Consider the following 72089-nt stretch of genomic DNA (forward strand, 5'->3'; position numbering starts at 1 on the left):
TCAGGGTCACGTGAAATGATGAAAATGTTTCAGCAGAGAAGCCACATGACAAAATATTTCTTTGTTGTATTGCACATAGATTATAAGAGGGCTGATGCTATTGCAATAATACAGGCAATGATAATACAGGGATCAGACCATCCCAGACAAAGTTGGCAATGATAAAAATGGAGAAAAATTGGAATTATTTTTACACAGCATTTGAGAATAGAAACAACAAGGCTTGTTCATAGATTGGATGTGGATGTGAGAGAGGATAAGGGCAACTTCAGTGTTTTTGTCATAAGTATCTGAGGGAATAGAAATGATTTTAAATGATGTAGAGAATCAAGATGGATAGAGTTTCAGGAATCAAGGAGAATCAGAAAACTCTGGTTGTGATTTGTTTAGATTTCAAATGAATAGGTATATAATGTTATCCAGGATGTGTGTGGGGTAGAGGGGGGTGGAAAGTCAGAATAGCAAGCTATAGTTGTTCTGGGATGGACTCATCATTATCATAATGCTTGGATATGCCCAATACTTTCATTCATTAACCCCATATCATCATAATTTCTCTCATTACTTTCATGCGAATTAGTATGAGAATAAATAATTAAAAGGAGCGTTCCTTTCCAGCCCACCCAACAAGGTATAGAAAGCAACAAGTATGTCAGATGGATGACCACACATTGTGAGTCAGGGGACAATCTTGCCAATTTTTGTTCCTTTTTTTTTTCTCCTACACTCCACAATTTGCCATTATTTGCCTTACATTACATCTCTGTATCCACAGCTCGTTGAACTTCAATCTCATACACAGCAAGATGTATGGGGTGATTATTGACTCTGAGCAGAAGGAGAAAAAAATGAAACAAAATAATTGACTAGTTTTGACTATCCAATTTAGACAGAATAGTGATCCCTGCAGATGAAGGTAAGCATTTTAAATCATGTTCATTCCATCAGTCTGAATGTCGGTGTTCTTCCTATTACTAGTTCTCACTTTTTCCCTCTGATCTACCCTTCCTTTAATGTCTTCTTAGTCTGTTCTAAGTATATTTAACAACCTGGAAATGGAATTTTATTTACTCCTGGGAATACCGATGACTCATTAGTCAGACTGATTTCGTACACTATATTAATGTGCTTGTTATTAGAGACCATAAGATAAAAGCATGATCTCTTTTTACTTTAAAAGTTCTTTCCAAATACACACAGTCATAAGTAGTGTCTGCAAACATTAGAATTGCTACACTTGTATTTTATATTATTTCTTTTCTTATTGTACCTGTTATTCTCATCGCATTCTGTTATTTATTTTTAGCTAAACATAATAACTTCTCATCATAGTTCCTCTTTTTACTCTAGAGTGCTGCCCCTGAATTCCTCAAGTGCTTAAAATCCACTCAGCATTTACTGGTACAATGAGATCCATTCTTTGGAATGTCTCTAAAACAATGCGTGTTCTATGCACCAAATCAAAATATGCATTCCACTATCCCTGTACTTCCAAAGCTGTTTCTGATTACTGATTGAAAATTCCCCTGTTCTTCATTAAAGGCTGAGATTCCTTTAAAATGCTTATTTACGGCTGCATGTTCCTCAGGGGCAGGCTGTGGATTTAATCGCCTACAGCACCAAATCTCTTTTAACATTTGGGCAACTGAGCATTAGGTACCTTGTTGGTTAAAGGGCACCAGTTCCTACTCAATGTATAGATGAGGTAGCCACAATATGATATGCTTCATTTGCTCCAAGTATTATTAACGCTAATGAGCACTCTACCCACATATCAAGAAAAGATTCAGAATAGAGTCACTGCTTCTCAGACTTCATTAGGCCCCATAGTATTTTATTCAGGGGCAATCTCTAATTTTAGAATCTTCCTTAAAGAGAGATGAAAACAAATATACTGTAATTAATAAGAAGCATTGTTTCCCTCCTTAGTAGGTAGCATGTATTAAGATACAACATTGAATTTAAAAAATAGTGCCTGAGGGTAAAGGAGGAAATAATTACTGTACTTTAACAGAAAATAATTCATTCAACTAAAATGAGTTTTCATTTTCTCTTTATATAAGTAAAATAGGCAGGTGCTTATGTTGTTTCTATCTACTTTTGTAGGATGTGTTTCTAATTTAAATTTTTTTGCTATATGATTAACATTATGTTATTCACTGTATATATTTATGTGTCTTTAGCTCTGCATCTGCAATATAAAATTTTGAAAAGGCTTTCCTCTTGGAAATGTCAGTTTATTTTTTTAAACACTAAATCCAGAGTATGTTTTCAAGGTCTCTTCTAAAATGATAACCTTCCTATGAGTCATGGGAGTTTAAGAACATCTCTGGATTAGTCCGGCTTCAGTGAGGCGAAACGCAGCAACAGTATACCTACAAAGAGATACGATAAGCACTTATAATGGGTATCACTCAACACAGCACCAAATATAAATCAAAACTAACAAACACCCTCCCCCACAAATCCTCTCAAGTTAAGTTCCTTGAATTTAATTATTATAGCAAATGGTAATATAACAAGGGTGTCTACTGTCAGGAAAAAATGTTTAAAACAGATGTGAACCATACAAAGCATATGTAAAACACATGTGAGCCACAGCAAGGTCACAGGACCCAGAGAAAGAGCACATGTGGAGTTCGTGAACCACATGTGGACACATGTCCCAAAATCACGTGTTTCTGTTCATTGCCAAGACTCAGATCATATTCTTAAGAAATCGGGGGCTCTTAAATAAACTTTGTACTTCTTAAGGTAAATGGATACTTTTTTTTATTTAAGATCCGTTAGTGCAAGCAGACAAGAGTCCTCAAATCTAACTCCAGGCTTGAAAGTACTCAAATCCTTGTTTCACTCCTGCTTTCCTATCCCAGGGTAATTCAGTTGATTATTCCAAGGGAATAAAGATTTCTTCATTGCCCATAGCTAATTCTTTGAGGATGCCAAAGCTTATAATGAAATCTAAGTAAACAGGGTTTACGTGTGAGAATTAGAAGCAAGTGTGGCTTGAGGAGCTTTTTTTTTTCCTTCCTAAAATAATGTAACCTGCAAGTCACTGATGCCTCACCTTACATTTTGGGATAAAACTAAATAAACTCTTCAATACAAAATAGTCAAGATTTAAAAATCCAAGGAGGACATTTATTTTATTTGATAATTTGAGAAAAAAAGTTTTATATAATTTAAAACAAATATTAAAAAGATAATATGAAATGAATATTTAAAAACATATACATTGAAGTAGGTACAAATATGTTATATGTCTTTCACCTTTATTTTCTAGATAATTATGACAGCATTTTATGCATAGACATTCATTCCTTTAGATTATGAATGTATTATTTCACTTGATCCTCTCTCTAACTCTGTTAAGAAATAGAATACAACTAGAAAAAATGGGTTATAACTATATTTTATTGTACAAAGAAGTTAGCACCATGCACCAAGAGGAGAAATGATTGCCTTATTTAAAATAGACTTAAAACTCCAAGCAAACATGTACTTTTTTTAAAATCAGAGATTACATAAAGCAACATGTGCATTGTATAATTGACTCAGTGTGCTTATTGTAAATTTCATAAGCTACTATATGCAAAACTACATTGTAAACAGGAAGGTATAATATGAATATGTGTGTATTCATTTCATCCATATTTGAACATCAGAAACACCAAGATTCAAAAAGGTAAGTCAATTGTCCTGTGAGAAATAATAAATAGCATTAAACTAGAAAATACTTTTTTGTTTCCCCCATTCTCTTTTAACAGGCAAAACTAAGCAGCATATGTTTCTTATTAATAGGACATTCATTCTAACTCACCTTAAATTTACAGACATGTTTTGGTATCATATATAAAAACCGTTGTACTAACACCATTGTCACATGTATTGTATTTTACATTTTCCACTGTAAAGCAAGATCCAGGGAACATTTGCCTTTTCCACTTTGTCTAAAAGGTAAACACGGAATTATGGCCCACTTTTATGGATTAGTATACTAAGATAATAGATAATAATAGGCAACATAATAATAAATAGGTAAATTAAAGTCACACATTTATTAAGAAAGAGTACCAGAATTCAAGAAATGAAATTCCAAGTCCAGTAATTACTTTCTATTAAACTAAAATATTTAAATACAGCCATGGTAAGTTTTCAATATTACGTACCCATATCCACATGTCAAATTCCTTCTTTTTTCTTCCTTTGTTATTTACAAAAAGGAGCAAATTTCATGTGTATATAGTTTTTTTAAGATTTTATTTACTTATTTGAGAAGTAGAATTAGAGGCAGAGAGAGGAAGAGAGAGAGAGAGAGGTCTTTCATCCACTGGTTCACTCCCCAGATAGCTGCAACAGCCACAGATCTACCGATCCGAAGCCGAGCCAGGAGCTTATTCTGGGTCTCACACTTGGGTGCAGGGGCCCAAGGACTTGGGCCCTCTTGTACTGCTTTCCCAGGCCATAGCAGAGAGCTGGAGTTGGGACTAGAACTGGCTCCCATATGGTATACTGGCGCTTCAGGCCAGGGCTTTAACCCTCTGCACCACAGCATAGGCTCCATGTATATATAGTTTTAATAGTGTAATGATACTTCCTGCCCTACCCTCCTTCCTTTCTTCACTCTTACCCTCCCTCCCTCTCTCCTCCTTTCCTTAATTTCCCTTGATTCTTACAATGACATAATTTCAATTGACTTTATAACCAGTAGTTTAACCCTCCACTACTAAAAGGATTTAACAAGTAGTAAGTAGAAAAACCACTGTTCCTTAAGAGTACACACAGGGCTATAAATAGTCATCAAATATTAAAATGTCATTGTTTCTAATGATGGCGCTATTAAGAATGAGGCTGTGATTAAAGAGATAAAAGGAATTAAGAGGAAATAGTTTAATACTAAATGGTACAAATAGATTTTCCTTTGTTACTGTTTCTGGCAAAATACAGTAGTAAACTTTCCACAGCTTCCTAGAGAAAATAATTGATACTTCAAACTGCTTTCTACACTTCCAATAAATCAGTTATTACCTGTTGTTTTGTGTTGCCTTTGGAAGTATCATTCTATTATATCCAAAGATGTTAAAACTATTCTCAGAGATATATTTTTTACAGATAAAGTCCTTCTACCATGACTTTTCCTTTAAACTTGGTTCACTGCTACTAATATTTCAGGAAACATTTCCAATATAACTTCTGTGAATTCTTCCTGGACTACACTAGACAGTTGTTTCCATCTTTTCATGGTTCTTGTCACATTTAGTTGCACTTTATCTACTTGCAGATCTACCTTTAATCTCTACTCCTTTGAAAATTCCTCAAGGGCAGAGTCTTTCATTTTATTAACTTCACATCCACAGTATTTGACAAAGTTATTTAAAATGGCAAATTGTAAGTATAAAACGAATAAATGAATTACCGATGGTTTTCTTTCCTTCCAAATATCAGTTGATTTAGAAGCTCTCATATTCAGTTCACGTACAATTTAGTGACCAGTCGTATTCAATACTAAATTAACTGTCACTCTAAAAGAAATAATTCAAACACCTGGAAACTGGATTTATATCCCTTCCTCTTAATTATTCAGTTTATGAAACATCCTTTTTTAATAAGTGTCTAAAGAAACTTCCTGTCTCTTATTTAATGTAATATTCTGTTACATGTGTTGTGTCACTTCACATGAGGACCCTCCCCTCTCTTCATGAAGCAAGGAAGAATATTTATTGAAGCTAATGCATAGAACCAGAGACAATAGCAATGCATTGGGTCTGGAATTATTTTTCTGGATTTTGACACTAGATTATGTACACACTTTTTACTATCCCCTGTATCTCCATTGGAAGTACACGAAAGAGTAATATTTTGTCATTCCAATTTTCCACAGCCCATTGACATTTCTATATTAGAGATGTGGAGCTGAAAATACGAGTCTCACCCCTTTCATCTCATCTTAATGAGCCATGAGGAATCAGAACCACTCAATATTTTGGCTATCTACTCTTTTACCATGTGCAAGGCAGACACAGCATCAGCCAGCCTTCCAAAGGGTGTGCAGATCTTTCATGCTTTCACATTTGATCAATGCAAAATTGACAGTCTGCTGCTTAGTTTCTTCCAAGGTTGTTTCCTACACATTAAAATAGGAATAAAGTTTTCAGCTCAATCAGAACTGATCGTTTTAATCCTTCTCTTCCAGCTAAATCTCTCCCCATAATAGTCTGTGTAGTTCCATATGACCATAGTCATAACACAGAATAATGTATAGTCTCCACACTGTGTGTCACAGCTCACGGAACCTCTTTATCTACGACAAATAACATACACACATGAAGACATGCCCTTTATTTTTGAAACCCATGCTGAGGAACTATTACAAACTAAATGAGTGAAGTGCCTTTTTAAAAATCCCAAAAACTCAACCGACGCCGCAGCCCACTAGGCTAATCCTCCGCCTTGCGGCGCCGGCACACCAGGTTCTAGTCCCGGATGGGGCGCCGGATTCTGTCCCGGTTGCCCCTCTTCCAGGCCAGCTCTCTGCTGTGGCCAGGGAGTGCAGTGGAGGATGGTCCAAGTCCTTGGGCCCTGCACCCCATGGGAGACCAGGATAAGTACCTGGCTCCTGCCATCGGATCAGCGCGGTGCGCCGTCCGTGGCAACCATTGGAGGGTGAACCAACGGCAAAAGAAGACCTTTCTCTCTGTCTCTCTCTCTCTCTCACTGTCCACTCTGCCTGTCAAAAAAAAAAAAAATCCCAAAAACTCAAGGGAGAAGTGACCATTAATCCCTGGATTTTCAATTAATTTATGTTCCAAAGGCAGTGTACTAAGGAGAAGGACTGAGAGAGTCTATGACAGAAATGGGAAGTAAGGAGTAACTCTGCCAGTTAAAACCACTACACCTTTGTCACAATTGTGTCACTGGCAGAAGGAGTAATCTCTTCTATTTAGAATGACTATCAACGAGAATTACTCGCCATCAGAAGGCTCCAAATCTTCTCAGCAAGATGCTGGGAATAATAATGTGAATACATCCTATTTTCAAGGTATGGCCCTTTCTCCTGCATGACTAACTGCTCCCTCCCTGGACCAACAAGTGTTTTTATTGCTATTCTATTACTGACATCTTGAAATATTTTTAATGATAAACATACCCCCTGCTAATATTTGTCTGCAAAAACCCATACTACATCCCAAAACAATAGATTTTCCATTTGAAATTAAGCAGGTCTTGTTGACATGTGAAAAAAAATATGCATTTCTCATGATGACATACAAAATAATTTATTATTGCAAGGCAAAGATCACAGAAGAGGAATAATTAAAAAGAGTAATAGTTTTTATATTAATTTCATTGTTTCCTTATTAGGTCTTTTAATATAGCACTTCACTGAAGGATTTTTTAAAAATGTATGTTAAAGTTTCATTTTATATCTTTACTGAAAACAGTAGAATTTTTATTTGCTTACTCAAATTTTCACAAAGGTAAGCAAACATGAGAAAGTATTGTTTTGAAGCCATTTGTGATGGAAACGTTTGTGCTTACACTATTCAGTGAGCATAATCCATTCTGTCTACCTCTCTCAAAAGAAAACACATGTTTTTCCCTATTTGGAAATCATGTCCAGAAATTCCATTGTGTTGAAGTTCGTGTAATTTTCTTTTAAAATCATCTATAAAAGTCATCATATGTTTTAATTTCATTGGAATTGATTATTAAAGAAATACAAAAGACTCCTGAAAATAAACTTGAACTTTCCTTTCCTCATCACAAACATAGATGCACAAAAATTGATAATACACACATATTAGTTTCAAAATTTGGTCCATTATAAAGAAAATAAAGTACACTGGATTCTACACAGAAAACTGCACGTGCACTTGTGTCTGGTACTTACTTGTTCCTAAAGCCTGTATTATACTGTAAGGTATATTTTTAAAAAAGAAAGAAAGGAAAAAAAATTTTAAGTCACTTATATTGTGTCTGGCCTTATATCTGTATTATTTAAAATATTCTTTCAACACACATCTAACTAGGAAGAACTATATTGTATAGAACCTACTTGCTATGGTGTCATCACTTATTTAGTGAACTCTTCAGATTTATTTATTTATTTATTTATTTATTTATTCGAAAGTCAGAGTTACACAGAGAGAGGAGAGGAAGAGAGAGAGAGAGAGGTCTTCCATCCGATGGTTCACTCCCCAATTGGCCACAATGGCCGGAACTGTGCCGATCCGAAGCCAGGAGCCAGGAGCTGAGCTTCTTCTGGGTGCAGGGGCCCAAGGACTTGGGCCATCTTCCACTGTTTTCCCAGGCCACAGCCAAGAACTGGATAGGAAGTGGAGCAGCCAGGACTAGAACCGGCACCCATATGGTATGCCAGAGCTTCAGGCCAGGGCGTTAACCCACTGTGCCACAGCACCGGCCCTGAACTCTTCAGATTTCAAAAGGATTTTCTTTGGGTCAGTAATTAAAATTAAGTCTCTTGACCAAGGTGTCATGTTTAGGAATATATTGAGGTGTTACTGATGGCACAGCACATATCAATACCCTTATAATGTCAGAAGGATGTGCACGTAAGCAACAGGAAAAAGGATTATCTTAATATGGCTTGATGCAACCATGACTGTTTGAAAGGATTCTCATAAAAATAAATTGAAATATTATTTCCAGGACAATGTATGGCAATCAGGCACATAATTCTGACTACAATAGTGGGAGTAGTGAGTTTAATTCCACCCGCACATCCTTAGGAACGGAAAGCATTATTTCTAAGTTGAAAAACTTCAAATTTCTGGTTCCAGCAGCAATGCTGTCTGCCAGTATCCTATAAAGCTTTATTTCCCCAAGGTTTCCATGAAACGACACATTTGGATAATGTTCATTTCCTACCTTCCCCTGTGTACATTCACTGTAGATATTTTTATTGTTCTCTTAATTATCTGCACATATATATTAATTCCAGAATGTACAAATAGGCTCCATTGTGATTTCTCTACCACTCCTTATATATATGATAACATCACTTATGAATGCTGGTTACAAGTTTCCATGAAGACGTGTAGTTGTTCTAAATTTGTGGGACAACAGCATTCAGATATCTGCTTTCAATTTGTGTGCATGTTTCCCCCTGTTATTTTCCCCTTTTTATGACTATATTAATTGTTACCAGAAGTCTGCATGAAATGACTGAACAACTCAACAATGGAATGTAGCAGATTAGAAATTATTGTTTTTCTCCATCTGAGAAACGTGTCAAAGCAGCCTAATCTTTATGTCTTGGGGAAACTCATAGAATGTTATAACATTTGATTCCCAGCATGTGGGCACTAGCTGACCACCGAGACATGAACCATCCTAACATTTATGCTTTTATCGACCCATTTGACACTGATGATACTTGCAGAAATGATGACGGGAAAACTAACCCATCACTAAGGGAAACAGCACGTGTGGGAATTGCTCTGCTGCAGCTCACTAAGTTTTAAGTCACCAAGGTTAAGGATTAATCCAAAGTCTGAAGCTAGCATCAAAGCCACACACTAGCAGCATGCCTCAGTGAGTTAGTCACAGAATGGCAACAAGCAGCCCTGTGGTCTAATCCCCGAGCACCCACTTTCAACTGGCCAGGTTTCGTTCAGCATTTTTTTCTATAACATGGTGAAATATGTTCTTTCAATCGAAATAACTACTAAAAATAAAAGTACAAGTAATATCATTATTCACTTACAATTATGATTCAAAAGGAAATAAACACAAACCACAATTTGTAATACATGGAATTCTCATGGAGCTGGACTGCAAGACCTTGGCAAAGAAACAGTGGGATAAACACTCAGGTTGTTGGATGCGAATGATTAAAGACTGTAGGCTGACTCTTTAGATTGAGGGGAAATTGTGATTTGATTTAGTCAGTGAAGAAATAATATGAGGTAAGTGTGGCAAGATGGACAAACACAGGGTCCCAGCATTCACTTCATTCTACATAAAGAACCAGAACAACAAACGAGCAGCTGCATTTCAAGGGAAGTGTCACTGGAAGCCAGCAATGCAAAGACTAGGAATAGCAGCGAAAACAGTGGAATAAAGTGCATCATTGAACACAGCCCCAGTTCTCAGCCTGGGGAACTTCCTATTACAGAAGAACCAGTAAACAGGAGAGTCCCAGGAGAATCCAGCATGATGGACATCAGCATCCCTTTAAGACAGTTTCAAAGAACTCAGATGTTAAAAACCAGTAGGGGAGCTACCTGGAGTACACACTGTAACTTTGCTTCTGAGAAGGTTTTTGCATTATCTTCCCTCAAACTCCACAACCCTGGCTGCTGCAGGGTAGTCAAATATTGGATGTGGAATGAAGCTGCCATCTGACTATTGACACATATGTGTCTATGAGTATAAGTTCCAAGATCCTGCACCCTACCACATTTGCTGAGACCAACCAGTAGTCAGTCAAGCCATCACTAGTCACAAGGGCTCTGTTCCCAATTACATACTCCGGAAGATGCATTTGTGGACAGACTATAGTCAAGTGAGCAGCTTCTAGGCTGGAGAGAAATGTGTGTCTATGCTGAACCCCACCACTATCACTGTACTACCCAAGATTCATCATGCCTCCACTGGGTCAGAGCAGGCAAGGATCCACCATGCCTGTCTGTTGTCACAACTTCAATTTCTAAAATGAGCACGTAAAGAGAGCATTAGAACTATTGCTATGTGTAGCACATCTGCCTGGCCCAGTACACAGCCCGTGCACTGCTCCCATATTCAAAAGCATTCTCTGACCCCATCACCACAAAAACCACACCCAAAGTCGCCAAATAAAGCCATGGAAACTGTAGGAATGTTACACTAATCACCCAAATAGAACCAAAACTAATTTTGCCTACCAAATCTGTACTGAAAGACATTTTTCAGGATAAAACCATATACCACTATAAGAGCAGAGAAATAAAAAAGAATCAAATATTGTCAATATAGGAAACCATCAAACCACAGAGATAAAGAAGAGAGGAAGACTAGAGCAAAGGATATTAAAAACAAACAAGAGAAACACTAAAATGATAGTATAAGTCTTTGGTTATCAGTAATAACTTTGTATGTAAGTGGACTAAATTTTTAAATTAAAAGATGTAGAATGGCTTAATGGATTTAAAAAGTAAGATCCAATAATATAAGAAATTCTACCAGTCAAGAAACAGACAGATTGAAATTGATGAAAATGAAGGAATGAAAAAAGATTCTGCACAAACAGAAAGCAAACTGAGCAGGAGTAGATATTCTTATGTCAGACAAAACAGAGTTTAAAAGAAAATTTGTAAACTCAGACAAAGAGCTTTGCTATATAATAATCAAATGATCAACTTAAAGATAGGAAACATAAGCATATATGCACCTAAACTTGAAATACTCAATTTTATAAATCAAACATTATTAGTTATAAAGGGAGAAGTTCAAATAAAATAATAATGGGAAACTTCAACAAAACACTTTCTTTAGCATACAGATCATATGGACAAAAAACAATAAGAAACATTGGAGTTAAACTATATACTATACGGACCTAGTAGGAATCTACAGAACACATCTAACAGCTGTAGGATACATATTCTTGTCAACAGCACATGGAACATTCTCTAGAGTATACTAGATATTAGGCCACCAAATAAGTTTCACAAATTTCAAAAAACTTAAAATGCCGTGTATATTTCTGACCATAATAGAAGGAAAGAAAGAACTTAAAATGTTGTATAGATTTCTCAGCATAAAAGAATGAAAGAAAGGGAACTTGAGGAATTATACAACTATATACAGACTGAACAACATACTATTCACTGAATAATGGATCACTGAGGATATTAAAAATGAAATTTGAAAATTCTTAAACAATTGAAAATGGAATCACAATATGTTGACATTTATGAAATTTGGCAAAAGCAGTACCATGAACAAAGTTATCACCATAAGCATACACATCAAAAAACAGAAAGAGTTTAAATAAACAACTTAAACTTAATGATTCATCTCAAAGATCTAGAACCAAGAGAAAAACTAAACCCCAAATTAGTAAGAATAAAATAATAAAAGTAGAAATTAGCAAAAGATAAACAATATGAATAGTTATCTTTTTTGAAAATAGAAAATTTACAAGGTTTTAGCCAGACTAATATAGAAAAGAGAGACATCTCAAACAAATAAAATCAGAAGGAAAAAGCAGACCTTATAAATTATAACAGATACACAAATTATCCTTAAGGACTACTATGAAAAATTTATTTGCTAAAAAATTGTAAACCTAAAAGAAGTGCATAAATCTCTGGATATATATAACTTACCAAAATTGAAACATGAAAATAGAATGCCTGAACAGGCCTATATTTAGTAATGAGACTGAATCAGTTATAAAATGTCTCCACGCACTGGCGCCACGGCTCAATAGGCTAATCCTCCACCTTGCAGCGCCGGCACACAGGGTTCTAGTCCTGGTCGGGGTGCCGGATTCTGTCCTGGTTGCTCCTCTTCCAGTCCAGATCTCTGCTGTGGCCCAGGAGTGCAGTGGAGGATGGCCCAAGTCTTTGGGCCCTGCACCCGCGTGGGAGACCAGGAGGAAGCACTTGGCTCCTGGCTTCAGATTTGCGCAGCACACGGCTATTTGGGTGGTGAACCAACGGAAAGAAGACCTTTCGCTTTGTCTCTCTCTCTCACTGTCTAACTCTGCCTGTCAAAAAAAAAAAAAAAAAAAAAAAAAAAAAAAAAAAAAAAACAATGGAATTCTTTAAATTAACAATCCTAAAATTCAGATAAAATATTGAATATTTAAATTAAAAAAATGAAAAATGGAAACTTTACTATACCTTATTTCAAGATATATGATTGACTCATAGTAACTAAAACAGGAAGATACTAGCAAAAAAAAAAAAAGACGCACTAAAATGGAGCATAATGAAGTTTTCATAAATAAAAACATTGACAATCATCTGTTTCTTGAAAATGGCACCAAAAACGCTGGAGGAAAGACAGCCTCTTTAAGAAACAGTTGCCTGGAAACTGAAGAAGCTATGCAGAAGATTGAACTTTGAATCCCTCTTACTCTGTTCCTATACAAAAATCAAATAGAAGTGCTCAAAGACTATAAATATAAGTCTGAAACTATGAAATTACTTGATGGAAATATAACAGAACCATTTCAAGACGTTAGTATAGCCAATGTTTTCACATATCACAGGCAACAGAAGCAAAAGTAAGATTCTACCACACTAACAAACTTCTTCACAATAAGAGAATCAATTATCATAGTTTAACAATAAACAGAATTGAATATTTTCAAATTATTTACCTGAGAAAAGACTGATATCCAGAAAATTTAAGGAACTCACAGAACTTAACAACAAACAGCAAATACTCCCATTAAAATAACCAAATGATATGAATAGATAGTTCTCAAAAGAAGAAAAACAAATGGCCAAAAAATGTGTGATAAAGTTCTCAATATCATTAGCATCAAGGTAACACACAATAGAACACCAAAAACAGTGAAATTTTGACACTTGCAGGAAAATAAATGGAACTGGATATCATAATGGTAAATGAAATAAATCAAACATGGAAAAACAAATGCTTCATACTCTTGTCATATGTGGAGGCTAAAATAAAGCCAGTTTGAATTTACAATAATGATTACTACAGGCTAAGTAAAGGTTGGAGGAGGAGAGATAGAGACAGATTGGATAATGGGTACAAAAACACAGCTGAATAGAAAGACTAAGTTCTGATGTTCCACAATATAGTAGAGTGACTATAGTTCACAACAGCTTATTACATATTTTGTGAAGAACTAGAGAGTGGAGCTCAAAGTCTCCAAACATATAAATGATACAAAGATGAAATTGCTAATTACTGTGAATTTATCAATATACACTGTATACATGTCTTGAGACATCATACTGTATCCCATAAATATGTACAATTACTTCGTCAATAAAAAAAGTAAGAAAAGAAAAATATGGCAGATGCCTCAGAATATAATTGTCACTGTCATCTCAGTAAACAGTTTAAGTGGGCACATAATTTTTTATACATTTATAAAAAGTAAATAATATTTGCTTCTTTATCCCCTCCTCTGTTTTAACTTTCTCCATTTATCCTCACCCTGTCTGAAACATGCAAGGAACTTTTAAAAATATCAATGCCTTGATCCCATCCAGACCAATTAATGCAGAATCGTGAGAATACCCAAGGGAGTAGCTCAGGCTTAGCTATTTTAAAGCTTCCCCACGTGACTCAACTATACACCCAACATTGAGAACGTCTTGGAAGTACTAATCAACAGTTTGCACAGTGTAAATAGCAGGATGGGATCTTATAATATGTTCATCTCTATGAACAATTCCCAGAATACATGACAAGCTTCCAAATAATAATATGTTCCACAATAATAAACAATCACTGCCAACTGATTAGTAATGAATCTATGCTTGACTGATTTTTCCTTGGCCTGCTTTCTGTCCTTACCCTTCCCCTCTTTTTTTCTTCTTTTTAAATTTTTTGTGCATCATGTTATTTGAAAAGCAGAGAGAGAGAGAAAGAGAACAAGACAGAGAGGGAGAGAGAGGGAGAGAAAGAATGAATTGACAAAGATCTCCCTTCCTTCTGCTGCTTCACGCCCTCAAAGACCTGCAACAGCCAGAGCTGGGCTAGCTTGAAGCCAGGAACTCAATCCAAGCTTCTCACCTGTGTTGCAGAGATCCAACTACTTGAGTCATTACCTGTGACTCAAACCCGGCACTCCAATATGGGATATGGGTTTCCCAAGAGGCAGTTAAACACTGCACTTAGCACTCAGCCTCTTTTCCTTTCTTGAATTGGATGAATAACCCCAACTTTGTTTTAAAGTCTCCTAGATGGACAATATCAATCTTTGTATTCTTTTACAGGGAAATGCTTCCTTATCATGTTACTAGGTGTCAGTACAAGACAACTTCCTTTTGGCCTTTTTTATGATACCATAATCAACATCCTGCTACAGAGTAAACTACTATTTTCATTCTTAAAATTAAGAGTCTTTTCTTATCTTCCATGTTGTTACAAATAACAAAATTTCATTCATTTCCATGGCTGAAAAATATTTTGTTGTGTATATTTACCATATATTCTTTATTCATTTATTTCCTGATGGATATGTTAGTTGATTACCTTGGCTATTTTAAACAATGAACAGGAGATATCAGGTATCTCTTTGGTATTCTTGATTTCATTTCCTCCAGATATTTATCCAGTAATGTAAATGCTGGATTATAACTAATATATATTATTTATATCTTACTTTTGAGGAATCTGCATGTTGTTTTCCATAATGGCTATACTAACTTACATTGCCATATCTGTCCATATAAGCTATTAGTTTGCTACACTCACTCACTGTTAAAGATGGAAATATGGTAACATGGTGCAATGGTTCTTTACATTTATATGTCCCTGAAATTCATCTGTTGAAACTCCCAAGCTGATAGTATTAAAAGGTGGGGCATTTGGGAAGATATTTCAGATATGAGGGTTATCCTCTCATGAATAGGATCAATGCCAACATAAAATAAGCCCAAGGGAAATAATTTGTCACTTCCCCACATGAAGGCATGGTGGAAAGATGCCCTGGGTGAACCAGAAACAAGGGCGTCAGTAGACACTGAATCTCCCAGGGCTTTGATTTAGATTTTCCAGCTTCCATAAATGTGAGAAATAATTTTTCTTGTTTATAAGCTACCCAGTTTATGGTATTTTCTTACGAGAATCCAGATGGACTAAGACACATAACAAGCAATAAAGATGTTGGCCACAAGTTTTTGTCTTTGTGTGCAATCCAGCAAATATTCACTCAATAAATATTTAAGCAATGTTTCTTGAGTTCCTATAATATGCACAAGAGAAAATCACCCAGGGTTCTGTCAGGGAGCTCCATGAATATATACTCTAAGTTATTTTGGACCATAGAGAAGCAAATCCCCAGAAAGGATTCTACTTATAAGAGACTTATTACAAAAGAAGCATATGAATTTAAGGAAAACTAATGTGCTACAGATGTAACTAAAACCCATGAGTGGCCAGGGCAGATAATGAGGACAGGAAGAGACTCATATGATTTTCTGTAAAGACTTGACAAGAACAATAGGATATTCTTGAGCCTGTTGATGTAATTGTGCATTTCACAAAAATGACCTGTTTTTCTGTCCCTACCAGCCTGAAGAAAGTATAGTCATAACTGTAATCATCACTCAATCCTACCTCCATAGTAGGAGATTTGTGTGTCACATTTTCATGCTACCCTAGTCGATTCCTTATGCCACACATCTCGATTCACTATGATTATGAGGGAACAGCCCTTTCATGGTTCCTATGGGCTTTTCCTTCTAAGGCTAACTTTTAAAGTGAAAGAAAAGGTTAATGAGATGATCAATGGTAGCTCTCTGCAGATGGACTCAGAACACAGTTGGTACCACTCGTGTTTGCTCTTCACTGGTATCAACACTAAATCTCCCTTGTTTGTTATGTGTACCCAATGTCACATGAATGTTGCACTAGAAGAGATAACCTTTGAAATTATGGGGCTTGCAGTTTGTACAAAATAGGTGGCACATGTTTTTATTTCTTTTCTCTAGAGTGAAGAGATAGAGAGGGAGAGAGGGAGAGAAAGGGAGAAAGAGAGCTTCTTCCAGGTCTCCCATGTTGATGCAGGGGCCCAAGGACTTGAGCCATCTTATACTGCTTTCCCAGGCCACAGCAAAGAGCTGGATAGGAAGAGGAGCAGCCGGGACTAGAACCGGCGCCCATATGGGATGCGGGTGCTTCAGGACAAGGCGTTAACCCACTGCGTCACAGTGCTGACCCCAACAATTTTTAAAAGATGTATTTATTTGAAGGCAGTGTTTACAGAGACAGAGAAAGAGAGAGATCCAACATTTGCTGGGTCACTCCACAAATGACTGCAATGGCCGTAGCTTAGCCAGGCTGAAGCCAGGAGCCAGGAGCTTCTTTCTGGTCTCCCATATAAGTGCAGGGGCCCCTGCACTTGGGCCATTCTCTGCTGCTTTCCCAGGCACATTAGCAGGAAGCTGGATCAAAAGTGGAGCACCTGACTGAAACCGGCTCCAATATGGGATTCCGGTGACACAGGCAGCAGCTGTATATGCAATGCCACATTGGCCTCATAGATAGAATTTTAAGAATATAATGACATTCCTTTCTTCTCTCCCCTCTCCCTGTCTTCTTTTTTCTTTTTTAGTTTTGAGATAACAAACCTTTAATTTACATTATAGTCAAAGGATAACTGCTCCATCAAATAAAAATTTACCAATTTAAAAGCAAAAAACCTAGTTTAACTGGAATACAGGCAAAGACTGTAAACAATAATTGAATAGAAATATGACAATTTTACTCATATACAATACATTTTACAGTAACCACAGACCATTAGAACTATAATAAATTGCCTTTATTTTTAAGGATTTTACTCATTTATTTGAGAGATAGAGTTACAGAGAAAGACAGGGAAAGGAGAGAGAAAGGTCTTCAATCACTGGTTCACGCCTCAGATGGCCATAACAGCCTAGCTGAGCCAATCTGAAGCCAGGAACCAGGGGCTTCCTTTGGTTCTCCCATGTGGGTGCAGGGGCCCATACACTTGAGCCATCTTCTGTTGCATTTTCAGGCCATAGAATAGAGCTGGATTTGAAGAGGAGCAGCCAGAACTCAAACCAGCACCAATATGGGATGCCGGTGCTGCAGGCGGAAGCTTAGCCCAATATACCACAGTGCTGGCCCCAGCACTGCATTTTTACTCATTGCTTTGACAAAAGTATATTTGCAGTAATACTGATACACACTGGCATTCCTTTCCTTCTTTCTTTTTCTTCTATTTTAATTTTAGCTCCCACAGACAAGGGCAAACATGCAATATTTGTCTTTTTGTGTCCACTTGCTTCAGAAGGTCTTGATAGTGCAACTCAAAGATTCTGGCTTCTGGGTTTCTAAACATATCTGATCACTATGACAATGATGCCAGAGAAAACAAGTGTGTGTTCAAGTTTACCATTCCTCTGGTCTTCACATGAGTGGAAGCGCAAAAAGAGGCTTAATCCCAATGTTCATCAAGATTGAATGCTTCTTCCATCATTGTTACTCCTTTTGATTTCCGCTGGTCATCCAGATATTCTGGCCCTACTGCAGAATATGGTGCTATGTACAGCACACTCTATGACAGAGTGCATATGCTGCATTCAAAAGACTGCATCCTCATTTTCAGTGTTGCTTTCAATCTTGTGGCTTATTGAAGCCTTTAGAAAGTCATTGAATAACCCTTTGAATTCAGATAATTCTGCCTTGTGTAGGATACGATGCCAGTGGATCCCACAATCAAAGTCCACTCTTGTACCTGTTAGCTAAAACTGTGATGTCCTTTTTGTAATGCACAATTGCCCCATTTAGAGAATGACAGGAGCCCTCTGTATCAATAAGTGGCCAGTTGGCTTCTTATTGCAATAGACACATATCAAAATTTCAGCATTGATCATCATTTTTTCTATGCTTACTAGAGCTTCTCCAGCAGTGAATGTGATCCAGTCCCCAAGGTTCATGTTACAGCAATGCATACCAGGCCTAGAGAATGTTTCTAAGTTAATGGCTTTTTGCTTAAACCCCAACCCTTTTGATTAACATCCTTCAAAATTCAATTGCAGATTTATTTCCATGGCTCCTATGATTTTTTTCTATTACATAATTTTTGTCCTTTATCAGGCCATAGATGTCCCTAGCCAAGTTATGATGAATTAATATTAGTTATCCATTTGAAATCAACAAACATGGTAGGGGAAGGAAACTACCAAGCAGTCACCTGTCACATTGTGGAGAAGCTTCTTCCAAGACAGGAGAAATCCTCCCTCTGATTAAAAAAAAATTGGGCCACCCCTACCAATGCTGAGGATTTATAAGTCTGCAGAGTCATTCTCAGCACATATTTCCAGAAGTTTCATTCTCAGGTTCAGGTTCATGGGTTCATGGGTTCAAATCTGCCTATGGGCGCCTTCAGAGCTTCCCTGGAGCTGTGCAACTCCCATAGAGCTTCTCTGGGTTGCTCAGTCTCTACAGTAGAGATAAATGCTGTTGGTTTCTGATGACCCTTCAATAAGTCATCAAAACAGGTCAGCAGCAACCAGTAAGTGTACTGTCTTCATAGGCAGAGTTCCCAGCATCTGTTAAAACATGACCAAATCCGCTACAGCTTCAGGTATCTCCCTTCACTAGGATGTTTCCACTAATCTTATCCAGGGAATATATACCAAGTGGGAGATCCTCTTGTTTCAGAAACTACATCCCAATCAACTCCGGATGGTGTGCTTTTCAACATTATGATCAGAGAGTGAAACAATCTCAAATCCTCAACTTATCTTCTGCTTTCTTGGTCCACTCCAGTGACCAGTTGCATTACGTCAGGGTGTCTAGGAAGCAAAAGACAAGATTGGATTCAATATGCAAGTGAGATGGAGGAGCTAGCCATTAATATAAGTGTGATTCTTGTTTAAGGAGAGAGTGATGCCATGATATTGAGGTAGGAAGAATCTTAGATTATTGCACAATTCAGTTGTATGACTGCTCTTAAAACAAGTTTATGCAGCTACTGGAGGCCCTCTCTTCACTGAAACACATTTGCCTTAATACTCTCATTCTGTTCAGTGATTGACAAGAAATAGACCATGCAAAACAGCCTCAGTGCTATTGCAACATTGAATCCATTGTGGCTGCAACTGGGACCACACCACTAGACAATTTTACTCCTTAGAGCCTAATATTTGAGCACCATTATCACATAGTCACCTTCTAAGTCATTTTTTATATGTAGGTCTGTAGTAGTTATTCAGATAAGTGGCTGTGGTCAAAATCAACAAAGAAAGTTCAGTAAGTGCCAAGTAGACTAGAATATTAAGTTGACTGTAAGTAGGAGAGTTTCATGGAGAGCCAACTTACTATTTCAGTAACATCAATGCCATGGCCATACTCTTCAGGCTCACACTTAGACATACACACATACACACTACACACACACTCTGTGTGTGTGTGTGTGAGAGAGAGAGAGAGAGAGAGAGAGATTAGCACTACACTTCAAACATATTGGGTTCACGACTCTGGCAGAGATCTGACAAATACAGAAAATGTACAAAAGACAAAAAAGCAGAACCCAAATTGGAGAGACAATCTAGGAGGAGTCTATTCTGTATGCTATCATGTAGGTAGGTGCTTTGACGGACCATCAAGTATATATAATGATCCAGCAAATGGATGTTAATACATTATATGTGTATGTGTGCATGCTTGTATGTCTTCTGACATCTCTTATTTAACCTGATGAATTTCAACAAATCAAAATTTAATTCAGAAGATAGGTTGACATACAAAAATAACACCATAGTCTGAATATTTTTTAATTTGTTCCAAGAATTGTTTATGTACAGATATACTTAGCTGCTAGCTATTTGGATGCATTCCTGAAAGCAACATATTAAAAAATGGAAAAGTAATTTTTTTTGTTTTTTGGTCTTGACATGAACATTACAGTTAGCCATAGGTAGAACATAGCTAACATTTCTATTTAGGATAGAAGTTATTTACCATTCCAGAAACCTTTTATCATTCTAAACACTACAAATGTAAATCACCATATTGTAGTAAAGACTTAATACCTATGACCCAGAAATGAGTCTGGGAAAGCCATTGTAACTCTAGCAATGTTAGTATGTTCATTTCATAGCACACAGACACATAAAGTTTGGGTGTATATATATATATGCGTAAGATTTTTTCATTTAAAACATAGATATTAATTCATGAAAACACTGAAAAATACATGCAGTGCAAAACTTTTATGATAGAAAAATCACAAAACCATTTCAGTTCTAGAAATAGAGCAAATGCAAAAATTGAAAGTTTCAGGTATGTAAATGAAAATAGCCAGTTAAAAGGGAAAAAATAAAAAAGGAAACCATTTAAAAGTATCTTAAACTTTCTAGGGTGCCCTTGGATGAACCATTTAGAAAGCTAAGATCAGAGCAGATCTCTGAATGTAGATCAAATTTTATCAAAGCTGACTGCTTGGTCTGCAAGTGGAACAAAAGACACAGTTTAACAAATGCAGAAATAATGAGAGTTTCAATTTTCTTACCTAGACACCTAAAGATATACTCCAAGTCTAAAATTTCAAAGCTTGGAGAGTTCACAACTGAAGCTGCATGATGGCCACATAGAATTTCTGCATTTCATTGGCAGTATTTGTGAAAGTGGAAATTCCAGTCTGTGCCTTTCTACACTTCAATGACAAGAAGAAAAATATGTAAGATCTAACCTACAAGAAATTTTCAAATTCCAGTGTTCATGTTGCTTGATCAAATATTAGTGTTTATTTTACAGAAAATTAAACTCATTACTATAGTATGCTACAGATCTTCAGTATCTTCTGAACTAAAATTCAGAATACTGGCACAAATCAGTCAATGACATATTTCAAAGTTTCAGATGTGAAGCTGTGATTTGGTCAATGCTAACATGGTACAATTACAATAGAATTTTTTAAATAAATATTTTAAAAAATAAGGTAAACTTTGCTTTTCTTTCTGAGATCCCCAATGTCATTGTATTCTCTTCCTTGCTTATTCTAGGTAAGAACATAGGCAATGGAATGAAATCTAGAACATCAAGCTTGATCTTCCCCTTGTCAGTTTAATACCTTAATCCATAGAAATGTCAGCCCCTATACAATAGCATTCCAAACTTTAACAGTGGATTATTGAAATATAGACACCATGATCATTGTTAATACTCTTAGGCTAAGTGTGTAACAACGTAAAAGTTCAAATAATTATATAATGTCTTCTGCATGAAATCACTATGCATTTTCAAGAGTATATCCATTATGAAAGTGTCTCTTCGTTGTTGTGGTTTTAACTTATAAAGCTATCATTGTCAAATATTAATTGAATAAGAGCTTGAAACTCATGGATTTGTGGTCTACGAATCTAAAATTTAAGCATTGTAGATATTTGATCCAAGTTTGACAATTCTGATATAAGGATTTATTGGAACAAATTATATAAAATATAATAATTTTGCTCAGTTTTAAACAAAAACAATTTGGATTTTTCCATAAAATGATTGCAAATGAGGTTTTTGACCTCCTAAGACATATAGATATCTATGCAGAGTAATTTAAAATACATATTCTAACATCTGAACATATAAATTTGATTTATCTATCTCCTTTTTCAGATCTTCCCAGTGTTTCTTTTAACCAATAGCTCAAAAAAACCCTCAAATCTGCTAGTTTATTCCCCAAATGTCTGTGATGGTTGGGGATACTTGAAGCCAGGAGTCAAGACTGCATTTCAGATCTCTCATGTGGATGGTAAGAATCAAAGCACTTGAGCCCTCACAGCTGTCTCTGTGAGTCCACATTAGTGAGAAGCTAGATTCAGGCATTGGAAATTGGCCAGGCACTCTGATGTGGGATTGGCAGTTTAACTGGTAGGCCAAACACCTGCCCAACCAACATCTTTAAAACAATGCTTTGAAGAATTGCACTCCCTTTTTCTTGAGCCTCCAGTCTTCACATACACAGCGCAAAGCACTTGACTAGATGTTATATTATAATTTACTACTATTACTTAGTTTTGTTTTAGCTAGTGCATATTATAAACTATGAACAAACACCCTCATAGATTTTTAAGATGAATTTTTAAAGTTCTGGTAAAAAATGTGTTCAAATGACAAAATCATTTTCACAAATTAACAGTAAAGTTGATGGAGCAAGGAGATAAGCCTTGGAGCCATTTTAGTTCCTTGCGTATGTGATTGATTGAAAGCAGATCAAATCCATAGAGGGACTTTCAAGCCTTCTGCATTCTTTCTCAAACCAGCTCCACCCTGCCTCAGCTGTTTAGCCCTGGGAAAGCCTAAGCAAACCAGCTCAGCCCTACTTGATCCCCTCCCCCTGAGGACCCCCAGCTACCTCATATTTTATATAACTAACCTGTAAAAGAAATCAGGCTCTCTGCCACACCACAAATTTGTCCTGTGTGCATGTTGGTAGTGTGCCCCTCTCATGTGTATTCTTTATAGCAAACTTGCTCAGGCTGTGAGTTTGTGTCTTGCATCTTTGTCCAGCTCTTGTTTCCCAACATTTAGAAGCTTAGCTTCAAACCCCCTGGCTTCTGTCCAGGAAGGCTCAACCTCTGTTCTCTTTATCCTCCCATTCTCTGTCCTGAAAAATAATGTCTTCTCTAGCTGCCTCCTTGCTTTTTCAAACTCTAAAATCTTTCTTTTTATTTATTTATTTTTTGACAGGCAGAGTTAGTGAGAGAGAGAGACAGAGAGACAGAAAGGTCTTCATTTTTCCATTGGTTCACCCCCCCAAGTGGCCGCTACAGCCAGCGCGTTGCAGCTGGCATGCTGCGCTGATCCGAAGGCAGGAGCCAGGTGCTTCCTCCTGGTCTCCCATGTGGGTGCAGGGCCCAAGGACCTGAGCCATCCTCCACTGCCTTCCTGGGTCACAGCAGAGAGCTGGATTGGAAGAGGAGCAACCGGGACAGAATCCAGCGCCCCAACCGGGACTAGAACCCGGGGTGCCGGCACCACAGATGGAGGATTAGCCTAGTGAGCCACGGTGCCAGCATTCTAAAATCTTAAAACCTAACAAAAGTATTATTGAATACCTCTTATTTTAGTTTATGCTATATTTATAAAGCAATATTAAGTTGGAATATTTTATGCTTTATATTTTTGTAAGTTTTGTGTATTTGTTAACATTTGAGAAGTTGGCTATTGTGTGCATGTTTGCAAATTGGTAATGAATGATAATACTAAGGGAAGTTAAGACTCTCCCACTCCCATTCCTCATTATTGAAACAATATATTTTGACTTTGATAGCAAATGCACCATCTATTTGTGGAAAGTTATAAGATTTAAGACAGAGTGAAACCCTTAAAGAATTAGTGTTTCCATGAGACTTCATTAAGTCATCTGAAGGTCATGGAAAAAGCTTTCTTCAGTAAGTGTTCAAAATAGTGAATCCTTATACATATGTATATTTCTTGTTTCTTTTGCTGTAAATAAATTCCTTACTCAGAAATAATATAGCCTAGCGTATCATGACAGTGAATATGACATTCAGTAAGTCCATTAATGATGATACTGGCAGAGGCACTAAAGGTAAGGAAAACAAATACCTTTCACATACATGTCTATTCTTGTAAGAAAAAAAAAATCACTTGTTACCAATGATGGAAACTAATCAGACAAATCCACAAGCTATCATGTGGCCAAGAAGTGCCAATGAGAATAGATCTGCTATGATTTGACTATTGCCTCCAAAATTCAGGTGTTAGAACTTAATGGCCAATATGATGCTAAAAGAAGAGAGACAGATTTTGAGGTACAGTGGGTTAAGCTACCTTTGGATTCCCTCATCCCGTTATCAGAGTGCATGTTCAAGCACTGGCTGCTCCACTTCCAATGCAGCTTCTGCCCATGCATCCTGGGAGGTAGCAGATAATGATGGTATTCTTTGGTCCCTGTCACCCAAGTCTGAGACCTAGATGGTGTTATCGTCTCCTGTCATCAGTCTGTCCCAGTTCTGGCTGTTGCAGCCATTTTGGGAGGGAACCAGCAAATGAACATCTCTTATTTAAACCATAAAATTTTATTATTGCTGCTTCTTGATCTACCAAATTTTACATTAAATAGGAGCTTTACTACAACAAGAATAGATGATTTGGGGCCGGTGCTGCGGCTCAACTTGTTAACTCTCTGGCCTGAAGCACTGGCATCCCATGTGGGCGCCGGTTTGATTCCTGGTTGCTTCACTTCCAGTCCAGCTCTCTGCTGTGGCATGGGAAGGCAGTGGAGGATGGCCCAAGTGCTTGGTCCCCTGCACCTGCGTGGGAGATCCAGAAGAAGCCCCTGGTCCCTGACTTGGGTTTGGCACAGCTCCAGCCATTGCGGCCATCTGGGGAGTCAACCATTGGGTGGAATACTTCTCTCTCTCGCTCTATCTCCCTATCTCTCTTTCTCTCTCTCTCTCTGCCTCTCCTCTCTCTGTTTAACTTTGACTTTCAAATAAATAAATCTTAAAAAAAAAGAATAGATGATTTAAGTAACTATACTGCCACTGCATCACATAGTATATCAGTATTCTACTTTTCAATGGCAATTGTATCACCTCTGTTTTTACATAGATGGATACTTCAAAATGGAAGAACTTGAATTAGTATGTATATTTTGCTCTAAAAATTGTGAAATCTATGCATAGTATCCATTAATATACAATTCCATGAAATTTTTGTATATGTGCTGCCAAAGCAAGCACATTCCATGAAATTTTTTTGAAGACTTCCTCATATTCATGGATACAAAAATCAATTCACACCAAAATAAACTTATCTTTTAATTTCAATTTCCATGAACTTTTTGAAGTATCCTCACATAACTACTTTAGATAATAAATTCCAGAATCCTATCTCCATATTTGATTGAGAAAAATCATTTCTGATTATAAAATTCTCAGTGTTTGGTGAGGATCATAGTAACCACTCTAGATATTTCAAGTAAAAATTCAGTACGTACTTTCACAGTGATAAAAGGTTAAAAATTTTAAGATTTAGGAAAGTTGTTAAAAGGTCTCAGATTTGCTACTTGCATTTGGGAATTGTAAAAGTGCACAAATCTTTGAAAATGGCTCTAGAAATGAGGTGAAAAATTTCTGGAGATGATATCATATTTTCATGTCTGATAGAGCTCATATTTTTGTTCACTGCTACTGGAGGACTTGTAAAATGTCCTCTCATCTTTCTTGTTCTAAGTATTAGATTACTGGTTCCCATTTTCAAAGTAAGCCTGACCTTTTTGTAGTGATTATAAGAGAAAATTTCCTTGGCTTCCAGCTGGGAGAACATGCAAAGGTGTGAAGTGAGTAGTACCTCAGGCTTTCTAATATAAAGAATGTTGTAGCTAATTTCTCATTGTAGCTTCTCATTCACTATACGGCATTGTGCTAGACCTCATATACCATCTTGAAAATCTAGAATCTTCTACCTGGCTTAGTTTTCAGAACAGTACTTAATATTTTTAAAATAGAGGAAAGAAGGTTATATTATAGGAATATATATCAATTATAGAATAAAATATACTGGAAAGATAAGATTCTGGACCCAACGATATTACTGAACAAACAGCTACAATATTCTTACCAAGAAATATCGATGGGTAAATTAAAAGAAGCAGCTAAAAATTTAAAAAAAGAAGAAACAATCACTGGAAGAGGCATCTCAGCATATAAGTGCTGTTTAGGACATTTACTCTTCTATGAGTCTGCTGTGTATCCCGCTTCCCATGTTGTATCGTTCTCTCCCTTTTTTATTCTATCAGTTAGTATTAGCAGACATTAGTCTTGTTTATGTGATCCCTTTCACTCTTAGACCTATCAGTATGATCAACTGTGAACTGAAGTTGATCACTTGGACTAGTGAGATGGCATTGGTACATGCCACCTTGATGGGATTGAATTGGAATCCCCTGGTATGTTTCTAACTCTCCCATTTGGGGCAAGTCAGCTTGAGCATGTCCCAAATTGTACGTCTCCTCCCTCTCTTATTCCCACTCTTATATTTAACAGGGATCACTTTTCAGTTAAATTTAAACACCTAAGAATAATTATGTGTTAATTACAGAGTTCAACCAATAGTATTAAGTAGAACAAAAAAAAATACTAAAAGGGATAAAGTATTAAGTAGTACATCAACAGTCAGGACAAGGGCTGCTCAAGTCATTGTTTCTCATAGTGTCCATTTCACTTCAACAGGTTTCCTTTTTGGTGCTAGGTTAGTTGTCTCCAATCAGGGAGAACATATGATATTTATTCCTCTGGGACTGGTTTATTTCACTCAGCATGATCTTTTCCAGATTACTCCATTTTGTTGCAAATGACCAGATTTCATTGTTTTTCACAGCCGTATAGTATTCTATAGAGTACATGTCCCATAATTTCTTTACCCACTCTACTGTTGATGGGCGTTTGGGTTGATTCCATGTCTTAGCTATTGTGAATTGAGCTGCAATAAACATTAAGGTACAGACAGATTTTGTTTGCCAGTTTAATTTCCTTTGGGTAAATTCCAAGGTGTGGTATGGCTGGGTTGTATGGTAGGTTTATGTTCAGGTTTCTGAGGAATCTCCAGAATGACTTCCATAGTGGCTTTACCAGTTTGCATTCCCACCAACATTGGGTTAGTGTCCCTTTTTCCCCACATCCTCTCCAGCATCTGTTGTTGGTAGATTTCTGAATGTGAGCCATTCTAACTGGGGTGAGGTGAAACCTCATTGTGGTTTTGATTTGCTTTTCCCTGATGGCTAGTGATCCTGAACATTTTCATGTGTCTGTTGGCCATTTGGCTTTCCTCTTTTGAAAAATGTCTATTGAGGTCCTTGGCCCATCTCTTGAGTGGGTTGTTTGTTCTAGAGCAAATGCAAACACATGGAGATTCAACACTGTGCTCCTGAATGAACACTGGGTCATAGAAGAAATCAAGAGAAATCAAAAACTTTCTAGAACTAGATGAGGATAACATAACAACATATCAAAACTTATGTGATACAGGAAAAGCAATGTTAAGAGGAAACTTTATAGTGATAGGGGCCTACATCAAGAAATTGGCACAGCACCAAATAAATGAGCTTTCAATGAGTGTCAAGAATCTAGAAAAATTGCAGCAAACCAGACCCAAATCTAGTAGGAGAAGAGAAATAATGAAAATCAGAGAAGAAATCAACAGGATTGAATCCAAAAAACTTACATAAAATCATCCAAACGAGGAGCTGGTTTTTTTAAAAAATAAACAAAATTGGCACTGCATTAGACCAACTAACTAAAAAAAAACAAGAGAAAAGACTCAAATCAATAAAGTCAGAGATGAAAAAGTAAACGTAACAACAGACACCAAAGATATAAAAAGAATCATCAGAAATTACTACAAGGACTTGTATGCCAGCAAACAGGGAAATCTATCAGAAATGGATAGATTCCTGGACACATGCAACCTACCTAAATTGAACCAGGAAGACATGGAAAACATAAACAGACCCATAACTGAGACAGAAATAGAAACAGTAATAAAGGCCCTCCCAACAAAGAAAAGCCCAGGACCAAATGGATTCACTGCTGAATTCTACCAGACATTTAACGAAGAACTAACTCCAATTCTTCTCAAACTATTCAGAACAATTGAAAAACAGGGAATCCTCCCAAATTCTTTCTATGAAGCCAGCATCACCTTAATTCCTAAGCCAGAAAAAGATACAGCATTGAAAGAGAATTACAGACCAATATCCCTGATGAACATAGATGCAAAAATCCTCAATAAAATTCTGGCCAATACAATGCAACAACACATCAGAAAGATCATCCAGTAGGACAAAGTGGGATTTATCCCTGGTATGCAGGGATGGTTCAGTGTTCGAATAACAATCAATGTGATACACCATATTAACAGACTGCAGAAGAAAAACCATATGATAATCTCAATAGATGCCGAGAAAGCATTCGATAAAATACAACACCCTTTCTTGATGAAAACTCTAAGCAAACTGGGTATGGAAGGAACATTCCTCAATACAATCAAAGCAATTTATGAAAAACCCACGGCCAGCATCCTATTGAATGAGGAAAAGTTGGAAGCATTTCCACTGAGATCTGGGACCAGACAGTGATAGCCACTCTCACCATTCCTATTCAATATAGTTCTGGAAGTCCTAGCCAGAGCTATTAGGCAAGAAAAGGAAATGAAAGGGATACAAATTGGGAAGGAAGAAGTCAAACTATCCCTCTTTGCAGACGATATGATTCTGTACTTAGGGGATCCAAAGAACTCTACTAAGAGCCTATTGGAACTCATAGAGGAGTTTGGCAAAGTAGCAGGATATAAAATCAATGCACAAAAATCAACAGCCTTTGTATGCACAGCCAATGCCACGGCTGAGGAAGAACTTCTAAGATCAATCCCATTCACAATAGCTACAAAAACAATCAAAGACCTTGGAATAAACTTAACCAAGGACGTTAAAGATCTCTACGATGAGAATTACAAAATCCTAAAGAAAGAAATAGAAGAAGATACCAAAAAATGGAAAAATCTTCCATGCTCATGGATTGGAAGAATCAATATCATCAAAATGTCCATTCTCCCAAAAGCAATTTATAGATTCAATGCAATACCCATCAAAATACCGAAGACATTCTTCTCAGATCTGGAAAAAATGATGCTGAAATTCATATGGAGACACAGGAGACCTCGAATAGCTAAAGCAATCTTGTACAACAAAAACAAAGCTGGAGGCATCACAATACCAGATTTCAGGGCATCCTACAGGGCAGTTGTAATCAAAACAGCATGGTACTGGTACAGAAACAGATGGATAGACCAATGGAACAGAATAGAAACACCAGAAATCAATCTAAACATCTACAGCCAACTTATATTTGATCAAGGATCTAAAACCAATTCCTGGAGCAAGGACAGTCTATTCAATAAATGGTGCTGGCAAAACTGGATTTCTATGTGCAGAAGCATGAAGCAAGACCCCTACCTTACACCTTACACAAAAATCCACTCAACATGGATTAAAGACCTAAATCTATGACTCAACACCATCAAATTATTAGAGAATATTGGAGAAATCCTGCAAGATATAGGTACCAGCAAGACTTCTTGGAAAAGACCCCGGAAGCACAGGCAGTCACAGCCAAAATTAGCAATTGGGATTGCATCAAATTGAGAAGTTTCTGTACTGCAAAAGAAACAGTCAGGAAAGTGAAGAGGCGACCAACATAATGAGAAAAAAATATTTGCAAACTATGCAACAGATAAAGGGTTAATAACAAGAATCTACAAAGAGATCATCATTTTCTTTTTAAAATGTATTTCCCACTTAATTAATTAGTATTTTTTCAGATAGCCTTCCTATTTCTCAATTTATTCCCTATAGGTTTGCTTATATCTATGAATAAAATGAGTGTGGAATCTCTTATCCTTGGCCACCAGAATGATTAAGACAGTTCCTCAACCCTGATCTTCATTTTATTTTTCTTCTCAAATCAACACTCCATAGACCATCTACTGATAAACCAAGAAATTTGAAAAGCAAACACAAACATACAAACATGCACACACACACACACACACACACACCCTACAATATTTTTACATGATTTCTCAAAAAAATTGCAAACTCCTTAGAATCAAATGTTTATTTGACATATTTTGCAGATCAGCATTTTGTTTTCCTCTACATAGTGGTACCAGCTTTAGCAATTTGTAGGGAAATCTTCACTTAACTCCATAGGATTCTACTAAATATCATCAATTACTTACCTTCAGAGAGTTTTGCTCTGTAGGAAAGATGGAGACAATGATCTATTCTGCTAGTCTCCAGGGATATTCCCAGATGTAGGTACATGACTCATGTATAGCAAATCAATGCTGTCCTTTGAAACATTATAACTGGAATTTCTGGGGAGTGATTTCCCATTTCCTGAGCTATGGAGATATAAAGTAGAGAATATCTGTGGCTTTGATCTTGAATATGTGATAAAATAATTCTTCATTTTGAGAAAATAAAGCAAAACTCCAAGAAACAATAAAGAAAATTCTTTCCTTGATTATAGCCACACCTGTATCATTGTCTTACGCAAAGTTTGAGAGCAGAGTATCTTTTCTTTAAATTTACACATAAGAATACTACGAAATGTTCAAGAAAAACAATGAAATTAAAAGATAAATTTCCAGTGCTGAAACTTAACTGAAAAGTGATCGCTGTTAAATATAAGAGTGGGAATAAGAGAGGGAAGAGAGGTGCAATTCGGGACATGCTCAAGCTGACTTACCTCAAACGGTAGAGTTAGAAATATACCAGGGGATTCCAATTCAATCCCATCAAGGTGTCATGTACCAATGCCATCTCACTAGTCCCAGTGATCAATTTCTGTTCACAATTGATCATAATGATAGGACTAAGAACCAAAGGGATCACATAAACAAGAATATTGTCTGCAAATACTAGCTGATAGAATAAAAAGGAGAGAATGATACAACATGGGAAGTGAGATACACAGCAGACCCATAGAATGGCAGATGTCCTAAACAGCACTCTGGCCTCAGAATCAGCCCTTAAGGCATGTGGATCCGGCTGAAATGCCCATGAGCGTATTTCAGGCATGGAAAGCCAAGACACTCTGGGGAAAAAAAAAAAACTAAATGAATGAGATCCCAGTGGAAAGAACAGGTCATCAAAGAAGGAGGTACCTTTCTCTGAAGGGAGGAGAGAACTTCCACTTTGACCATGGCCTTGTCTAAATATGATCAGAGTCAGTGAACTCAGGGAGCTTCCATAGCCTTGGCAGCTCATGACAAGAGCCTAGGGTGATTACTGAGGCCATAAACAAGAGTGTCAATTTGTTAAGTCAACAATAGGAGTCACTGTGCACTTACTCCTCATGTAGGATCTTTGTCCTTAGTGTGCTGTACATTGAGATTTAATGCTATAACTAGTACTCAAACAGTATATTTCACTTTATGTTTCTGTGTGGGAGCAAACTGTTGAAATCTTTACTTAATGTATGCTAAACTGATCTTCTGTATATAAAGAGAATCGAAAATGAATCTTGATGTGAATGAAAGGGAAGAGGGAGTGGGAAAGGGGAGGGTTGTGGGTGGGAGGGACGTTATGGGGGGAAGCCATTGTAATCCATATTCTGTACTTTGGAAATTTATATTCATTAAATAAAAGTTAAAAAAAATAAATAAATATAAAAAAATAAAAATAAACCTCTAAAAAAAAGAAAAAAAAGATAAATTTCCCTTTTTACTAAATTTTTTGAAATCCATATAGCTTTTCCATAAAACACATTTTACAGGCATATTTGAAGTCTTTTTGTATAAATTTTTTTGTTATTTTATGAATTTTATGCCTTTATTAAACCTTCAATAATTAAAGAAAATAATTTAAAACCAAAGACTCTCCTTTTATGTAAAAATATTTGAAATAAAATTCAGCACATAGTACCCAAAAACAAATGAAAAAAACTACCTAATTAATACTACAATGCACTGATATGTGTTTGCAGTTCTGTTTTCCTGAATTACTATAATTCCATTATTTTGGAATTACTTTCTATTCCCTTTATTCCCTTTCCTGGGCCCATTGTGTATTTTGTTCAAGAATGTGCTTAATTCTCATCTTCCAACTATTCCCTCCTTGGTCTTTTCATATAGATTTCCTGCACATGTTTCTATTACAATCCTTTCCATAATGTATTATTAATCCCCCTTAATGCAACAATCTCCCTTGTTGCTTTTATATCCTCCTTTATTACTTGAATGGAAGGACCACCTCCTTCACTCTTTTATCTCCTAGTAGGCTATTTTGCACAAAGTTATTGCTCAACATATACTTATTGAGAAAATAAATGAATAAAAGGAAATAAAGTACTTCATTTCCAGAAACAATGTCAATTTTGTTCTAACACACAATTTTGCTTATTTATTTACAATATATTTCTATTACATAATTTTTATGTAAATGTGTTGACATATATATTCTAAATCATAAAAAGACTCAAATTATCATGATAGTATATTGACCCAGATATATGAACCACACTTTTTTAATCACCTGTGTGTGTGTGTGTGTGTGTTGATGTTTGTAGAAAAATTGTGTAAGTGACTGACAACATAATGTTTTCCAGGCTGCTGACATTGTGGCATAATGGGTAAAGTTGCTGTCTTTGATGCCAGCTTCCCATAAGGGTGCTCATTCATGTCCCAGATGCTCCACTTCCAATCCAAATCCATTATAATGGTCTGGGAAAAGCAGCAGAAAGCATCCCATTGTGTCCATGTGTTTAGCCCCCTATCAACAATGTGGGAAACCCAGATGAAGCTCCCAGCTCTTTTTCTTTCTGGCCTAGCCCTATGTACTGTGGCCACCTGGTGAGTCAAACAGTGGATAAAAGATTGTGTGTTTGTTTATGTGTGTGCATGTGTGTGTGTCTCCCTCTCTTTGTAACTCTGCGTTTCATATAAATATTCAATAAATATTTTAAAGATATGTTTTCCAGTATGAGGTCAAAGCAGAATTAAAGACCAAAATTGATGAGTCAATTGTTTAGATTCAGTACTATTCAGTTCATTTCTATCAGTTCTGTGTTATTTATATTATCTCAACAGCATATATAGAAAAATACAATTTGTTAGGCACTACAAAAGGTACAGCTACAAATAGCTTCCAAGCTAACATTGAGACATTAGAGGATACAACTGTTGATCTCTATCTCAAAGTTCTGTTTTGGAACACTTGACCTTCCTTGATTAACGTTACCAAATACATAATGAATATGCTCAAACAATAGAATTGCTCAAGACTTTATAAATATTAAAATCATGCCTTCGGTATTGCAACACAACACAGTAACAATTGATATGTATTTACATATATATAAAATGTTGCAATTAATCCAGCATGGGTCTGTTATGTAGCAGAATTTTGAGAAAGCAAATTGAGCAAAGACTTTTTCACTAATGTGTATTCATCTTGTAGCTGCCTCCGACTGCTTTGGCAAGACTTTAAAATGGCTTATTAGTCCACCATCTTCCAATAGGAAAGGCAATAGCTGTGGCCAAGGCAAGAATTTTGGCAATGCTAATGTCCGGATGACAGTCTCTGCAGTTTGTGTCACCAGTAGCAGCAGTGACATCGGGATCATTTCTATACTTGAGATTATTTCACCTTAGGTTCACATATTTGGTTCTGGTGTCATCTTCAGCACCATATTCAAGAAGAGAAATATTATTTATATTGTGAGACAAAGTAATTTATTTGGTGTCCTCTAATTATGATATTATTCAATATGTATATGTGTATATGAATGTATCATCATGTGTAGGTGTATTTTATAAATAAAGTTAAGACAATAATTTGTTCAAAAAAGAAACTATTAAATGTACTCATGTTTTCAATGCATTATGTCACTAATATAAACAGGTACACACATACATCACACCTGGTCAATTATTCAAACAAGTTAGTCTTTGACAGTTTTGTTTATTATGGAGTCTGACTATTTCCTTTATGAATTCATTTTGTACATATATACTGTGTGTTTAATCAAAATTCCAGGTGATTGCAGGAAGTAACTTGAAAATGAAAATTCCTGAGCATAGCATATCCACTGTTGAGCAGATGGTAGTTTGGCTACTGGAAAAAGGCATATCTAAAGAATTGGTGAACAAAATAGCCCTTTAAAATATCAATCATTTGAGAGCCTTAGCTGCAACATGTATTTTTAATTATAATTATAGTTACCATTTATCAGTCAGGAATTGTGCTTTTCACTATGCAGAATTTATCTTATTTAATTCTCGCAAAGATGTTGAAGAGTAGCTATTATGTCCCTTTTATTGATTTAAAAAATAAAGCTCAGAGTCATCAGAGGCCCATGCTTCATAAGTGGGAACTGACTTTCACACCCCAGTCTCTGCTTTCAAGGGTCACAGCTCTTACCTCTCTGTTCCTTTCCTATAGAATTTAGTGCAAGAGCATATCAGACAGTGCACATTCTTAATAATTCCTATTATAAATACTCAATTGTATAGAAATATAACAGAAAGAATTATAGAGTGACTTGCAATTAGGATATTAAAGTGTAGCATGAAAAAAGATGAAAAAGAACTTCCCAAATAAGAAATTTTTTTATTAATAGGCAAATAAGGAGATGACAAGGCACCCTAAAAACTGACAGACTTGTCTACCGCCACAAGGCCAAAACACACATTTTGATACCTATGGTTATCGGAATACTGCTTTCTGGCAGCAGTATTATATTATGCAGTTTTTCATCTCTGAAAACCATTATTATGAAATCTGTTGTTCCTTCCCCCCCCCCTTTCTCCAAATGTGAGTGTTGTGCTTTACATACTCTAATACAAGCATATGTGAAGCTGCTTCCTTCCCCCTTTACGCAAACCACAGTTTTATTTGGGCTCATTCTATAAGTTATTTCTGATAGATAGAATTAACAATGAGGAAAATTGATGACATTGATTATTGACTAGTATTTACTACCCCAACCAATAAAAATCAGTCCTTGAGACTATTCAAAAGAGTTCACAGTTTTAAATAAAAATATTGGAAGATTTAGATTTTTTTAAAGATTTATTTATTTATTTGAAAATTAGAGTTACAGAGAGAGGGAGAGAGGACATGGGGCCGGGGCGGGGGGACTTCCATAACTGATTCATTCTCCAAATGGCTGCAATGGTAAAACCAGGAGCCAGAAGCTTCTCTGAGTCTGCCACATGGGTGTAGGGTCCCAAGCATTTGAGCCATCTTCTGCTGTTTTCCCAGGCCATCAGCAGAGAGCTGAAGTGGAGAAGTGGGACTCGAACTGGTGCCTATGTGGGATGTCAGTGCTGCAAAAGGCGGCTTCACCAGCTAAGCCACAGCGTCAGCCCCCAACAATCTACACTTTTAAGATGATGTAGTATTGAACCAATTCAGGACAAAACAAAATGTAATGAATGAAATTCCAACACTACATACAGAGTTCAGGCAATTTATAAGCATGTGTCTTGTTATTATTATTATTAATTATCTATGGTGCCCTTACATTCAACCTAGTACAGTTTTCTCACTAAGGCCTTATACAAGTCTTTACTGAGTATGTGAGGAGGCTGAAATGTTTATTACCCACTAGTCTATAATCTCATCAAGGTCAACTCAGATATTTTATTCTTCAGATCGCACTACTAAATTTCTGACATTCCAATAGCCTTGAAACAACAGGTTAGTTGGAATACTGACCTATCCTGATTGTTTGCCACTGAAAACTCTGTTGTTTTTTGTGCTTCTCCAAGGCATGACATTTTCCACATTTTTCTCAAAATTAAATTAGCCTTTTCCACTGTCCTGGCACCACTTCTGTGTAGTGAAGCTCAGGGCAGGGAAGGGAGAAGTTATTGACTCCCACTGAGATTCCACAGATTCTCTTAAAAAAAAAGTTCACCTCTTGCTAAATAGCTTTATTAAATTTGACCTTAAATGGCTATTTTATACTCCGCTTTCTGATTTACCATTTCATCTTGGAGAGTTTTGCTGAGAGCCTCACTCAATCATTTTGGAAGTCATACATTTTTTGTTCTATTTCTCATTTCACTATTTTCTACTTTATTTTGGGTTATTTAAACTTTTTTGTGTTCCTAATGTCCTCACTAATATATATTTGCATTTTGTTTCATTGGTTGCTCTTTTGAGTGTGATATACATGTCTAACTGTTCAAAGTATGTTTAAAGTCACTTTTAGCACCTTACAAAAACATATAAAATGTACAAGCATAAAGGCTTTTTTACCTCTTCCATCTATGTTTATTTTATTTAATGCCTTAAGCATGACATTTGCATATGCCGAATTCCACTGAACAATTTCATAATTTTGCTTTCAATACAGAATGTATTTTAATGATCCAGAAGGTAAAAAGTTCATTTGTTTATACAGATATTTACCACTTTAGTTCTTCTTCCACTTGAGATATTCAGCTTTTATTTTTCTGTCTGAAAACTTGCTCAGCAATTATTCAAGAGCATATCTTCTGGCAACAAAATCCATAAAACTTTCCTCACTTGAGAATGTCTCCATTTTTTTCTTCATTCTTGAGAGAGATTTTATGTGCCTAGAATTCTAGCTTGTTTTCCTCTCAGTGTTTTACAAATAACAGTCTACTTACTTCTGGCCACCAGGCTTCCGATGAGCAGTGCCCATAATTCCTGCCATTATGTCTGTAAGTAATATGTTATTTTTTGTAGGTTGTTTCCAATACATTTTCTCTGTATTTAATTTTCATCATTTTGACTATCATGTACCTGGTTGTGACTTTATTTTTTTTGAAGCTTAAATAAACTTCTTGAATATATAGATTTATGTCTTTCAGTTAGGTTTGCATTATTTTTATGTTTTACAACACACTTTTTTTCTTTCTGGGATTGTGATATTGTGTTGTCTTGAAAGTCGTGGAAGCCATTCTTATCTATCATTTGTAATATTTTCTTTTGAAATGTTAGATTGTTGAGATTAGATGATAACTGTTAATCCATCTTCATGTTCACCAACTCTTTCCTAAGTTAAAGGGAACTTGGCTACTGAGCCCAATTAGTGAGTGCTCTCTTTTTGTTGTTGTTGTTGTTTTAATTTTAGTTACTTTTAGTTTTTTAAAATTTTTCTTTGGCTTATAACACCTTCTACTTTGCTGAGGTTTGTATTGTATTTTCCCATTAATTCCAAGAGAGTCACAATTTCTGGTTAGCACATTTTTATAAAAGCTGCTTTAAAATCTTTGCGAAACAATTCCAATATCTTCGCCATTTCACTTTTTGCAACTGTTGCATTTTTTTCTCAAATGAGTTAAGATTTTCCTGTTTGTTCTTTCATTTAGTAAATTGGTCTTTATCCTGGGCATTTTGAATATTATATATGGAACACTAGGAATTATTTAGATCCCATGGGAAATGTGGATATTTTTATCTTAGCCACAAATCAACCCATCTGAGTTCAGAACACAATTTCACGTGGTCTTCTTTACACTGAAGTTTCAGTGTATGATACTCTTCAGCAGAGTCCCGGCTGCTCCACTACCAAATCAGCTCCCTGTTAATGCTCCTGGGAAAGTCAGCAGAGGATGGCCCAAGTATCTGGGCTCCTGCTACCATGTGGAAAACACGGCGGAAGCTGCAGGTTTCTGACTTCATCCTGGCCCAGTGCTAGCCATTGCAGCCACCTCAGGGGTTAACCTGCAGATGGAACCTCTCGCTCTCTGTCTCTCCCTCTCTCTTTCTGTAACTCTGACTTTCTAAATAAATTATTTCTTTTAAAAAAAAGTAAATACCATAAAAACTGGTATCCTTGAAGCCAGATTTGTTCATTTGTCTTGTTTTGTTTTTCTTATCATTTTGTTTTAAAGAATATTTTTTAAGATTTATTTATTTATTTGAAAGGCAGTTACAGAGAGGCAGAGGCACAAGCAGAGAGAGAGAGAGAGAGAGAGAGAGAGAGAGGTCTTCCATCTGCTGTTTCACTCTCCAAACAGCCACAATGGCTAGAGCTGGGCCGATCCGAAGCCAGGAGCCAAGAACCTCCTCTGGGTCTCCCACACAGGTGCAGTGGCCCAAGGACTTGGATCATCCTCTACTGCCCTCCAAGGGCATAGCAGAGAGCCAGATCAGAAGTGGAGCAGCCGGGACTCCAACCAGTGCCCATATGGGATGGCACTGCTGACGATGACATCACCTATCACACCATAGCACCGGACCCAAGAATATGACATATACAAAATCCCTCCGTTACTGTGGGGGTTTAAACCCTACTATCAAGTTATAATGTCTTCAGGACATTTGGAAATGTTTGCATTTCTAAATGAACACAAGAATAATAGCTAAAACAAAAACACACATGTTGACACCAAAAAAAAAGTCATGTTTCATGTAACTTTTCCTTTCCTAATTGGAAGAGAAATATCAAGAAATCACAGGATAGTTTGCAACCATCTTCATAAAATGTGTTGAATGAAACAATTTGCACAATCTAGTTTCTATCCAATTCTCTTGGTGATTAGCCTTTCTTGCACACATACACGTGTTCATTATCATGATCACGGACTACTTGTAGTTTGCCAATAGTAAAGAATATTCATTTGATTTACATAAGCTAAGAAGAAGAGAAAGTAACTTCCTTGGTAGAAACTCAGACTATGAAATACAAAGGTACTGTAAAATGTTTGTGAGCAACTTTTGGAATAGTGTGTTATAAATTTTGAGAAAACCAAAGTTTATGTGAAGTTAAATTTAACAAGTCCAAGAAAATTTACCAGATTTCTGACAGAGATGAATTGCTAAATTTTGGTATGCTGTTTTTAGATATAAAGTGGTCAGGGTTATTGAATAAAACGGATTCATGATAGAAGAGGGAGAAAGACAAAACAACAAGAAATAACATGGAAATAATGAGCAGCAACTAAATTGTCTCACTCAGATCCTACCTTGACCTACCCACAGTTATAAATGATTCCATATACTTTATTATTGCTTTCTTTCCCTTCTCTCTCCATCTCTCTTCATCTCATTGAAGATGTGTTTTGTTCAGAAACATCCTAACTTTTGCTTCCTCTAATGTTTTGTATCACTGGATTCACTTCCACTTGTATTTCCTTTCTTATGATGTCATCTAGATGAATACATCTCTTTTCTTATCCTATATAATCCATATATTTTGTACTCAAATAAATAATATAGCATATGCTATCTCTAAATGTTTGTTTTCTCAGAAATTCACCCTTTTGATACATACTTTCCAGGTATTTTGTTTTTTCTTAAATTTATTTCTCTTTTTTTTTTTTTTGGTGTAGGTTTCTTCTGACTATTACTCATTTTTGAACTGGGCTACACTTTGACACAACAGTGAGGCAAGGAGGTTCACACTGCAACTATCTCATTGAATATTGATCGAGGCTTCTCCACTTATGATAGTGTTATGCCCTGATAAAACCCACTGTAAGTGGAAAATATTATAAATTGAAAATGTGTGCAGCATCATGCCTAGTGTAATGAACTTCATAGCTTAGGGTTCATAACTCTCCTGATGCTGTGGCTGACTGGGAGATGTGGCACACTATGGTTGCCCACAATGCAGAAGAGTATTGTATAGCAAGATGCTACCCCAGGAAGAAAAATCAAAACTCAAATTTGAGGCATGGTTTCTACCAAATATACAGCACTTTCACTATATTATGAATATAAGAAATCACAAATGAAATCATAATTCAGAGGCCATTTATGTACCATTCCCTTGGTCCCAGGAAAAAAATGTTCCCTTCTTTTGGAAGGCATCAAGAAGTTTCCATGTGTAATATGGTCATGTATAGATTTACACCTTACTTACCACACATAAATGCAAAAATCATTTTAAGCTGAGTTGTAGAGAACTAGTGTGCCAGAATTTTCTTCTAGCATTCAGTAGCAACAAATGACTTGACACTTAACAATATCAACCAGAATTACTAATGGAATTTATTTCTCTTCTTTTATATGATGCATCTACACTTCTAATCTCAAGACATTAAGAAACTGATGATAAGTAATTCAGAGTTATAGAACAAATTAAAGGGAAATTTATTTAACTTAAAAAGAGAAATAATTTTCCTCGTTGAAACTCAAATAAATATCCAGTGTTTGGAAAAATCCATTTATATGTTTATTATTACATAGTTTATACATACATATTTATAATTTCTTATACATTTACAAATAACAATTGTATATAATTATAAATAAGTTTTACACTCTGCAATTTCTCTCCTTAAACATAATTTTTAATGAAAATAAGAACTGAATTTTTTAAAATCTATTAATTTTTCTACATCCTTAAATAGAGATTTCATACCTTGCCTAATTTTGTGTTACTTTTTCAATCATATTTTACCATTCTTATACAATTCCTGGATTCATCTTTCCTCCACTGTACTAAAATTTTTAAGTTGCCATTAATAATAATTACATTTTTATAATAAACACTGTGTATTTTATATCTAATTTTGACTCCAACGATATTGTTCCTTTGATCTCTAATGCCTGTCTTCTCAGTTAGCTCCTGTGGAACTTAAAAAACTTAAACCACTGATCATGACTAATTCCCCACTAGTTTAGAGACTTATGTCTGTGTTTCCACCACATATTTTATAAAAATAATCATTAAATCGATTTGCATACATTGAACCATCCTTTCATGTTAGGGATAAATCCCACTTGATCCAGGTGAATAATCTCTGTAATATGTTGTTGGAAGCAATTAGTATTTTGTTAAAGACCTTTGCATATATGTTCATCAGGGATACTGGTCTATAGGTCTCTTTTATTGTTTTATCTTTTTCTAGTGTTGTAATTAAGGTGATGCTGGTCTCATAAGTGTTTGGGATGATTTACTCCCTTTCAATTGTTTTGAATAATTCAAAAAATAATTGATATTAGTTCTTCTTTAAAAGTTTAGTCAGAACTGGTGCTGTGGCTAGTGGGCTAAGCCTCTGCCTGTGGTGCTGTAATCTCAGATGGGGAACTAGTTAGTGTCCTGGCTGCTCCACATCTGATCCAACTCTCTGTATGGTCTGAGGAAGCAGTAAAAGATGGCCTGAATGCTTGGGCCCTTGCACCCAGAAGAAGCACCTGGCTCCTGGCTTCAGAACTGTTCACGTTTCTGTCTTTCCCTCTCTCTGTCTGTAACTCTACCTTTCCAATAAATAAATAAAATGTTTGAAAAAAATTTTGGTAGAACCGAGCAGTGAAGCCATCCAGTACTTGGGACGGTCTTTATTACTGGTTCAATCTCCATCTTGGTTATGGCTCTATTTTTTTTTTCTATGTCTTCATGATTAAAAAGAACCATATGATTATCTCAATAGATGCAGAAAAGCATTTAATCAAATAAAACATCCTTTCATAATAAAAACCTTAACCAAATTTGGTATCAAAGGAACATACCTCAACACAACTAAGGCAACATATGAAAAATCCACCACCAGCATCATATTGAAAGGGGAAAAGCTGGAAGCATTTCCATTAAGAACCAGAACCAGACAAGGATGCTCATGTTTACCATTACTATTCAATGTGATTCTGGAATTCCTAGCCAGATCATTAGAAACGAAAAATAAATCAAATGGATAGCAATGGAAAAAGAGGAAATCAAATTGTCTCTGTGTGCAGATGATATGATCCTATACATAATGGAACCCAAAGACTACACTAAAAGATTATTGGAACTCATAAGAGACTTTGGTAGAGTTGCAAGATATAAAATCAGTAGGCAAATATCAATAGCATTTGTAAACACAAACAATGCCATGGATGAGAAAGAACTTGTATGAAAACTCTACTTCACAATAGCTATAAAAATGATACTTTAGGATAAATTTAACCAAGGATGTGAAAAATATGTGCAGTGAAAACCTCAAAACATTTCATTAAGGAAAGAAAACAAAACACATGCAAAAAATGGAAAAATCTTACACATTCATGGGTTGGAAAAATTAATGTTACCCAAATCTCCATACTACCCAAAGCAAATCAATGTGATCCCAATCAAAACATAAGATCTAGAAAAAAACAGTTACAGACAGAGAGAGGGAGAGACAGAGAGAAAAGTCTTCCATCTCTGGTTCACTCCAAAAAGGCTGCAATGGCTGGAGCTGAGCCAATACGAAGCCAGGAGCTATATCTTCCACACACGTGCAAAGCACTTGGGCCATCTTCGACTACTTTCCCTGGCCATAAGTAAGAACTGGATAGGAAGAGGAGCATCCAGAACACAAACCAGCAACCATAAGGGAACTTGGTGCTGCAGGCAGAGACTTAGCCTATTAAGCCACAATGCTGGACCAAGAGCAATCTTAGGTAATAAAAATAAGACTGGAGGCCTCACAATACCAGATTTTAATACTTTTTACAGGGCAGTTATAATAAAAACATCATGGTCCTGGCAAAATAACAGATTAGAGAACCCAGAAAATAATCTGCACATCTACATAAACTAATCTTTGACAAATGAGCTAAAATCACTCCCTGGAGAAAATCTCTTCAACAAATAGTGTTGGGAAAATTGAATCTCTGTATGCAGAAGTATAGAATAAAACCCCTACTTTACACCCTAAACAAAAATCAGCTAACAGTGGATCAGAGATCTATATTTTAAGATCTGAAATCATCAAGTTACTAGAAAAAAACATAGTGAGACACTGAAAGACCGGCATAGCAAAGACTTCTTGGATAAGACCCTAGACACACAGGCAATAAAGGCAATAAAAGACAAATGAAATTACATCAATCCAATAATCCGCTGCACAGCAAAAGAAACACTTAAGAAACTAAAGAGGCAACTTACAGAATGGGAGAAAATATTTGCAAATCACACATCTAATAAAAGGTTAATATTCAGAATATATAAGGAGGTCAAGAAACTCAATAGTAAAGAAGACAATCCAGTTAAGAAATAGGTTAAGGTTAAGGGCAATATTTTCCCAAGGATGAGATACAAATGGCCAATAGACACATGAAAACATGCTCAGGATCACTAGCCATCAGGAAAATTCAAATAAAAAACAAAATAATGTTTCACCTCACCCCAGATAGAATGGCCCTCATACAGAAAACAACAATAAATGCTGGCAAAGGTGTAGGGGCAAAGGTGCCCTAGTCCACTGTGGCTGTGCATGTAAACTGGTGCAGCCACTGTGGAAGATAATATGCAGATATCTCAGAAATCTGAAAATAGAACTACCATATGACACAGTCATGCCCCTCTGGCAATTTACCCCAATGAAATGAAATCAGTATATGAATGAATGATCTGTACCCCCCATATTTATAGCAGTTCAAATTACAAAGCTAAGATATGGAATCAGCCCAAATGTCCATCAGCTGAAAACAAGATAAAGAAATTGTGGTAAAAGTTAGCATTGTGGCATGAAGGGTAAAGTTCTTACCTGTGACTTCTGCATCTCATATGGGCACTGGTTTGAGTACTGGCTTCTCCTCATCTGACCCAGCTGCCTGCTAATGTGCTTGGGAAAGCAGTGGAAGATGGCCCAAGTATTTGTTCCACTACCCCTCATGTTGGAGACCAAGAAGAAGCTCCTGGCTCCTGGCTTCAGATTGACCCAGCTCCAGCCATTGCTGCTACCTGGGGAGTAAACCAGCAGATGGAATCCATCTCTCTCTCTCTCTCTCTCTCTCTGTGTGTGTGTGTGTGTGTGTTTGTGTGTGTGTGTCTCCCTCTCTATCCTTGTAACTGCTGCCTTTCAAAAAACTAAATAAATAATTTTAGAAAATGTTCACTTCACAGAAGTGTTTCCTTACTAAAAGAATAGGCTAAAGAATGAAGTTCCTACTGGAGAAGTTTAGAACAATGTGAACATCAAAAAAAATTGATATTTTTAGATTTGATTATTGTGTATTGTCCTTGTATATACTCATGAAGAACAGTGGGTTTTTTAATTTACTAGAATTCTTTATTCTAAATAATTCTTTACTTAAAAGAGTGTTAATCTTGTAATTATAAATTGAAAGTATGTCATTGCAAAAATCAAAAGAAAGGAAAGGAAGGAGGAAGGAGGGTGTGATTGAAGGAGGGAGGGAAGGAGTGAAATATTATGTTCTTAAAATTGTATATATGAAATACATAAAATTTGTTCCCTTTATATAAATTTTAAAAATTAAAAAGTCTACTAAAATTTTCCCATTTATAATTTTATTGTTTATCCACTTACTTTTTATAATTTATTTTAAAATTTGGAGTTCATAAACTTGATGTGCATAAAATGGGAAATCAATAAATATTCTATGTAGAAACATTAATTATTTAGTAGGAATAGTATGGTAATCTGCATGAATCAAGTATAGCTGTGAATATAGTCTCTCAGCCTCAACTCGAGTATGTGTCCTTTCTAATTTATGATATCATGAATTATAGATTTGTATAATTTTCAGTTTTATCTTCAAATATGTTATCTTACTATTCATTTGAGCTATAATTCCCTTCTTGTATACATGTTGGAATAAAATCTTTCAGATTTTTTAATTTTAAGTCACGTGTGAAAGACCAGCAATTCAGGAAGAAAAACACATAGAAGTGAAGAGCCAAAAATTCCAAGAAAACAGCTAAGTAGAACTTTTGAACTAAAAATTACACAATGAGCAATCTGTTTATTTTTTTTCAATGAAGTGATTCAAACTGATTGCAGGTGTTTCACAGCACAAATAAGTATTGACTGATTTAACATTTCTCTCTTTAAAAATTTATGAAAAAACTTGTATAATTGTCTAGAGCATAGAAGCATCAAGCACAACAAACTGTAATCCATGATTTAGGAACAATCCCACAGATAATATCTGTATATTTTGTGGCAAATAGGCAGCAGCAAGTAGATTGATATCATGGAAATTTCAGGAAGAGAAGTGAGAGATAAAGGATGGTGAAATCTTTCCAAGTCTGATGAAAGACATTAATATAAATATCCAAGAAGCTCAAGTAAAACTAAATAATATCAACTCAAAGAGAGCCACATGGAGATACCTTATAACTAAACTGTCTGAAAGCAAAGTTAAAGGCAAAAAGTTAAAAAGTTTTAGAGAGAAGTTGCGCATCACAATAAGGGATCTTTAATAAGATTATAAGAAGAATTAATATTAAAAACTTTGGAAGTCAGAAGATGATGGACCAATATATTCAAAGTATTAAAAAAAAAAACCTGTCAATTAAGAATCTTCTATCGGTCAAAATAGTATTTCAAAAATAAGTGGAAAATTAAAACATTCCCAGGAAAACAAAGGTGATGTATTCTATTACTGTTAGAAATGCATTATAAGAGGCCCTGAAGGGAGCTCCTCAAGTTGAAATGGAAAGACACCAGACAATAATGCAAGCAAGTGTGAAAAAAATTAGGATTTCAATAAGTATGTGGGTAACTACAAAACCAGTATTGCTGTAGCAATGGTTTTAAACTTCACATCTTCTTCTTTTTTATTTATTTATTTGACAGGTAGAGTTACAGACAGTGACAGAGAGAGACAGAGAGAAAGATCTTCCTTCCATTGGTTCACTTCCCAAATGGCCGCCACAGCCGGCAGTGCACTGATCCAAAGCCAGGAGCCAGGTGCCTCTTCCTGGTCTCCCATGCGGGTGCAGGAGCCCAAGCACTTGGGCCATCCTCCACTGCCCTCTCAGGCCACCGCAGAGAGCTGGACTGGAAAAGGAGCAACCGGGACTAGAACCCTGTGCCCATATGGGATGCTGGCACCGCAGGCAGCGGATTAACCAAGTGAGCCATGGCGCCAGTCCTTCACTTCTTTTCTACAAGATCAAAACAAATATTATAATTTAAAAAACAATTATTAGTAAAAATCTATTATTGTAATTTTATTTTGTTACTGCACATTTTGTTTTCTACATAATAGGATAGTGCATTAAAATAATCAATTTATATATTTTTTAAATTATTTATTTATTTGACAGGCAGAGCGACAGAAAGAGGGAGAGAATGAGAGAGAGAGATCTTTCATTCACTGATTTACTTCCCAAATGGCCACAACATCCAGGTCTGGGCCAGACCAAGGCCAAGAGCCAGGATATCCGTCGTAGTCTTGCACACAGGTAGCAGGGACCCAAGTACATGGGACATCATCTGATGCTTCTCAGGCCAATTTGAAGAAAGCTGGATATAATGCAGAGCAACTAGGAATCAAATAGGCAATTTTAATTTTTTTTTAATTTTATTTAAGCTCTATAAGTTTCATGCTTTTTCATATAAACAGACATAGGAACATAGTGACAGTTCCTACCCCCATCCTCCCTCCCACCCATGCTCCAACACTTCCTGCTCCCTCTCACATTCCCACATACAATTTTTTACAGAAATCTATTTTCAATTTTACTTAATGATCCTATAGTTAACACTATGCTAAGTAAAGGAGTTCAACAAACAGCATGAGAAAAACGAACAAAAAATCTGTTCCTCTAAGGTAGAGACAAAGGCTGTAAACAATCACCAAATCTTAAAGTGTCTATTTTACTCCAATACATTACATTTCAGTACTCTAATAGTTACCTTGGATCAGGGAAAACATATGATATCTTTCTTTTTGGAACTGGCTTATTTCACTAAATATAACAGTTTCCAGTTGTGTACATCTTGTTGCAAGAGACAGGATTTCATTTTTTTTACAGCTGAGTAGTACTCCATAGTGTATATATATATATATATATATATACCACAATTTCTTTATCCAGTCAACAGTTGAGGACATCTGGGTTGATTCCATATCTTAGCTACCGAGAGTTGTGCTGCAGTGAACATGTGGGTACAGATAACTCTTTCAGATGCTGATTTCTTCTGGTTTGGATAAATTCAAAGGAGTGGGATGGCTGGGTCATATGGTAGGTCTATATTACCTTTCTAAGGTATCTCCATACTGTCTTCCACAGTGGCTGCACCAGTTTACATTCCCACCAACAGTGGACCAAGGTGCCTTTTTCCCCACATCCTCATCTGCATTTGTGGTTTGTTGATTTCTGTATGAGAACCATTCTAACTGGAGTGAGGTGAAACCTGACCCTGGTTTTGATCTGCATTTCCCTGATGACTAGTAATACTGAGCATTTTCTCAACTGCTTTTTGGCCATTTGAAAGAAAATTCAAGTAGGCAATTTATATGGGATGATGGCATCACAAATAAGAACTTATCCCATTACACCGTAATACTGGCCCCTCTTTGAGCATTTTTTTAAAAAAAATACTTATTTATTTATTTATTCACTTATTTATTTACTTGAAAGGCAGAGGTACAAGGAAAGAGGTAAAGACATATAAAAGAGATTTTCCAACTACAATCATGTCTGAGATGCGCCATGCTGAAGTAGGAGCTCTGAACTCCATTTGGGCCTCCCATGTAGGGGGCAGGGGCACAAGTACCTGGGCTGTCTTCTGCTACTTTCCCAGGCACACTAACAGGAAACTGGATTAGAAGTGGAGCAGCTGGGACTCAAACTGGTATTCACATGGGATAGTGTGGTTGTTATTGTATACGGCAACTTAATCCACATGTTGGGCACCTCTTTTGAGTATTTTTAAGAAAGTTGTTAACTAAGTCTGCCATTTGGTTTTCCTTAGGCAAAGTGCCTGTTGGCTTAATTTGTTTTTCCTTTGGTGGAATGTATGTTCCTGTTTCTTTGTATAATTTATGGCTTTTACTGAAAACTATTGATTGAATCTAGTAACATAACAAATCTTGTGATCAGAGTTTTAAAATTAGTTTTCTCAAAACTAACTCCAGGTTTGCTCCTTTTCCTGAGCAATTATTATGGGGTTCCAACTCTGCCATATATGCAGTTGCTCTTGAATGTTAAAAGTTTTAGAGAGAAGACGCACATCACAATAAGGAATCTTCAATAAGATTATAAGCAGAATTAATATTAAAAACATTGGAAGCCAGAAGATGATGAGCTAAGATATTCAAAGTATTAAAAGAAAAAAAAAACCTGTCAATTAAGAATCTTATCTTGGTCAAAATAGCATTTCAAAAATGAATGGAAAATTAAAACATTCCCAGGAAAACAAAGGTGATGTATTCCATTACTGTTAAAAATACATTATAAGAAGCCCTGAAGTTAACGGTAAAACTTGTTCTCAAAGATTTATTTGTGGCCGGCACCACAGCTCACTAGGCTAATCCTCTGCCTGCGGCGCTGGCACCCCGGGTTCTAGTCCTGGTCAGGGCGCCGGATTCTGTCCTGGTTGCTCCTCTTCCAGTCCAGCTCTCTGCTGTGGCCCGGGAAGGCAGTGGAGGATGGCCCAAGGGCTTGGGCCCTGCACCCCATGGGAGACCAGAGGAAGCACCTGGCTCCTGGCTTCCTATCAGTGCAGTGTGCCAGCCGTAGCGACCATTTGGGGGGTGAACCAACAGGAAAGGAAGACCTTTCCCTCTCTCTCTCTCTCTCTCTCTCTCTCACTGTCTAAATCTGCCTGTCAAAAAAAAATTATTCATTTTAGTGTATGAAGTGGAGCATATCCTTATAAGTTTTAGTTATGCCTAATTGTCCAACTCCAATTGCTTGTTTTCTTAAATGCTTCCTTTACTAATGATAAAACTCGTTCCCAATGACTTACTTTCTTTTAATGTATTAAGTTGAGGATATTATTATGCCTCACACATTATAGTTACATCTAAGTGCTCGCAAAATATGTTTCATTTTTGAGTACTTCTGTAAAGTTAATTAAGTTTCTAAAAAGTGAAATTAGCTTCAAGATGCATTGACTTTGAACAGCCCCTGTCTTGACTGTTGAAGGATAGTTTTTTGTTGTTATTTTTTGGGTTTTTGGGGTTTTTTGTGTGTGTGCAAATTGTTGAACTCTTTACAGTATTGAGTTAGTCTTCTGTGTATAAAGTTAATTGAAAATGGATCTTAGTGGAGAATGGAACTGGGAATGGGAGAGGGAGGTGGAGAAGGGGTGGAGGTGTGGGTGGGAGTGTGGGTATGATGGGAAGAATCACTATATTCCTAAAGTTGTACTTATGAAATACATGAAGCTTGTATTCCTTAAATAAAAGGTTTCTTAGGGGAAAAATTTAAAAAAAACTATTTAAAAAAAAAAGAAAGAAGATGCATGTAACTCAGCAACCGAATGGAAATCAAAGGAATTAAATCCTAAATACAAATAGAAAAAAGAAAATTAAGCAAACAAATGACAAACGTAAAACTTCTGACTTTCTTAAGTCTTGTTAGTCTCAACAAAGTTAGATCATGGCTGCAGAACCTCACCTGCAGGTATTAATCATGCACCAGCTCTTTCTGTCATGATATGACCTTCATAAACTCTTTACTGTAGGGAATGATTACTGATGGTTTTCAGACTATCATTTGTCTATCTTCAAAACTGCTGCTTTTCAAGTGGACTAGTGTAGAGATTTAATTTGCTGTAGTAAAATTTTACCAAATGGCAACCTCGCATGAATGAAAAGTGAAGATTATATGGGGAAGAGGAAACCTGCTCAACAATGGGAGCATTCAAATCACTTGGAATATCTGGATTTCATCACTGTTTTTAAGATGCAATTTCTTTGTAGTAAAACAGTGGTGACAATGTAATTAATGTTATAAAAGAATGAACAATGTTTGGCTCTTGCCTATCTATTCATGTGCCCAGTTGTCTTAATTTTTGCAATCTTAATTTGATGGTAGTTGTCAGGTGATTACAATGTGAAATAGAACATTCACAATTTACGCCCTCCTCAAGAATTGAGTGAAAACCAGTTCAATTCTTGCCAGAGTCTTCTTAGAAACACCCAGGCATTTCATTTCAACAACTTATTTAAGAGATCTGTACCAGATGGAAATCACATGGGTATCTTCTTTCCCAGAAAATACAAAGTGACCTTGGGGGACCCATTTTCCTTTCTTTGCAGGGAAAAACTTATCAATAACATAATTATTTTTTTACTTTAAAAACATTTTAAACCAATTAATTATACAATTTTTTTTTTTTTGACAGGCAGAGTGGACAGTGAGAGAGAGAGACAGAGAGAAAGCTCTTCCTTTTTGCCATTGGTTCACCCTCCAATGGCTGCCTCGGCTGGCGCGCTGCAGCCGGCGCATCGTGCTGATCCGAAACCAGGAGCCAGGTGTTTTTCCTGGTCTCCCATGGGGTGCAGGGCCCAAGGGCTTGGGCCATCCTCCACTGCACTCCCGGGCCATAGCAGAGAGCTGGCCTGGAAGAGGGGCAACCAGGACAGAATCCGTGCCCCCACCGGGACTAGAACCCGGTGTGCCGGCGCCGCAAGGCGGAGGATTAGCCTATTGAGCTACGGCAGCCGGCCTAATTATACAATATTTCTATAACCCTCCTGTGAATTCATGAAGAACCTCTCATAACAATGAATGTATTTGTCTCACAGCTTACCAGATATATAGTGCTATGCCTAAGGTGGTGATCGTAGATATTACCTTCTGGGACAAGCTATTACAGTCTTAACAGATTTCATTTGATGTTTCTATCTAATAAACCAGAGTTAAAACTGTTTATAATAAATCAATTATTGTCTGTTTTTCTCTTTCTGAAAACACAAATTCCCCCAGAAATTGGTAGAAATCTTTTGCTCTTTCTTTCATCTCATTGTTTTGACATAAATGTGACTATCATTAATGATTATATAATTAACCATGACTACAGATGTGTCAAAAATAAGTCATTAGATGATAGACATAAATTTAGATGTGAGTATAAATATTGATGTGAATATAAACATATTTTAGACATAAGTATAGATATAGATGTATGACTATAGCATTATGCATACAACATACAGGATATGGGATAATATCAGGATAGTACACACTATTTTTCATGAACTGCTCTAAATTCAGGTGTTTTTAACACAAATTCACCTTGGAACAAATGGTTTTATAGTCTCTACCAAAGTTGAAAAAAGGTATTCACTGAGGTCGGCACTGTGGCTTACAGGGTAAAGTCTCCACCTGCAGTGCCAGTATCTTATATGGATGCCGCTTCCAGTCCTGGCTGCTCCATTTCCGTTACAGCTCCCTGCTAATGCACTTGGGAAAGTACTGGAATATGGCCCAAGTCCTTGGGTCCCTGCACTCACATGGGAGACCCAGAAGAAGTTCCTGGCTTCTGGCTTCTGATCAGCTCAGCTCTGGCCATTCGGGGAGTGAACCAACAGATGGAAGATCCCTATCTCTTTCTCTCTGCCTCTGCCTCACTGTAACTCTTTCAAATAAATTTTAAAAATCTTAAAAAAAAAAAGAAAATGGATTTACTAACACTTGATTCTAGAACTATTAAAAATCTTGGCATCCCACCTTCCAACAACTCCTCTGAACCATTTTAATTGTCTACTGGGGATATTATCAGTGAAAAAAAAAATCCAAGTCCACTAATGTGTTAAAATTAACCATCTTTTGCATTGATCTACCCATTAACTATTATATTGATGTCTTTTTTCTCAGGAAAGGATGTTAACGTTTAAATCACTTTTTTTGACTGTGCAGGTTAAAATCATAAAAACAAAGATCATAGAAACAAAGACAACTTATTTTCCTTTATGATAATTCTCCATAGTCTCTTTTCTATCTTCAGAATTTCTTATACTGCTAATGAAGTTTACACTGTTGTTTTAGACTTTAGATATCCATGTTTTCCTGGAGAATCTATACATTGCATAAAATCCATATGTTGCATAAAATGCTTCCCTATTGGAAGAAAATGTTCATGGTTTTATACTTTATCTTTCTAAATTAAAGCTAAATAAAGAACATAATTTTGAAATGAAAAATATATGCAAACTGGAATTTTTCATCCTACACTTCGCATTTGTACAATTCTATTTTCACATATTTTACTATAATTAGCGAAAAAATTTACTTTTTCAGACAGGCCATTCTTTGTATCTGCTTTGTCTCATGGGTTTAATACTTTTTCAAACTAGAAATAGCACTTTTCATTCCTGGAATTTTAATTTGGATCATTTTTCAGCCTTCCTTTTCTCTTTTTGAGATGTTGATGCTATGTTCTACCCTTGTGAACCCAGGTAAATTAGTGAGAACAATTATTCGAATGTTTTTGTTTACTGATTATGCCATCTTCATGACTGTTCTGTTTATTATGATTGATTTTTGCCTTCTTATAAGTTATTTTTTTTTACTTCTTTGTATCCCTAGTAGTTTTAGATCTAGCATCAGATGTGAGATTTGTTGGCTGTTGGAAATAACTTTTGAGCTTTTCTTGTAAGCTTAATTAGCTACACAAACAGAATTTAGTCTAGAATTTGGCTCCATTACTAAGACTATACACTTTGTATATTCTCATTGATGTTTTATGTATTAAAATACACCAGATAATATTTATATATATTTCTTAAAGCAGTAAATGCAACTCTTATAAAAGTATGTTTCCCCTAGTAATTGTAGTATTTTAAAATAATTAAATACTTCATTCCTATGAAATTCATTTTATTGGTAAAGATGAAAAAAGAATCCATATTAATTTTTTACAATGGCAAGGGACTTGTGTTAACACCAACATTTTAGTGCATTATGGCTTTCAGAAGTTATCATTATCACTAAATGCCTTACAAAACTTGGTGTCCTGCAGGGCTTGTTTTCCAAAGTCTAAAAACATTGTTTAATATATTTTGTCATTTTGGTTGTTTCAGGCAGGAGAGTAAATTCAGCTCCTAGTACTAATTCTTGCAGTGGTAGTTTAAGTGAAATTTAATACCAAAGAAGATTAAAAAAATCTTACTGGTTGAGCTATCAACAACCCTTAACAAACTTTTCCACCATTGAGCCAGCAAGTGACTGCTGCTCACAGCCGTTGCCTTGACTGTCAAGGAACAATTTATATTCTCACCTAGTTTATCTCGTTTTTTTTTTCTTCATACTAACCGGTGAACTCTCTAGTTTAGTGTAGTGTTAATTTTATGAGTATAAAATTTAACTGAAAAAATTGATCTCTGTAAAAAATAAGAATGAGAAAGGAAGAGAGAGGGAGGAAGAAGGGCGGGAGTAAGGGTGTGAAGGTATGGGGGGAAGAATCATAAAGTTCTCAAACCTGTATATATTAAATGCATGACATTTTATTCCTTAAAAAAATAAAATAATAAAGAAAAATATCTTTAAGATAAGCAAAACTTTCACCCCAGGAGTGTATTTCTAATTTACAGTTTATAAATACACTATAATTATCAGAGGATTTTTGGCCTTCTCTTCAATTAAATATTGACTTACATATTTTGCAATAATTTTCAAAAATGTATATCAGTAACAACAATAGAAATGCTAGAATCAACTTGGGACCAAAACTGTGTCATATATAAAAGTGCATTCATTTGTGTTATCAATTTCACTAGAATGAAAATAAGGTCAATAGGACCATCTAATTTCAAAAATATAATATCTATTGAATAAATGGAAGAACATTAAAAAAGCTTCTTACAACATTATCTTTAATGTCCTCAGTATACCAACTGTTGGCAATTGCAAGTCTAAGTTATGTGGGACCAGAGGCTATCATTCATCTCTGTAGCTACTGCATGCACACCTTAACCAAAGATTTCAGATTTTTTAATTAAAACATGTATGTGATTAGCACATTTTAAAATTTTACTCTTTAATTCTAAGAGAAAATCAGATAACTTCTAGAGAATTTCAGAAACTTACTAAAGATAGCAGCCTTAATTTCCGCATCTGAGAACAATAGTCATTGCTAAGACTCTTCTATGCTCTCAAAACTTTTGGGATCTGTGATATGTCAATGACTGAGGAGATAAACTAAAATTACATATGGTCTAAAGTATATTGCATGTATTTACACATAAGTGAACGATCAATGATTGCATTCAGTGTCAGTTTAATAGATTTTCATTAAATTACATGAGCCATTACTTCAAAAATATCAATCTAATAGCAAAGGTTAAAATATGCTCCCTATTTGGCTAATAGCTACTCTTGATGCTTTAAAACAGTTTTCCTAGGAGAATCTTGAGTAATTTAATTCAAAAAATAGGGGATCCCACATACAAGATATTTGGGGAAACTCACTATTGTGGATTTATATATGTGACTGAATATATGAGATATAAAACAAATCATAAAAAATAGTTTTCTGGAACAGAGCAATTGCTCTACACTCTACCTGTGGAAACCCTATAAAATCAGAGTTCACTGAGAATTTGCCTGATTGCCCTCTGATAGCTCATGCCTGCCCAATCCATAGGTCCCCAGTAAAGAACCATTCTATCATCTATACATCAGAGGAGAAAGTGCCTGTGTGCTATGTTGATAGTCACTCTAAACAAATATTTATACAGTTGAGATCAGAGATAGAAAATGTCAGTCCCAAATCCACCCATGATGGCACATATACCAGACAGATGACAAAGTCTGGCTCAGGTTATAAAAGCTTGTGAAATACTTGAATCATATTTTGCAACCCTTGAAAGAATTCAAGTTGAAGATTAGCAGAAACCAGGCTCAGTTCTGTCCGTAATCCCCTTTATCTGCCTTCTAGCCAACAAAATGAAAACCTTAAAGCCAAACTGACAAATAGAGTGTGAAGGGCCTACCACTGCATTTAAGAAAAAACTGAGACTCCTGTATGCTGAAAATTGTTTTTTATATTGTTATTATTTTTGTTACTATTAATCATAGAAATAATGAAATAAATTTCTACATGACTATTCACTGCTGATTCTTTGTCAGATAAATAATAAAATAATTCCTTTATTGTTACACTGGACGTAGAAAAACATGAACAAAGTTCAAAGACAAATGCCACTGTGATTCAAAAATTTGTGTTGGTCCAGGCAGTTGTATCCATTTAAATATAAAGTGCTTAGATACACTCCTGCTACTGGAAGTAAAAGTGAGAAGTCAGCCAAAGAAAAAGGGAGACACAATGCTAGACAGATAAAAATGCAAAAGCATTATATATATATGACAGGCTGGAACTCTGAAGTCGTACGTAGGAAGAGTAGTCCTAGTGATAGATTGCTATAATCTCTTCTCTAATATTTCAATACAGGCATATACTATAATGAACATACTACACATAAACTCTTAAGATGCAATTAATTGTTTCAAGAAACAAAAGGAGAAGCAAGTATTCAATAGCACAAGCTGAGCTGCAGTTGTTAATCTCACTTTCCACACAGTCACAGATACCAAAATGCAGTACAAATTTTAAAGTGAACTCTCAAGCAATAAGTAAATTAGGAAAAAATGGGGGATAAATCTGCTCTCCTGGAATTTAAGAGGAAAAGCAAATTTAATATTAATGTAGTGTGTAGAAATTCAAGGGGAACTGGAAACTTTATTCTTAAAGTCTAGACTTTAAATATATGCTGTTGTCTTCTACAAAATAAAAATATAGATGCAGAAGACAATGCAATAATATTCTTACAATTACTAAGAATATAGCACTATTCAAATGCATATTCTATTATCCAGTTAAAGATTAACGTAAGAGAAAATAAAAATATTTTCATTCAAAGAGAAATTTTCATACACAACTTGGAAAATTATTAAATAACATCACCCTTTGAAGTCAGTTGGGGAACATTAAAAATATTCTGATGCTTAGAGTAGGCGTTTAGCCTGGGCATTAATTTATTTTCATTCCCCATTGGAATATCAGGGTTCAATATCCAATTTTGGCTCCTGAATATAACTTCTTGATAAAGGAGACTCAAAAGTTGCAGGGGACAGCTGAAATAATTGCATTCTTGTCACCCATGTGACAGTCCCAGATTGCATTCCTGGCTCCTGAATTTGGCCCAAACTAGCCCTGGCCCTCGAGAGCACTTGGGAAGTGAACCAATGGATAGGAGCTCTCTGTGTTTGTTTTTCTCTCTTTCTTTGTATCTCGGCCTCTCAAATAAATTTTTAAAAATTCATATATATTTATATATGCACATATATATAACATCTTTCACTTAGTTGATCTGGGGATGAGCTTGACTATTAGGAGATTAGATGCTTCACATGATTCTCATGTGTCTTAAACAAAATTAAGGATCATTGTACAAAGACTATTCATTCTTCAATAAATATTCTTCAATAAGAAAGAAAATGAACAAAAAATGAAGCAGGGTAAACTGAAAAGTGATGAGCAAACAAATTGTAATTTGGGAATGAATTTAAACAAAATTAAGTGTAAAATATAATAGTAAATAGAGAGTAGGTAAAACTATAGCATTAAAACGGTATATAAGGGGTCGGCGCTGTGGGGCAATAGGTTAATCCTCCACCTGCAGCGCCAGCATCCCATGTGAGTGCCGGTTCTAGTCTTGGCTGCTCCTCTTCCAATCCAGCTCTCTGCTGTGGCCCGGGAAGGCAGTGGAGGATGGCCCAAGTGCTTGGGCCCCTGCACCCACGTGGGAGACCATGAAGAAGCACCTGGCTCCTGACTTCGGATTTGCGCAGCTCAGGCCTTTATGGCCATTTGGAGAATGAACCCACAGAAGGAAAACCTTTTTCTCTGTCTCTCCCTCTCACTGTCTGTAACTCTACCTCTCAAATAAATAAATAAAATCTTAAAAAAAGTATATAAAATACCAGAAATTTTAGAAGATATAAAATTGTGTGGGTTCTATGAGCTTTTTAAGAAGATGAGCTAACTACTAGCTTTGCATTTTATACATTTAGGAATGCATGCTGAATTCTCAAAAATTACTTAAAATGAATATTGCATATATGATTTATTATAAAGTAGATTATAAAGGAAATAATAAATTTTCATTCTTATAGAAAAAATAATTTTATTTTTGATTAAATAAGGAGAATGGAGGAAAGCGTAAAACATGGGAAGATAAAGGAAAGTAGATAAACATGTATCAGTAATCAACACAGAGAAAACACAAATATATTCAAGAATGCCAGTTATATACTGTTTATAGGAGACACATAAAAACCATTTATAAGATGAAATGTCATATCTCCTTCAAAATAATTCATTATATTTGTGATAAATATTTTCAGAGCTACATGACATGATGACGTGTATGTAAATTAAAAGACTATGACTCAAAGCAATCATACATTGTTCCCAGATTCATTTGACTAATGTAAAAATATAAAAACATGAAGTGAAAGTAGTCATGCCAAAGTCGTGATCATGGTTACTTAAGAAAATGGAAATGGGATTAAGATGGAAGTGGAGAGGCATAAAAAATGTCATTTCACCTGTAATTCTTTATTTAATAGACTAAATATTCAAACAATAACTTACTAATGAATTTGGGAAGGTGTTTTGGGTCATGAGATTTTTTTTTTCTTTTTTATTAAGTAAATATAAATTTTCAAAGTACAGTTAATGGATTACAATGGCTTCCCCCCCATAATTTCCCTCCCACTCACACCCCTCCCATCTCCCATTCCATTCACATCAAGATTCATTTTCAATTATCTTTATATACAGAAGATCAATTCAGTATATATTAAGTAAAGATTTCATCAGTTCGCACCCACACAGAAACACAAAGTGTAAAATACTGTTTCAGTACTAGTTATAGCATTACTTCACATTGGACAACACACTAAGGACAGATCCCACATGAGAAGTACACAGTGACTCCTGTTGTTGACTTAACAATTTGACACTCTTGTTTATGGCGTCAGTAATCTCCCTAGGCTCTTGTCATGAGTTGCCAAGGCTATGGAAGCCTTTTGAGTTCGCCGACTTTGATCTTATTCCGACAGGGTCCTAGTCAAAGTGGAAGTTCTCTCCTCCCTTCAGAGAAAGGTACCTCCTTCTTTGATGGCCCTGTTCTTTCCACTGAGATCTCACTCGCAGAGATCTTCATGACCCAATGTACAATTTGGGTCATGAGATTATTACACACATGACTTTCTTGTTTTGCTTTTCATTCCAAACCAAAGAATGAAATAATAATTTCTACTACTGTATTCTGTATCATAAATTTGATATGTGTGTACTTAAAGGACTTAATAAATTATTACTCATCAATTACCCAATTTCTCTAGTCTTTTCTTCACTTTTTTCACAGTGTAATTCACTGTACATGATAGTATTAATAAGATTTCAAACAATATAGGCATTTGTGCAGCAATTATAGTTGTCTCATGAATACCTGTATTATACAATGAACTCATCTTACATTTCTATCTTTTCTTCAACTAGAATCTAGAGAAGTGAACAGGATGTCATAGTTTAGTTAATGAGCCAATTATTTTTACAGAACATGAAGCTATCCACAGCTTTTCTTTTGCTTAGTTATAATTTAAAATGGGAATTCATCTAATATCTTCAATTGATGATCCTCACACCTATATCTAGGTTGAAAATCTTATCAGTATGATTTCAAAATATTTATTTCAATCACTGACATTAACTTTTTAAACTCATCCCAAAGTAAAACAAATTTTGAAACTTTCTAATAAAAATGACATTTCTAAACCAAACCATCAAGTTATTATAATAAAATGTCCTTAATATAATATTAAGACACTCAATGTCTATGGGAAATTATCCTCATCGAAATTTCATTTATATAATAGAAGAAAATAAAAGCAGAGCTTTATTCAAAGCAACTTTGAAGTAAAAAACAAAATTCAAATTATATAGTGAAGGAAAAGGAGTTAGTTACTACAGAGAAAAAGGTAAATGAGTTGCAAAATGTACTAAAACAGGTGTATTACTTGTATATGAAATATATAGTATATTATACTATGTATTAATGTACTACTGTTGGCCTCCTTTAACTAGATTTCATTGAAAATATTCCACACATCATACACTCACTGGAAAACATTCAATGTAGTAGAAGAGAGAGAATCTTAAATAAAGTATTAAAATAGTACAGAGAAGATTTAGGAGGACATAAGCTCATTTCTTCTCCTTGAATGTTTGCGAACCCTAAGCATGATTTTCAAATTCAGTGCTATTTTATCCATATACACATGCATTTTATCATGTCGATTATTTCTTCTTTTGTAAGCCAAGTAAAAACTTTTTTGAAATCTAGATATGATTGAAAGCTGTAAATGAATATATTTTAATGTATTTTTAAGCAATTTTAACATGAAGATACTCCCTATTATGTGTTACTTTCCTTTAGAATCTCTTAGCTTTCTGAAAATTATTTGTTAAGATATTGGAAAGCTATTCTTTTAAAACATTCATTTATTTGAAAATCGGAGTTATACAGAGAGAGGGAAATACACACACACACACACACAAACACACACACAGCATCCATCCACTAGTTCACTCCACAGATGGCCACAATGGTCAGTGCTAGGCCAGACCAAAGCCAGGAGCTAGAAGCTTGTTCCAGGTCTACCACATTGGTGACAGGGTACAAACACTTGGGAACTATTGCGCTGCTTTTCCTAGGCCATTATCAGGGACCTGGATCAGAAGTGGAGCATCTGAGACATGAATTGGCAACCAATATGGTATGCTGGTGTTATACACAACGGCTTAGACTGCTGCGTCACGAGGTTGGCCCCGGAAATGAAACTTATGAAGCAATAGTCCATGAGAATGGAGAACTAGAGTACATCCCAATAAGAAATTAATTTATTAGGTGGTTAATAAGCAAAAGCAACATTCATATTTCTCCTTTTTAATTTGCATGCAGCGATGATCAGATTTAGAATTTTAAAGCTGGATACCAGCTGTTGACTAGTCAGTTATCGTGATTACTTCCTGTTGCAACAACAAATATGTTGTTCTTGGAGCTCAGAGTAGCCTTTTAAAAAAAATGGGTTCAAAGTCGTCGTCGTCTTTTTTTTTTTTTTTAAGATTTATTTATTTTTTATTTGAAAGGCAGAGGCAGAGAGAGAGATCTATCCACTGGTTCAATCCCCAAATGGCTGCAACAGCAGGGGCTGGGCCAGTCAGTAGCCAGGAGCCAGGAACTTCTACCAGTCTCCCATGCAAGTCCAGTGTCCCAAGGTCTTGGGCCATCTTCCACTGTTTTCCCAGGCCATAGCAGAGAGCTGGACCGGAAGCGGAGCAGTGCCCATATGGGAAGCCAGCACTTCAGCAGCATCTTTACCAACTATGCCACAGTACCAGGCCCCAGAGTAGCCTTTCAATTTCCTCTCTGTTGACTACTTATAAACTGCTATGTTTGCAAATCACTGCCAAACATGAATGAATATTCATTTGTCTTTAAGCAGTATATAAGCTAGCAGAAAGAGGCAGAACAGTAAATAGTTGATTTTATAATTAGACAAAATACAGTTTTGCTCACTGAAAAGAAAAAGTCCTCATGAGCAAGAAACTAGTAAAATAATTTTATTCTTCAAGAGCTGGAATTGTTTTTAAGAATGCGCAATTTTGCGGCTGGCGCTGCAGCTCAATAGACTAATCCTCCGCCTGTGGCGCCAGCACGCTGGGTTCTAGTCCCGGTCAGAGCACCGGATTTTGTCCCAGTTGCTCCTCTTCCAGGCCAGTTCTCTGCTGTGGCCCGGGAGTACAGTGGAGGATGGCCCAAGCCCTTGGGCTCTGCACCCACATGGGAGACCAGGAGAAGCACCTGGCTCCTGGCTTCGGATCAGCCTGGTGCGCTGGCCGCAACACACCGGCCGCAGCAGCCATTGAGGGGTGAACCAAAGGCAAAAGGAAGACCTTTCTCTCTGTCTATCTATCTCACTGTCCACTCTGCCTGTCAAAAAAAAAAAAAAAAAAAAAAAGAATGCACAATTTTCATTATTGTTTATAGCCCTTGTCTATACTCTTGAGGAACAGTGGTTTTTCTACTTACTATTTGTTGAATTTTGTACTTAATGGAGGGTTAAACTTGAGATTATAAAAAACTAAAAGTATGTCATTGTAAAAATTAAATTAAAAAGAAGAAAGAAGGAGAGTAGATGTGAATAAGAGAAGGGTGGGAAGTATCTTATGCTCTTAAAACTGTGTATATGAAATATGTGAATTTTGTTTCCTTTATACAAATCAAAAATTTTTAAAAAATAAATGCACAAGCATAGGTATCTTTTACTTATTATAGATGGTAACCTATAACAAGCACAAAGACTTCTTGGTATTGAAACTGTAGGGAAAGAGTTATCTGGAGCTGTCATTTTCAAAGAATAGAAAAAGAGGAAATGGAAAAGGCAGAAAAAGAAGTAGACATTATGGAAGACTAAAGATTTACTTTCTATTCTTGTCATTTTTATCTATTTTTATTAAGTACCATTCTATAGTGCTAGCATTTTTTATCCATAATTTGAAACTAGACTTCAAACATTAATATGACCAAAGTATTAATAATTGAATTAATTCACAAATTGATACAAGTGGATCAGCACCACAGACCTATTTGTTGTAAACGAAATGGGTGGAACCAACAAAGTCATTAATTATTCGTTGTCAAACAAGGTGGATAGAAGTTCTATTATGTAAAGGTCAATCGTGGGCCAGAGGCTATTTATTATTTTCATCAACGACTTAGATGATAGAAAAGTCTGTGAACTTAGTAATTTACAGTTCTCTTTAGATGCAAAGACTGATTAACACTTCTAATGTCAAGATCAAAATTTGACATGACCAAAATATGACCTCGACAAATTAAAGAAATAGTTGAAAACAATGCAATTCAATAACACTACATGTCATATGCAGACTTTAAGGGAATTAGAGAGGGAATGGAAATTATAATAATGTAGGTAATACCATACTGGTATTATGTATTATACAATGTATGAGAGTATTTTTGTATGTGCATGTATGCAATATAGGTTATAATAAATAATTCTGAATGTGGCTTGAATCAGGCATATATCAATAGCTTTAATTTTTTTCATCTTGCATTGGCATAGTGTTTTCCCATTTATAAATGTTTTATACAGATTATCACAATAAATTCAAGTTTCATCTTTTATCACTGCTGATAGAATGAAGTGTAATTCTAAGACATATAAATTAGTAGAAATACATAAATGTAAACATGAATGAGATGTTTTGAGTATTATAAGACAAGACCAATATTATTCATTTGTCACTAACATGCTTATCCATTTGTTTGTTCATTAATTATTAAATATATATAGTCCATCTGCTTCTTCCAGGCACTGCCCTGGATGCTGGTAATAGGAAGTGGGAAAAAGCAACCATTGTCCTTACTTATTAGAGCCTACAGGCAAACAGTTGCAAATTCTAGTAAATATAAACAGAGCATTGTGAGTTTGTGTAACAGGGAGACTTGCTCTCATGTGTTAAATGGGGTAAAGCATCTCTGGGGAAACTTCTTTTCGATGTGTGAGGTAGGTAGGCTGAGGGTACAAGGCAATCAAGGGGTGAGTTTTCTCAGCAAAGGAGATTAGTATTAAGGATTGAAGATTCAAAAAGGAATAAAGTTTTGGTTGACAGTATATAATGAATAGTTTACTTATTATTTCTTAATATGTTGCATGAAAATAGAGGCATGCATGTCTGCCATAATTAGAGAATATAGTTGAGACTTAAAAAACATACTCTGTGATATAAGGAGCTTTAACACTGACAATAGGCTAATCCTCCGCCTTGCGGCACCGGCACACCGGGTTCTAGTCCCGGTCGGGGTGCCGGATTCTGTCCCGGTTGCCCCTCTTCCAGGCCAGCTCTCTGCTATGGCCCGAGAGGGCAGTGGAAGATGGCCCAAGTGCTTGGGCCCTGCACCCCATGGGAAACCAGGAGAAGCACCTGGCCCCTGGCTTCGGATCAGAACAATGCGCTGGCCACAGTGCACCAGCCGTGGCGGCCATTAGAGGGTGAACCAACGGCAAAAGGAAGACCTTTCTCTCTGTCTCTCTCTCTCTCTCTCTCTGTCCTCTCTGCCTGTCAAAATAAATAAAAAAAAAATAAAATTAAAAAAGAAACACTGTGATGAAACTAGGAAGAAAAGATATACTATAAAAGAGTGTATCCTCTGGAATTACCCACATACCACTGACGGACAACAAGATCTCTAGAAATCAGATATCTTGTTAGATACCGAGATGTTATCGAATAAGAAACAATGAATTTAAATTAGAATTCAGAACTAAAAATCAGAAATGTAACCACTTTCAATTGATTTAAATTTGAACTGCTTCTTGGATAAATAAGTTATATTTCAGGGTATTGAAACTCTGGTTGCTTTCTTTAATGCTAGTAATGATTCATCGTATTGTTCAATTTTGTTTAACCGTATTTTGTATAAATCCCTGGCCTCAAAAATGGTTGAAGTGGAAATAAGGAGAGAAGGACAGGATTACCTTAAGTCCTTTACCTCAAATTTTAAATTCAAATTGTGCTGTGTTATCTTCATTAATGTCTACGTTGAAGGATATAGAGTAAAGCAGAAACAGAGAAAAGTCATTAATTTCTTTTTTTAAAAAAAGATTGATTTATCTATTTGAAAGACAGAATTACAGAGAGAAAGACAGAGAGAGAGAGAGAGAGAGAGAGAGAGAGAAAGAGAGAGGTGTTCCTTTTGCTGGTTCACTCCCAAAATGGCCGCAACGGCCGGAAATGGGCTGATCTAAAGCTAGGAGCCTGGAGCTTCTTTTGGCTCCCCCACGCAGGTGCAGGTGCCCAAGGACTTGGGCCATCTTCTACTGCTTTCTCAGGCATAGCAGAGAGCTGGATCGGAAGTGGAGCGGCCAGGCCTCAAACAAGTGCCCTTATGGTATGCCGGCACTGCAGGCAGTGGCTTTACCCAGTACTCTAAGTGCCGGCCATGTAAAAGTAATTCATTTCTATTGCCACATTTGATGAACTGGAAAGAAATTTAGGTAAAGCATGTCTTTTAATAGCTTATAGTAAAGAAGCCTAGAAAATTTGAAGTGGTAAATAGTTGGCAACTTTCAGGTTTTTTTTGTCGAGATTATTTAAACGGCACAAGCCAAACGCTACACACTTTTGATCTTTGAAATAGATGTTTTGGAAGTTTGTATATCCCAAGAAACACTTGATTTTAAAATGATTTCCAAAGTATTTTAAGAATAACCTGGATTCTTCCATAAATAATTCATTATATAATTATTACAATTTCTTCAAAAGAATATTTCAGAAAGATAATAAATTAAGAGTGTGGCACTGCTTCCTCCACATCATATAAGAGTTTTACAATTATATCTATTATGAAAATTATTGCATTTGCCATATATTTTACCTGCTTTCTTGCCTAGATTATGTACTTCTTAAAGATTAGACTGCAGGGGCTGGCACTATGGTGTAGCTAGTAGAGCCTCTGCCTGCAGTGCTGGCATCCTATCTGGGTGCAGGTTCAAGTCCAGGCTGCTCCACTTCCCATCCAGCTTCCTGCTATGGCCTGGGAAAGCAGTGGAAGAGGGCCCAAGACCTCTCTCTCTGCCTCTGCCTCTCTGTAACTCTGCTTTTTAAAAAAATAAATAAATCTTTAAAAAGTTTTGAAAAAAATTAGTCTTCATATCATCTGCCTTTGTTACCCACATACACAGCCCTGGAGACTACAACTGAAATATGAGTACATAATGTTTTAGAAAATACCATAGGTAGACCTCTATTATATATTCCAAATTATTGAATCATATTCTAGATGGGTTAAGACAAACTAAACTTTCTAAGATGTTTGTACGACATACTTCATGAATGGTCGTCATATAGTTAAATGTCTTCATTGAAAAAGAGATTGTCATTTAAAAATTAAACATATTTTAGGGAAACCTAATATTTTATTATTAAAATAAATTAGAATCCATATTCTACGATTTGTGTGTACTTCTTTGAATTTTTTTTTAAAAAAATAAGAGTTTAGCAATGTACCAAGGAACTACAATGAATTTCTTCTCTTTGTATTAATATCCCATTAACATGAGAATTGTGTTGTAGTAATCATGATACATTCCTGTGGCCCTGATAATATGTTACTAAATTCGTTTAGAAAAGGGAAAATTCCTTTAAAAAATTAAAGAGAAAGTTCATCCTTTTGTTTCTACAACTTATAAACAAGTTAATTCTCCTTGTCCCTTACCTGTCTATATTTTTCTTAATTAAAAGAGCTACATTGTTTTATAACTTCTATAGAATAAGTACCTAAACTTTGTATTGAATTCAATGAATGCTGAAAAATGGAAAGATTGGCCGGCGCCACGGCTCACTAGGCTAATCCTCTGCCTGTGGTGCCGGCACTCCAGGTTCTAGTCCCTGTTGGGGCACTGGTTCTGTCCCAGTTGCCCCTCTTCCAGTCCAGCTCTCTGCTGTGGCACAGGAAGGCAGTGGAGGATGGCCCAAGTGCTTGGACCCTGCACCCGCATGGGAGACCAGGAGGAAGCACCTGGCTCCTGGCTTCGGATCAGCGCCATTTGGGAGGTGAACCAATGGAAGGAAGACCTTCTCTCTGTCTCTCTCTCTCACTATCTAACTCTATCTGTCAAAAAAAGAAAAAAAGAAAAGTGTAAAGATTGATATAAGCTGCTATCACTCAAAAAAGTTATCTCTTTGCCCTTTGTAGTCACTCTCTACTTCATATATGGTGCAGGTAATCACTGATATGTTTTCTGTCATTATATATTAATTTGCCTTTTCAATGAACTCATATAACTTGAAACCTAAAGTGCATTCTTTTTGGTGTTAAACTTCTTATGATCAACATAACGTTTCTGAGATTCATATATGTTGACTCGTCATACCTCAATCATTTTCACTGCTGAGTGAACTATCTAGAATATGGATGCACTGAAAGTTGTTCACTATTTAAATCTTGGTGGAATTTGGAAACTTTTTGTAAGTTTGTGTGACAAATTTAAGTCTTATTTCTCTTAGTAAGTTACTAACCATGTAATTTCTGAGTCATATGGCAAACATATATTTAACTTTATAAGTAACTGCCAGACTATTTTCCAAAGTGATTGTGCATTTTAAAATCCCATGAGCAATGTGTAAGATTAATATTTTTAGTAGCCTGCCAAGTCTATTTATACCTTTTGCCATCACAGTGTTTTCCAATTTGTTTTTTTTTAATATTTCAGAATAGTTTTAAATCTACAAAACATAACCTTTTCAATTTTTATTTATTATACTCTTTATTTAGTGGAACATTAAATCCTTGACTATGATGTAAATTAAAAATACATGATCTACGCAAACTGTTGAAATCCTTACTTAATGTATACTAAGCTGATCTTCTGTATATTAAGATAATCGAAAATGAATCTTGATGTGAATGGAAGGGGAGAGGGAGTGGGAAAGGGGAGGGTTGTGGGTGGGAGGGACGGTATAGGGGGGAAGCCATTGTAATCCATAAGTCGTACTTTGGAAATTTATATTCATTAAATAAAAGTTTAAAAAAAATACATGATCTAAAAAATAATAAATAAAAACAGTCATGAAATAATAGAGTTCCCATATACCTCACACCCATCTTCCCTTATTAGTAGGTTTTAGAATTAAAGTACCACACCCAGTTTCCCCTACTTTTTAATCCAAGCCTATGCACTCTCCCACTCTCAGTAACTACCAGTGTATGTTCAGATGGAGTTTTTTATTTTTAGCTTCCACATGTGAGGGAGAACAGGCAAAATCTCTGTTTCTGTTTCTCGCCTATTTCGAGTAACATGGTGTCCTCTAGTTAAATCCATTTTTATGCAAATGACAGGGATAAGTTACTTTTTTCTTGTTGAATAGTATTCCATTGTGTATATGCACCTCACTGTCTTTATTCATTCATCTAATGATGAGCATCTTGGTTGGTTCCCTTTCTTGGCTATTGTGAACATTGCTCAAATGTCTTTTTAACTTTGAACTAAAATTGTTTATTCTGTATATAATTTATTAGCCATTGTTAATACTGCAAATATTTTTTTTAGAATGGGTGTCTTGTATTTTGATTTCCCTAATTTGTTATTTTCACTGTTTGGAAGTTTTTAGTTTTTAGTTTCATGTCCCAAGACCACATATTTTGCTACATTTTTCTAGAAGTTTTATAATTTGAGTATTTATGCTGAAACCTATGATTTAGTTAAACTTATATTTGTGATAGTTCCGGGTATGTGTCACAGCAGTTTTTCCATTAGGTAATCAAATGTTCATTATTCCTCCTAAAGCAGTGGAATTCGAAATAAATATATATACAACTCATGTAATATTGTGTTATATAGCACCTACACTCAAACTGTAACTAAGAAAAATAATCAAATCAACTGCAATGGCTATGTATAAATAGTATCCTACAAAGTAAGGTTATAGATTTTTTGTTAATCACTGGATGTAGCAACTAAGTGAGAAGCATGATGGGAGAACTATTGATAAGATGTGGGATTAAAACCACTGGGGAATGATAGTGCTTTGGAAAAAGAAAAAAGAAAGTAGCATAAAATACTGTCATAAATTTTTTAATAGTAGCATGTCAACCAGAAAAAGGAGGTGGTAGTCTTCATGGGGTTAATTAGACACTACCTAGAGTGCTGCCTTTACTCCTGCGCTTGATACATTTTAAAGATGTGTGTGAATTCTGCTTCCCTTCTCTTAGGGATGTCCTTAGATGTCTGTTGTTCAATAGCTTAGGGCTTATGATGAATGTATTTGTTCAGTTTGCTAGTTGTTATGGAAGGGCAGAAACTCTCATAGCAGTTATTTCTTTATGGGCAGATGCAGGATGTGTAATTCAAGTTTGAGAGTTTTCTTCCAGCACTTTAAAGATATCCTTTTGCATTATTTTGGCTTGCATTGCTTCTGATAACAAGTCTACCATAATTCATGTCTTTATTGTATATACATAACGTGCCACTTTCTCTGGCTACTTTTAGTATTTTTATCACTGTTTTCAACAAATGGATTATGATATGATAGGGTGGTGGTGGTGCATGTGTATCTTGAGGTTCACTGAAGGTTATCTGTTGGTTTAATACTTTTCATTAGTTTCACATTTTTTACTGATTGTGTCTGAAAATATCTTTTTTGTCCTTTCATCTTACATTTCTATCTGAGATTCCAATTACATGCATTATTTTTCTAGTAACATTTCCCATAAGTAAATGAATCTCTGTTTACTTTATTATTATTTTAAGTGTTTTCACCATCATTTTCGAACTATTACATATCAATAATTTCTAAGAATTAGAACAACTGTGTTGATTCCCACAGAGGAGTGCTTTATACATATTATTTGTGTAATTGCATATTAAATGACACTCTTAAAGAAAATACAATTCGTTAATGTTGTTCATCCTGAAAACTAGAATATTAACTGGAGCTGAGGGTCAGAAATTCCAGTATTTAAAATGAATTTCCAATGACTAGCCTTGATGGAAAAATAAAAAAACTACCAATTAAGAATGAGTTTCTGAATAACAAGTAGCTATATATTCTAAATTATAATAGATTTACTATATGTGGCAAGTTAAAAAACAATAGAGTATTATTTAATAATTACTGATAATTCCCATGTGGGAAGAAAAGATACATCTTTGCCATTTGTTGCATCTCAGTTCTGGTCAAGCCATGAATTTTCTATTCTTTCTTTTCTGCCAGATCCGTTTCTCTTTTTTCTAAAATTTTTATTCATTTTGTTTTTTGACTAACACATAATATTGGTAGATATTTATGTATAACTTGAGTAATGCACAATTCAGTGTAATTAGCATATGGTCTTAAAATGTTATTACTTTAGGGTAAGTCCATTCAAAATCTGTTTTTGTAACTGCTTTGAGATATGTAGTGAATTATGTTTATTCATATTCACGATACTTTTTTTAAGCAGGCAGAGTGGACAGAGAGAGAGAGAGAGACAGAGAGAAAGGTCTTCCTTTTCCGTTGGTTCACCCCTCAATGGCTGCTGCGGCCAGCACGCCGCGCTGATCCGAAGCCAGGAGCCAAGTGCTTCTCCTGGTCTCCCATGTGGGTGCAGGGCCCAAAGACTTGGGCCATCCTCCATTGCATTCCTGGGCCACAGCAGAGAGCTGGACTGGAAGAGGAGCAACCGGGACAGAATCTGGTGCCCTGTCTGGGACTAGAACCCCGTGTGCCGGCTCCACAGGCGGAGGATTAGCCTAGTGAGCCACAACGCCGGCCCACATTCACAATACTTACAATGGAACACCAGAACTTATTTCTCTTATCTTTGAGCAATTTCTCCCCATTGCCCTCCCTCTACTCTTCCCAGTCTCTGGTAACCACTATTCTACTTTCAACATCTTTTTGAGATCAGTGTTTTTAGATTCAGCAAATGAGTGAGATTGTATGATTTTTGTTAGTTTGAGTCCTGGTTGATCCACTTCAAATCCAATTTCAAACTCATTTTATTTTGATGTGCTTTTACTACATCTATTGTCAAAAAAATCATTCTTTCTCTCTTCCTTACTTTTATATCTATGTGGAAACTTCCAAAAGTCATGGAAAGCTAGATTTAAAAGATAATTTTATTTTGAAGCAAATTTTTAAAAATCCATACAAAGTTTTAAAATATGCATTTCCAAAAAAAAACATTTAAAGAACACTCGTTTACATAAATTTTTATTCACTTTAAAAAGTTTGCCCTGTAGCCATTACATAAGGCCTTGATTGTTGAAAGATTAACATCATTTTACATGACCTTGATAAGTTGATTTTAATATTCCCTTCAGTTTGACCAGATTTAACACTTTACACAGATTCCTTTTGACCATAATCCCTAATCTCTCTTTTCTTGGAGAATTTTCTCATCAAAACATAAGATTGTAAATTCTTTCTGTGCCTGTTTCAGGTGTAACTCTTCTCTCTTAGCCTTTTGCCAGTTTTCCAACCTTGGAATATTTTTTCTAAAGAAACTAGCAGTCAAGTGATTATCATCATAGATGCCCTATTTTCCAAATCCTGTGGCTGGGTAGTAGCCTAACTTCTCTGGACAGCAACTAGCCAACATGACCTAATCTCATTGATTAACCTCCTCTCTAAAATCCTCTGTATTTTCCCATTAGTTCACTTTCAGCTAGTAAAAACTTTCTGCTGTTTGTTCCAGAGCAGTTGACTTTGATTCAGTCTGGTACAGTTTTTCTTTGAAACTAAATGTGAACACCCACCCACACACACACACACACACAAACATATACACAAACATACATACATACCCTAATAGAAGCATATAACAGGCATATGAAGATCACTGTATCCAACTTTGATTTATTTGCATCTTTTGATTTCTTATAACTTCTTTCTTTTTCATGGGAAATTTTAAAATTTTGCAAATGAATTTCACAGCAACAGAAAATTACTATGGAATATTTTTCCACAAAATCTTGTATTAAAAAAAGCAGTTACTGTAGATCAGAACAAGTGCAAGAAATCTAAGACTGCAAATTTCTAACCTGTTGATTAAATTTGACAAGAGAAAGCAGATTCTTCATGCAGTATCCTAGATTCTGAAGCAACAGAGAAAAAAAAATGAAAAAATATTTAAATTTTTTTTTATTTCTGTGGCTTTCAAATATCTCTACAATGATTCACTAGGAAATGTATTTTGCACAATGACATAACACACACACACACACACACACATTTGTCAACCTGCCGATATATTTAAAAAAATTTTCAACATGAGTAATCTGAGCAATTCTTCATAATATTTTTCAATTTGATTCTCACTGCTACCAACATGCAAAGTTCATCATTCTTATGTACTAGACACAATGGTATTGGTTTCTCAGTGCTCACAACCAACACCCAAACTGATATCATAACTCACTAAAAGTATCCTATCTGTAATTTAAAAATCACTGAAGTGGTGGAATTCAGAATTCATTGTTAAAGCACGGCCACAAAATCTTGGTAAAAAAATAATAAGATAAATATACATTTTGTGTACACACCAAAGATTAAAAGATTAAATTTCCTGAAAGAATGGTTTCCTAGTGACTTCCTGAAACTTTTGGCAATGAGAATGGTTCTTCAAAAATTTGTAGATCAAGTGTAGAGTATCCCCTTAAATTAAATGATAAAAAGATGTGAATTTTAATTTGTTAAAACATTGAAAGCTGATTCTAGCAGGCAAAAGTTTCACTTACAAAATGGCAGCTAATGAACTCAGAGGGAAAGTATGTTAGCTTAAAAACAAAAACCACATACCCTTGAGGAATTATTGTTTTCACAAAGTTTGCTGTTAGTGTGTTAATTGCAGGGTCAGAAGTGACTCATGTGTCTTTTGTTGCTGTACTTGTCTCGCCAGAATCCTCTCAAGGCAGTTAAAGAATTGACAGAGATGTTTGGAGGGGCAGAAACGGAGAGTGGAAAACAGAAGCAAAAGGAAACAGGAAATTGTCAAATACAAAAATTATTGTAAATTTCAAATCATAGTATCATGATAAAAAGTATTAATGAGACTGATAAGAGAATGCTTTTTAAAATTATAACAGAAAAGGATAGCTCTTTCAATCATTTGTATTTTAGAAAACATGTTAATGATGACATCTATTGATAGTTTTTATGGATTGTAGATATGGAAAATAACACCAAAGGTAAATAAGAACACTCTGTTTCCAAAAACATTTCCATTAAGAATCCTATCAGGCAATGTTGCGGCACAGCTGGTTAAGCCACTGCTTAGAATGCCCACATCAATCCAGCTTCCTTCTTATGTGCCTGGGAAGGTAGTGGATTATGGCTCAAGTACGTACTTACCTGCCAGCCACGTGGGAGACTCAGATGGAGTTCCTGTTTCCTGACATTGCCCTGGCCAAGCCCCAGTGTTAACAGACATTTAAGGAGTGAGTCACCAGTGAGCCAGCAAATTGAAGATCACTTTCCTCCTCCCTCAACCCTCTTCCTCCTTCTCCTCCTCCTTGTCACTCAGTCTTTCAAATAAAGAACTAATTTGTTTAAAAAAAATCATTAATATAATTACATCCAGTTTTAAAAGAAGGCCACTTTCCTTTCTAAACCAGCATATTTATGAACCCTAGAAGAAA

Source organism: Oryctolagus cuniculus, chromosome 6 (assembly GCF_051225735.1).
Source record: "Oryctolagus cuniculus isolate XC-2025 breed Fujian yellow rabbit chromosome 6, ASM5122573v1, whole genome shotgun sequence".
Lineage (NCBI taxonomy): Eukaryota > Metazoa > Chordata > Mammalia > Lagomorpha > Leporidae > Oryctolagus > Oryctolagus cuniculus.